Source organism: Drosophila obscura, unplaced genomic scaffold, assembly GCF_018151105.1.
Source record: "Drosophila obscura isolate BZ-5 IFL unplaced genomic scaffold, ASM1815110v1 contig_29, whole genome shotgun sequence".
Classification (NCBI taxonomy): domain Eukaryota; kingdom Metazoa; phylum Arthropoda; class Insecta; order Diptera; family Drosophilidae; genus Drosophila; species Drosophila obscura.
The window spans coordinates 1,530,293-1,599,462 of NW_024542816.1; the positions used below are offsets into that span (position 1 = coordinate 1,530,293).

Genomic DNA, 69,170 nt, shown 5'->3' on the forward strand with positions numbered 1-69,170 from the left:
GCTCGGAGTGCTGCCGTGCTACCCGCCCAGAGGGGTTTGCTGCATATCGAAGTCTGATCCCTGCCTGATAATTGCACAAAACACAATTATAATGGGACAGGACAAGACAGGACAGAACAGCACAGGATAGGAAGAGGCACAGGATAACAGGAGTTGGATAACGAAGGGATGCCCGCCCGCCGCAATACGAGAGCGTCCATCAGGCGGTAGACAAAGGGAATGCGCTGCTGACGCCAGTCGTTCGTAGCTCCCCACTTTCAGTCCCTATCCGTGTATCCCTGTCCCAGTTCCAGTGCCAGTGCCAGTTCTCATTCCGGTCGAGGCCAGCTGCGTCATTCAGTCGTTGACTCCTCGCCGAGCGTTGGCTCAAAGAAGCGACTGCGTCGCCATGCTGATTACCAGGCCAAACCCAGGGCCGCAGCCCATTCTACTGCTCCATCCACCAGTGTTTACCCATCAGCATCAGCAGCAACAGCAACAGCAGCAGCATCAGCATCGCCCCCACGCCTGGGTGCACTCTTCCATCCATCCATCCATTCATCCTTCTAGCCGCCCGCCCATCGTTTGTTGGCGCCACTTTGTCGCGACGCTTTTTATAATTGAAGCAAATTGTTGGTTGAGTTGGCATCCACACAGCTCCTCCTCCTCCTGCTCCTCTTGCTTCCCCTCCTGTTGTGGTGGTGGTGGTGGCGGCACTGCTGCTGTTATTGTCCTGCATTCTGTTGAACGCCTTCTACTCCATCTCCAGCTACAAGCTTCAAGCAGAGAGCAGTCGAGCGCATTCCTTCTGCTGCTTGCCTCCCATTGTCGCATTCCAATAACGAAACAATCATGATGAGCTCTAGATATTTACCACAGCAATAGACAATCCCAGCACTATGGCTAGTTAGCGCGGCACTGACTCAATGGCTGACTGACAGACCGACTGACTGACTGACTATAGATAGATATGAGCAAATAATCAAATGAATGTTTACAAATGTATTCCTGACTGCTCTGAGGAGATTCATGACTGCCTTGATCAAAGTCGTGAAGTAAAATCGATGCACGGATCATTTGTTCTTGCTGCCAACCGATTCAAAGCGAAGTCAAAACTTCAGTAAGCCAATCAATGGCCCGAGGCCAGACATTCAATCAGCTCTGGACAGCACCTCCAGCTGAATCGATGTGCAGATGTCAAATCCAATCCAATCCAATCCCATTTTGAGCGCCTGCAGGACACAATCGCCATCGCCATCGCCATCGCTATTGTTGTTTCACTCCATCTGGAGCTGGTTAAGCGAGCTAATTGAAATGGAACTCGGAGGCTTAGGTGTTGCCACCACCACCACCACCTCCTGCTCCTTGGGGCGTACTGTGTGCTGTGCACTGCACTGTGCAGGTGTGATGGCTGCCAATGAGAGCCTTGAGCTTGCGGTTATATCAACAAGGATACGTCGCCTAAGATGGTGTGCGCACCTCAGTCGCGTCCTGTGTTTGATATGGTGTCACCTTCGGGCTCACCGCCGCCCCCCTACCACCATGGCCCCTATTCAATGATGAACTCAACCCCAAACCCCAAACCCAAAACCCAAACCCAAACCCATTCCCATTCCTTTTCATCATCGTTCATATACATATAGATATGTATGTATGTTTGGTCCATATGGTAAAGTTGGGTTCCCATACGGCAGTGGCAGGGAGTTCCACTACAAACGCCGACTAGTTCAATACCCTCGCCAATGCAGCTGTAAAAGAGTAGAAATAATTTTACAAAATTATAATTAAATAAATATTGAATAATAATAAATTATTTAAAGAAGCTTAATTGAAGACTTAATTTTTATTTTTAATTTTTATTATACGAATTGAATTAAATAAATTTTAAATTTAAAAAATTAATTTTTAATTTTTTATAATGAATTATAATTAAATAAATATTAAATAATAAACCATTTAAAGAAACTTAATTGAAGAAATAATTTTTAGTTTTATTTTTTATTATAAAAAATTATGAATACATAAATATTAAATCATAAATTATTTAAAAAAGCTTAATTGAAGAATTTGTATTTTCAATTTTGGCATACGAATTTTTAAAAACTGTATTATTAGAAATAATAAAAATAAAAATAGTTTTTAGACATCATTTAATGGGAATCCCTAGGAATCCATTGTTCAGCTCAAACCGCCTGTAGAACTTTGTAAGCGACTCGGGCAGTGTATTGTAAGTGTGTTCGACATACTACCTGTTCTCTCTCTCTCTCTCTCTATGTTGGTGTGTGTGTGTGTGTGCATTGGCATTGGTGTAGGTGTAGGTGTGTGTGGTTGGGTGCGGGTCACTGATTGTTCCGACACCAACTGGTATTTAAAGGATCCAAACAGGATACGGCCAGCAGTCCCTCCAGGAGCCACAGCGCCTGCCCATGCTCTGGTGCAACGGAAGTCAGTGCTTTTGAGGTTTAGTCACGCTTATGTCCTTAGCCCATACGTCGCATGTCGCACAACGTGTCCGGGGACCCCCGCCGGGGGACTCCTCCACATGTGTGATAATACCTGTTTGGACTGTTGCCACTCGCCTCGAGCCAGCGAGCCAGCGATCCAGGGAGCCAGAGAGCCAGAGAGCCAGGGACTGTGCGTTGTTTTCACGCCCCTTTGGCCGGGGCAAGCGAGCGTGAGGCAAGCAAATTACAATGATGCTGCTGCTGCAGACAACCCCTACCCCTACACACACACACACGCAGCTCCTCCGACAGAGGGACCTCTGGTGCAACTCATTTAGTAATTTGTGTGTGTATTCGAGTGTGCGTAGGGCAGGGGGATTGGGGGTTGGTGGTTAAGGACTTTGGAGCAGGATTTAGTCCAGTCAACTGACTTTACTCAGCTAAATGAGATTTTGTGGTGTGTAATTTGAAAATTGTGAAATTACCCAACACTGGGCAGCAGTCAGACTAGGTCCTGCGAGTAGCAGAAGCTGTTTAGAGCCCCTTGAGTGACTCGGCATCACTAAAACTGACTGAAAGGTCACCATACCCATCCTTACTCCACATTATCGCTGGATTATAATCCAGGATAATTATCCCTTAAAGCTGCCACAAATTTCGAGGCAATTCAATTGAATGCCAAGCAGAATGCTAATGCCAAATGCCACGGCATTAGGCAACAGAAAGAGCCCCAAAACCAAAACCCAAATGCAAAACCAAAAGCAAACCCCGTGACCCAACAACAAAAGCAACTGAAAAGCAAACCCTTCGGGCGCCCTCGGTCCACTGAAGCGGGTCCGGGCCGGGATCGCCCATAATTCAAAGCATAAAATCCAATTTTTGTGATTTCTCGCACCTCATCACGAAGGGCTAAACAAACTTGGCTCGATGAAAATTTGGGGTCTCGCGCCCCTTCTTATTTATTTAGAGCATAACTTTGCCCCGTGCCACCCACCCACTCTCTGCCACACTGCCCAGCCCACACTCTGCCCCATGGCCATATTGTTTTACATCGTTTTGGGTAAACGTAAACGAATTGGGCGTGTTTCAGGGCCGGCCCCCGCGGCAAATTCATCTTTTGCGGTGCGCTGCCAGTCCTCACTTCACTCTGTTGCTTGTTGTTTTTTACCCTTACAATTATTCAGAAAGGTTTCTACCTTACAAAAGACAGCAGCAGTAGCATTCCAAGGGACATAACATAACAGATGGTATGTTATCTTACAGCTCTCGCTAACAGCCAGTCAGCGCTCGCTAACAGTTATCTGTTATCGCTCTCTGAGAACTGAATCACGCTCGCTCTCACGATCCACGCGGCTTTCGATGATTATTATTACAATTCAACCAATATCACTTCGATTTCGCAAGTATATTTATATACCTTTGTCTATTTTGAACGTAGAAAACTGCAGGAAAGGTAGTGCAAAATATGGGTTTACTCTTTACCTCTGGATGGAAGAGAGGAGCGAATAATATTCCTCTCAAAAAATGTACACTGTACAGAGTCTGTACACTGACAAGGTCGGGTTCGGTATGTTGACACGTTGCAGCATGAAAACATTCTTTGAAAATATGTACATGGGGATAAGTAGGCCTGTGGTTATACTGCCTGGACTATGTCTGGGGTCACATACTTTATTCATTCATACCCACAGTCTCCCCACATCGACATACATCCGTATTAGATCGGCACAAAATTCTTCTTTTTTGGCTACATACAAAACAATTGTTGTTAATGTTGTAAATTAGCGTTTAAACGTTCGTTGGGCTCATCCGTGTCTGCGCGAAACTTAACTCAACATTTACCCAATCTAAAACGAACCAATCTCTCCTCTCTCCCACTCTCCTTGTCCGCTGTGCATCATCCGGCAGCTTCCAGGCCGAAACGCAGACGAGGCAACAGAACAGCGACCATGCAGAATTTGCACATGAATCACCGCTATGCCCTGCCCCAGCGGATGGCACCCTCTGGACGCAAAATATTCTTCAGCCCTGTCCATGCTGGCACGGAGTCGCCCAACCACAATCGCAGCCAGAGTCAGAGCCAGAGCCGAAGTCAAAGCTTCAAGAGTCCGTACCAGTCACAGTCAATTGTATCATCCGTACCCGTACCAGGCGTACTGCAATCGGGCCAATCGCAGCAGCAAGATGGACAACTTTGGGGATCAGCAGTTGCAGTTGCAGATGCAGATGCCACGGAAGGGGGAATACAATTTTGGTCGCGCTGGAGAGCCGTGTTTGTGTCCGCCACTCTACTATACACGTGCCCATGCCAGGGACTGCAGTCTGGGCGGCGGCATTGGCGACTCCAAGCAGTGGCGCTCCAGAGCCCGTACATGCTTGCCCCATCCAACGGATCGCTGGACCAATCTATCAGCAATCCAAATCTAGTCTCCCAGGTCAAGTATCCCATTGTGCCATTGTTCTTCCGTCCCTCGGACAATCTCTGGACGACGACCCGCCCCAAGCTGAATGAAGCCGCTGTTGCCTGCACCATGAAAGGCACCACAGCCACACACTCTGCCCGAGGCATCGCTCGGACATCGAAAGACATGGACTTCACGCTGGGCCGCCTGGTGGCCAAACCCACGTGGCGTGCCACTTCCCTGGCCGTTGGCCAGCATCAGCCAGAGCCGAAGAGCTACCAGCTGAATGCCGCGGCGCCCGTGTTCCAGCCCGGACTTCGGGGATCGCAGGTATCGGCGCAGGCACCAGCACCACCACCACCAGGGAACTGCACTTAAGGGACTCAACCTACCATGAGCATGGGCCTGGACGGATTCACTGGGCCGATGGCGCAGCGCCACTTTGGCACGCGTCAGAGCAAGCGCTACAACAAGCAGCCATTGCCGGACCTATTCGGCTCGGTGATGGCTCTGATGAGGGACAGCAGTCGGTCCGTCAGCTATCCGGAGATCATTAATACGCTTTCGTTGCGCCTCCACCGACCGGAGGTGGAGCTCAAGCGCCATGTGCCACACACTTTGCAATTTGCCGTGCAAAATGGGTACCTGAGCAAGCAGGGCAATCGGTACACGCTGCTCTCGAAGATGGAGCATCTGGAGATAATGCGTCGCAACAAGGAGGCCGCTCTCCGGGCCAAGGAGCTCGAGAAGGAGCCCCTCTCCTGGCGCAAACGTTAGAGGGATGTGCCAGAGGCGAGAAGCGGAGACCGGAGACTGGTGACGGTCCGCTTATGCCGCCATTCCATGCTCGTTGAAGACGCCTGCCAAAAACCACACACAAACACACATACACACAAACACACACATATTCTGGAAGTTCAAATGTTAGCTAGTTTCAATGCCCCGCGGGTGCAAGTCATATAGTGTGGTGTATAGCCGGACGAGCCCCACCCTTTCCCCACCCCAGACCAAATTTGTTACCTCTGTACCACGTCACGTTACGCATGCCGCAGTCTGTGGTCCGCCCATAGTTGAGTAGAGTACCCGGCCCCGGTTGACAAAAAACCATTCGTTACGTTTGTGATATGCAGGAGCTGATTTTTGACCTTTTTGGGCTTACATATTAATTAAATTTTAGTTTATTAAATGAGATTAAGTTGTTAGTGTTTGTAATGGGATGGGAAAAAGCTTGTGCGAGGCTTTCGCAGAAAGTTGAGAGCTAATCAGACTGCTTGATCAACTGCTTGAACGACTGCTTGAATGAATGCGTAACGAAGACAAAAGAATGCGAATTGAAGAACAAGTGCGATCATGTTCGGCGTGTAGAGGAAGCAAAGTAGAAGACGTTTAAATGTGGAATATATACTCGTATGTATGTATACGTAATATGTTGTGCAAGACTAGAACGGGAGTTGGAGCAAAATTAAATCGTCAACTCGGCCACTCGAGAGCTTTCTGGATCGTGAGAGCGAGGCGAGCGTGATTGCGTTCTCAGAGAGCGCTAACAGTGAACTTTAGGGCTGTTAGCGAAGAGCTGTAACCGGGCTGTTATACTCCAGTTGTAACAGCCCTGTTGCCTAGTTAGAGCTGCTGCCCTGTAAACGAATGAATTGGACTCATTTAAGCAAAGTGCCGCGAATGTAATTGAAAGCGAATAAAAATCCCAGTGCCTTGCATTCTAATGTACTGCAATTTTGACTGCAAATTTCTGAGTGCCTCTGGCATACGTATACGTATAGATTTTTGCCTGAATCTGCGCCCAAAATTTCTGCAGCCATGACAAATGTCCAACAATTACGAAATCGCCCACACAGAAAAACACACACAAACACACCCACACACCCACACACAGTTGGCAAACAAAATTTATAAAATTTTGCGTTGACTTGTGGGGGGGGGAGGGGGTTGGGGAGAAAATTGAGTAAATTTGCAGTCGCTTTTTTCTCGCTTCTGCGGCTCGCCGCTGCTGCACAGCTGGGGCCACCGCCCCCTCGGACTTCATTTGCCATACAGTCGAAATTCATGAGCATGCTCAGCGGGTTTCCAGCCCTGACCACCAGGACGATGATGATGATGATGATGTGGATGTGGATTAGGTTGGGAATGGGGCATGGGGCATGGCATGGCCATGATGACAACATGTGTGCCTAAGCGCCGACTATAAACTGCGTGGCGAACGGACCCCATCGGACCTATGACGCGGCGGGTGGCAGAAGGGTTGATTACTCCTCGTGGGGGGCACAGGGGATGCACTCTGTTTGGTCACACGGATGAGTCAGCTGGCATAAGCTTCATTATCAAAAAAAAAAAACATACATACATACATAAACATATAAGGGAATAACTGTAAACCCTTGAGAACAATTGAGATGCCAAAAGAGAGGAATATGCCCCATGCCCAAGGGAGTTTGCTGCGAAAGAGCATCCGTTAGTCGCTTTCGAAGCGTTTGGCCTGGCGACTCTGTTTATTCCTTTTTATAAACATTATGAAATTATTGCTGTCGCAGGCACAACCCAAGCCCCAAGTCCACCCACAGCCACAGGCCATAGATAGCAGCAACAGTGTGCCACCTCTCTGGCACTCGCCCTGGCACTCCCTCTACCGTTCAGGGCCATTTTCATTCTCCACTATCGTCTATGATGCAATCACCCCCACCACCCCCCAAACACATGCAGTGATTGTCCACTTTGGGGGGGTGGGGGGTTGTCCGAAGAGTTACTGTTTTGGGGTGGTAGCCATTGAACCAGAGCCATCGGAACCGCCCAATAAACAGAGCCAGTAATAGCCCGGCGCCACTGGGCCGCATTCGCTGCAAAATGTTCACCTAAGCGAAAGGACACCATTAAACATATACATATATATATACAAATGTATATTTAAAATTGGGAAATGCGATATTTGGAATGGAAAATTGTAGGCACAGGCCTAGGAAACCAGACGCCAGACTGTGTTAAGTCCAAAAGGCAAGTAACAGCCCAGTGGCTGCACTTTCAGGGGCGAGTAGCGAGTAAAGTGGCAGTGGAAACAGGAAAACAGGAATAGGAGTAGCAGTGGGAATAGTGGGAATAGGAGCAGGAATAGGTAGGTGTAGGATCAGCACAGCAGTTGGAGAGTGAGAGTAGGGCAGACGGCGGGCGTTTATCCTTTGGTCGGGCAGGCACAGGCAGGCACAGCCATGCAGCCATGCAGGCATGCAAATCGATTGATGTTGATTAGCATAAATTGTCTGGACCGCACTGTGCAATGAATAATTTCGGTGACGCTGACATGCCACGCCTCCCAGCACACATGCTGCACTCGTATGGGATGGTGCCTGGGGGCAGGCGTGGGGCGTGTGCTTTGTGCTTTGTGCTTTGTGCACTGGTTGCAACTTTCGCCATAATGCAATTTTGTTTTGCTTAATTTGATAGGCGTTGTCAGCTGCCGTATGCCGGCTGCCGTCTGCCGGCTGCTGAGCTGGCAGTCTGTTGATGGTCGCAACGGAACGGAACGGAACGGAAAGTTCGGTATGCTCTGATAGGAGACAGTACGACAATGGTGCGGATCGTTGTGCCATCTGGGCAGCAGGAGAGTGACAGGCCAGGCCCGGCAGGCGGTGCAGTGGTCTGGCTGATTGGACGTGTTTCGAGTGTGTTTGCTGTGGTGCAGAGGCTGGAGAGGCTGGAGAGGCTGTACAGGCTGGAGAAGCTGCACAGGCTGGACAGGCGGATGCGTGGCCATTGTTACTCGCATCCACGGGCTGTTATGCGGTGCGGACAAACCCCCAGCCTGTGATCCCTATTAAAGTGTTAAGCAAACATTGGCAAAATAAAAGTTGCCTCGGCAGATACTGCTACGCCGCACTTCAATTCCTCACTGAATTTAATTCTCTGGTGCAATTCCCTGGTGCAAATAGCTGTAAGTACTACGCAGATGCGGGGCATGCTGTGGGGAGCTGTGTGCCATGAGTCAGCCAATGTGACGGCGAAGCAAGTTCCCCTGGCCATGGGGATACACTGACCAATTGTCATGGCAAACTACTTGCCTGAGATTTGTGCCCCCTAACTAACAAGACACAAACACACAGCCATGTGATTGAATGGGTGTGTGTGCGGGTGTGTGTGCGGGTTTGTGTGTGTGTGGGGTACACTTAGTGCGAATGTAGAACAAGCCCCACTCACGCCTCTCGTTTCAGGAGCATGCGGTGCGATGCAAAGTTTCCCTTTTCCCCCATTGAAACATCTTTTAAGCAGGGAAACTTTTCTCATAACATGCGAGCGAGCACCCACATGCCGTCGCGACGAGGCAGGCGGCAGGCAGGCAAAGACAAGCCGCACAACAATGGAGCAGAGATACAGATATGAAAGGAACAGATGCAGAGAGAGAGAGAGATACAGCAGGAGCACTCGCCCAGCGGCGAAATCTTATCAAACTGACATCATTTTCATTATGTTTTGCACTTGCACACAGCTTCGACTAATGGTGGAGTCAGGCTGTGTGTGTGTGGCTGTGTGGGTGGCTGTGTGCTGGGGCTCCCCCTTCAAGATGGTAATGCGGCATTCGCTTGCACACTGTGTGCCAAATTATAGGCAATCCGCAAGGAGGGAGCACACAGCAAAGCACACACGCGATACGAATTCCGCACACATGTGTGTACAAGTACGAGGGGGGTGAGGGAGAGCGTTATCTGGCTGCCAATAACTGCAAATTAGATTAGTAACGCCCATCGTCGAGTGGTGTTGGGGGCTGTGGGCCATCGACTGCTGACCATCCACACACAGCTCAGCACAGCTTGAGCAGCATACACAGGCCACAGGAGAGGCACGCAACCGTCTGGCAGCATTGCGTGTGGCTGTTGATAAATCTCAGCCACAAATCGTTGGACAATACTCGCCGCCACGCCACTCCGCCACTGGCAATCCCCAGGATGCCAATGCTGGCCATTTGCTCGCGAGACCAAACCAATAAAAAGCATAAAAACTTTTTCGCTTAGCGCTCGCCATTATTATTTATTATTATTATTACGTATTATTTGTGTGCGTCGCCTGAGGATCGATTCAGTCGGCAAACAAACTTCGGGCAACTCGAAAAAGATGTGGCAAATTTTTGGTATGCATTTATGGGCGTATCAATGCAACTATTTGGGGCACAAAATACGCCACAGATTACTGGCATTCGTTCTACTGCGAATCGCGCTTGCTTTCGCTCTCTGATTTTTGTTGCCAACGATCGATAGCGAGCGCCGCTCTTTGTTGCGTTGCAGACATTTGCAGGTTTGAGAGACTTCCGCTGGCGACTTCCGCTCAATGGGAAATCGCTGACGACAGGCGTCGTCGTCGCCATTAATGTCCGCTGCTCGTGTCTCTCTCTCTCTGTGTATATGTATATATTCAGTTTCTTGGCTCGTTTGACCAGCCGGAAACGGCGCCCAGCCACTTACACGCATCGCCGAGGCCGGAGCCGGGGCCGGGCCAGGGTCCGATCTGATGGTCTGATTGCGTTGGTTTGGTTTGGGCGGCATTGGGGATTGGCCATTACATTTCCCGCTAATCGTAAAATAAATTATTTTCCATGTGTGTGGATGCGGACAGGATGCTCTCTCTCTCGCTCTCTCTCTCTCTCTCTGCGTTTGCCTGACTTGGAGTCATAATTCTTGCATCACTCCCCACTGAGTGTATGTGTGTGGATGGGTGGCTGGCCACAAAAGTTTCAGTTAATTGCTGCGGAGAAGGGCGCTCTGTGGACGAACTTTCTCTGGCCACAACTGGCTTTGGCTGGCTTTAATTGTTGCCAGTCGGCCCTCATTTGGAGCCGGGCCTAATCACTGGCGCCGGATTAGCCAAAAGTTAGCTGCCCTCCAAGTGCTGGGAATGTGCGCAGCGCTTGCCAACACTGTCAGTCATAATTAACACTGGCCAGCACAGCCCGGCACAGCCCTGGCCACGCACATTCCGACATTGAGTCAAATAATACGTGAGTATCCAGCGAAATGGAAATGAAACAAAAGTTTTGCCAACCCACCAGGACTGAGACTTTGTCTGGTTGTGCTCCAAGGAGGGGGGGGGGGGAGTACCTGGCAATGACAGTTAAGGATTTTATGGGGCAAAAGTAATTGGGAATGCGCCGCCAAATATGCCAGCTCTGCCAGCTACAGTCGAACCGAGATAATACCCATAAGGGTCAGGCATATACTCCCACTGGTTAATGGAGTCCCAGGCAGCAAGTGTCTGTTCGCTTATGGGAAATTTGTGCAGCGTAGCAAGGGATCTGCATGAACCTCAGTGCAGGCCTTGGGATCAAAAAGAGCTGGCGGCATTGACTTTGCTTCATATATAGGATTGCCCTTCCATATATGTAAATATGGCATGGAGAGCATAAATTGATGAGAGAGAGCTTCACTTCACTTTTGGGGCAACTGTTGAAGCTGCCCTCGCTGTGCGATTAATGCGATTGCACTCGAGAAGATTTCAATCAGGTTGCGGTTACTGTGTTATGCACTGTACAGAGACCTCCTCCCCCAGCCCCCTTGCCACTGCCGCAGTCAATGTGAAACTTCCTGCTATCTAAATTCCTTGCGACACGTGCCAGACACAACAACAACAGCAACAGCAGGAGGAGGAGCAGCAGCAGCAAAGGACAATAGCAATGATGGCCCGTCGTCTTCTTGCTGAGGGCCCTATGCAAATTCTGAAGCGCCTGTCGCAGATCCTTCTTTGTGCCCATGTCGTCATCGGCATGGGCATCGAGGCATCGAGGCATCGTGTCCCCCGCATTTGTACTTGATTACCCATACTTATCCGCTTACCCGCAGCATCCGCAACAGAAGCAGCAGCAGCAGCAGCAGCAGCGAGAGAAGCAGCAACAGCAGCAGCAGCAGAGGAGGCGGATGTAGGATGGCCAACTTTAAATGCAAATCGATACTCGTCTGCCTGTCTGGCTGCCTGCCCCCCTGCCATCGCCCACCAGCTCTAGCCAGCCAGCCGTCTCGACAGGCCCCTGTGACTGACTAACTGACTGTCTGGCGCAGATTCGAAACCTGCTCGTAAAATGAACAGGAAACGACCCAGCGAATGCTACCCAAAATACCAAAATGAAATCTATTTCATGGACAAATGTTTTTCCATTTGCATTGCCTGCAAAAGTCCCCCAGAAAGTTCTGCCTTACAGGGTACACATGGAACGAGGCCATCACCGATGTTGCGATTTAGTTGCGGGCCAAACGAATCGAAATGGAAACCGCCACGAAAGGTGACTGGGAGTGGGCCACAAAGGGCTTAAAGACGGCGACAGACAATCTTAATGGGGGGCTCGACTGTGGACTAACTTTGGCGCACCAAAACACACAGAGAGAGAGAGAGAGAGAGAGAGAGAGACAGAGGGGAGCATCTCCATTTCGTAGCCAGCCAGCTGAGCGGCAAGTGTCACTCATCAATCTAGGCAAAAACTTTCGATTTTCGAATTTGAGGCGATAAAGTTCTCCGGCTCCAGTTCCGTTTCGCTGGGTGTCACCGGGGTGCCACTAGAGGTGCGGCAGAATGCTGCCAAGGGGCTACAATCGACCGACGAAGCGCAAGCTGATCCCCCACCTGTTCAGCAACATCCTGCAGGTGGTGGCCGCAGCCGATCGCCCGCTGACCCAGCCCGAGATCGTTGAGGCCGTGGCCGAGCGCCTGGATCGCTGCGACGAGGAGCTGAAGCGCCAGATCACAGTCGGCCTCAACGATGCCCTTATCTACGGCTATCTGCGGATCAAGAACCACCGCTACTCGGTCGTGCCCGATCGCCTGGACCCCAGCGAGCGTCCTGCCACGACCAGCCCTGTGCCAGCGAAGACATTCGGACCCGGCACCGGCACTCGCGCCCGCAGCGGCTGCAGCGCTCTGTCTCCGATCGCCTGGATACCATCGAGCCTGCTCGTCGTCTGACAGCGCGGAGTGGGACGATCAGAGGGTGCCCGAGCGGCGCTCCAGTGCAGCCATCGTCCCGCAATCGGGCCCAGAGCCGCCATCCGAAGAGAGCTTAGCGTATCCAGGCGGCAGCCGAAGTGCCCGTAGAGACGGCCCCTGAGGCCATTTCCAGGCATAGGTTGCGGTCCAGCCAGAGCAGGAGACCCAGCGAATTAGAGTGAGGCGGCATAGCCTTCCCCCTCCCACCAACCACCCCCCAGTGATTAAAATAAATTAAGTGCAACAAAATTAAACAACAGAGGAACAATAGAAATAGGAGCTGCATACAAAAAGATGTTGCTATTCCCTCTTGCAGAAATAATTTAAATAAAAAAAATATTAATTATAATAATAATAGTGTAAATAATTTAAATACAAAAAAAAAATAATAATAGTGTAAATAATTTAAATAAAAATAATAATAATTAATAATATTATAATTATAATAATTGAAATACAAATTTAAAAAAAATAATAATATTGTAAATAAATTTAAATAAAAATAATAAAAATATTGTAAATAATGTCAATAAAAATAAAAATAATTAATAAAATAAAAATAACATAATAGGATAAATTAAAAAAAAATAATAATAGTGTAAATAATAATAAAATAAAATAATAATAAATGGGTAAATATAATAATTATAGATAAATAATTTACGCTTAAAAATGGAATTTTTGAACATCTTCAGGAGGGTAAACATCAACTTGGGCACATTTTCCCATTTAATATTTAATAATAGTGTAACAAATTTAAATAAAAATAATAATAATTAATACTATTATAATTATAATAATTGAAATAAAAATTTAAAAAATAATAATAATGGTGTAAGTAATTTAAATAAAAATAATAATAATAATAATAGTGTAAATACTTTAAATATTCGCTTATTAATTAAATGGAAAATTGAACAATCTTCAGGCGTGAATTATGTATATTTAAGAGTGCCCTACTCATGCCAAGTCGAATTCCGATTAAACCTAACACAGGGCAAGCGCATAGATTTCATTCCAACACAGACACACGAAACACACGAAACACAAACAAAGACTCGAATCATTACACCTTCAGAGCTCCACAGTTCAACAGTTCAACATTTGGGAGTATATATTTAGTTTGAAAAGTTTCCAAATTTAAACCAAGTACGAAATATTGTGACGCGACGCAACGCAACGCAACGCGACTCGACCCGACCGGCACAATGTCATCGACACGGAAATCTTTGCTCAGTCAAATTACCCAAATTCTTGTGGTTGGTAAGTGCCAGGCAGTTGGTCATGCAAGATCCAGGGATATACATATTACCACTCGCAGGCTATACACTCCGCTCGTATACGGTGTACGAGGGCCAAGGCCCCAACCGATTCACGCGCCACACAAACCTCGGGCACGAGCTGACGCGCTGGATGAACCAGGCGGCCATCAGGCGGGGCGAGCGGATGCTGGCCCGTGATCCGTCGCAGCGTAGCGGCGGCATCTGGCAGAGCGTTATGCCAGAGCGACTGACGAGCCGCGTGAAGCGTGACCCTGCCCCAGAGCGCAAGGTGGAGGTGGAGGCCAGGCCCATGGCGCCAAAATAAAAATGTTGTGAAGAGCGCTCATGTTGATCCTTACTGGGAGGGGGAGGGGCAGGGAGGAATGGGAGGGCTTGGCAATTAGGTAAATCATGGAATGCTTTGTAATTTGCCACATGCCACATGCTGCATGCAGCAGGCAGCTCTTGGGCTCTGGGCCACTGACAGCAATGGCAAATTGCGTTCATGGATATGGCATTATGCTGGCTGGCTACCGGGGCTTCCTGCACCATACAAAACGGATGCTAGGATGGACAGACATTGCAGTTGGACTTGGAGTTGGGGTTGGAGTCGGGGAACAACTTTCGGCAAATGAACTTCAATGGTTCTCTGGCTTAACACATCCTGGAAGAGTATCCTGCAGACAGGCGGCATTCGGCAGGCGGCAGGCGGCAGGGCAGCGTCAGGTGTCTGCTGGCTGAGGTCTCCTAGAGGGGCGGGGTCGAGTCCTTCGGCTTCGGCTGCTGTGTGTGCATGCATGAGCATTTATAAAGCTGCTGCTGCTGCCTGGCATTGTCCTTGCTTAATTGTCTGCAAGGACAGCAGCAGTAGCAGGGAGCAAGGAGCACGGAGCACGGAGCACGGAGCAGGGAGCAGGGAGCACGGAGCAGTAGCTGCAGGGGCTGTAGCTGTAGCTGTAGCTGGAGACTCTCTGGCACACTGGCATACCCAGGTTGACAACAAGAAGTGCTGTCCTGTGGCCTCCAACAGTTGCATAATTTCTGCAATTGTCTCTGCTTCCCCTCTGGCTCCTCCTGCTGCCTGCTGCCGCATGCCATAACTTGGACCCCGCCTCGGATACACATGTTCGCATGTCCTGACAGCATCTCCAGCAGTTCCAGTGGCAACTTGGCAAAACTTTCGACTGTAAATAATTGTCAGCCACTCCACTCCACTCGGTGCTCGGTGCTCGGTGTGGCTCTCATGCCAAAAGAAACTCAACCGCAAAAATGTTCTGCAGGCTTTGGCTCCCTCCTGCTGCTCCTCCTTCTGCTCCTCCTTCTTGTACGGTTCCTCCACATTTATGGTTATTTATATGCTCTGTGTGGATTAGGTTGATCCCTGGCCCCAGTCCCTGCCACAGACCCACCTTCACACTCCCCAGCAGAGACGCCTCCGGCCATTTGCTGCAGCTCCAATTAGTTGTCGTTGAGGATAAGTGTCATGCCCGCTTTTTGGGTTGGGGCCAGCTGCTGCTGCTGCTCCTCCTGCTCCTTCTGCTGCATTTGCATTTCCATTTCCATTCCGTTGCTGATCTGCCGGCACTTTTGGACCCTTTATCAAGACTCTGCCTGGCTGCCTGCCCTTCGTTCTCCCCTTTCTGGCATGTTCTCCATGTTCCCCTTTCCATGGATCAGTCTACTATATTCTACGCCACATTCTACTTGATCGTTTTACAGGGCCTGCAGAGCAGTCGCTCTCAAACTTTCGTGGGGTGGCCTGTGGGGCTGCATTTGTGGCTCTTTTTGATTAGAAATTGTATTAATTTCTTTGGTATTTATTGGACTCATTCACCCAGCCATATTCAGCCCAATTCACCACAAAATCCAGCAGCATAGCCCCCGCCCATTGTGGACTGCCTGTCAGCTAATCGACGAGGAGCATCGGGAAATAGTTTCACCTGAAGTTTGCCGCCCTTCAGGGCTGCCCCATTGAATGCAGCCACCCATCCGGCCAACATCAATCATTGCTGTGGGGAAACCCCACCCCCAGAAAGCCCCTTTGTTTGTCCGCTCAGGAGGCTGCTGGCGGAAGGATGGCAGGCTCTGGATGCTGGCTGCCGGAGGCTCGAGGCTCGAGGCTGGCTGCTGGAGGTGTATTAATTGCAAGTGAAATCACTTTGAACTTCATTAAAAAGCAACTTAATCAAGTCAAGGCGAAGTTTGCTCCGCACCTGAGATGCCAACAGCCTCAGTCGCAGTCGCAGCCCTGCTCCAGCATTTTGCTGAATTGCCTAAAAATTATTAATTAGCTGCAATGCAATCAACCCACTCACCCACCCACCCACACTCAACAGGAAGAGTACCAGCAACAGTGCCCTAGCCCTCCCCTCCGAGTGTTTCTTTGCCTACCCCATTGCTGGTGCTCCCTTGGTCGGCTGGCTCTTAAATATTTCATATTTAATTGCGCGCGTAAGAAGCACATTTATTGCTACAACCAGCAACCCACCCACTCACAGCCATACACCCCCTTGGGGCACTTACCTGGTGATGGCCTTGCACACCCGTTGAAAATTGGCAACATTAATAAAATTAGACGCGTCTGGAGGGTTGGGATGGGGCTTGCTTTGCTATTCCCTCATTTACCATTTTTCCCTTGATTTGTGCCCCATTGCCTTTGTTCCTCCCCACTGCTCCAGGCCCCTGCTCCAGCCTCTTTTGTTTCATAAATGCTCTTTAAAATCTTATTAGTGCCTCGCCGCGCAGATCAAAAGCCTCTGCCTTAAAGCGATGTGCCCTGCCCCGCCCACACCCCTCAAATTGGAAAGAACGAAAACACAAAGAGAGTCTCCCACCCTGTAGGCATTATCCGGCGTAAATCTGGCCAGGTGGCACCGCCATGGTAAACGACACTTTGATTAGGGCTCGCATAGGCAGAGGGCAGGGGACAAGGGGCAGGGAGTCCACTGTAATCGACTCAACGAATCTGCTGCCTAGTCCCAAAAATGCCAATTTCCTGGAGCTCTTTCAAGCGTGGTGTGCAAACAATTAGCCAAAGTCTTCAATGTTGGAAATTATTCGACTTCTTCCCTGGCGATAATTTCATTGTTTAGATGGAAATAGTAAAGGATTACTATTTTGCGGGGGAGTTCTGGAACTTGCAAGTTGGAGGGACAACTTTGTCATTGAATATAAGAAATAAATTCACTCACATTTCACACTCGTAGTTCATGGAAATTGTTTTGTTTTGCATATAAATGTCTCTGCTTGCCGTTGAATTGTTTTTATCCAGTTTAAATAAAAATTACTTCTGTTTCGTGACACTTTTTAGGCCAGCAAAATGCCAAGCTTTGAATTGAAACCAAAAATGTGTGGGCAGAAAGATTTATTTCGGTATTTCTAGTGTTTGCAGCTCTTTTATTGGCTCGCCAGGGGAGTCCAGTTTGAGTCGCTGCGACTCTCACTCTCTCCGCTCACTTAATTAGGCTGTGCTTGTCCAGTTGTTGAGGGCTCTAATCTAATGCCATTTTAATTGGTTACAGTGTTAAAAGCTGGCTGCATCTGCATCTGGATCGGGCTGAGGGTGGAGTTGGACTGGCTCACACCTCTGCTGAGTCCTCCAGTGGTGGACGGACTTCTGCTGCAGACTTTGCAATGCCTGTCACAGCATGTCAATTTCAATTTGACATTTATTTTATTGTGCGTGTGGTTGAATGGGTTCAATGGGCTCAGTGGGCTTGGGTGGGTCCAGTGGGGTTGGGTGTGTTCCAGTGGGTGTTCCAGTGGGTGTTCCAGTGGGTGGCTGTGGGCTGTGGCCTGATTGCTGTTTGTGTCTGTGTGCGTAATAAGCCGCATTCGTTGATTTTAAAACCGCTTCAATTGTTGCACTCGCATTGCGATTGAATATCCATTGAAGTGGACACCCCACAGCCGCCCCCCCACAGCCCACCGTCAGCCATAAACTCATCTGTGTGTGGGTGTGTGCCTGTGCCTGTGTCTCTGTGTGTGGGTGTGTCTCTGTGTCTGTGTGTGTGCGGTCAGCAATTTGATGTTGCGTATGCAACTACCATCTCTGTCTACTGCTACGGGCAACATTTTGTGGCTTTCATTGCTGTTTTCGTTGTGGCAGAAATCCTTTTCCGTCGGATAGCGGTGACTGGGAGCTGCTGTAAGGCTGCATGCTGGCTGTGGGGGTTGGCTGAGGGTGCGGGGCGGAAGGAAAGGCAGCAGCACGCACGACTACATTGTCAAAGTTTTGTGTGTCATTATTGTGGCTGTTGGCGGTTGCCTCTCCGCCATCCGCCATCCGCACTGCTTTGTGTGTCCCATCCCGGGGGGTTGTCCGTTCATCCTGTGTCATTGCCATTGCCGTTGCCGTTGCCATTGCCGTGTTTGTTGCTGCGGGGTTATTAAAAACTTTTACCACCCACACACAAAAAGCGACTGACTCCAAGCGGACCAGACCAAAGCAGACCAGACCAGACCAGACCACACCGAATGGAAAACAGAACCGCTCCGCTCCGCTCCGCTCTGCTCCACAGCCAATGCTCCGCAGTTGACTCGTTTTCATTTTCATTGTGAATGTTAATTACTCCAGCGGTGACAACTGCCAAAGCCAAACGGGATGCGGGGGGGTATAGAGAGTCCTGTTGCTCCAGCTTCAGCCACTGCTGTCCCTTTGGCGGTGTCCTGTTTATACTTTTTCCTTTTTTTTTTTTTTTTTTTTTTTTTTTTTTTTTTTTTTCTTTTTGTTGCTCATAATCAAACTTATTTACTTTATGTGACTTTTATGAGAATTAAGCTGCATGCGGTCGCTGCCTGATGAGGATGGGCTGCTGATGCTGAATTGGCGCCGTGTGGTGGGGTGGAGTGGTGTGGGGTGTGCTGGCAACAGTTCATTAATTAGTTGTCTCCGCATGACTCATCCAGGCAGAGTTCATTGGCATGAGTGCTCATCGGCATACTATTCCCGATTTTGATTTACAAAGTGAGCTGCGTGCAGAATGAACTATCCTCTCCTGCCAACCCCTTCCAGCAATCAAGTTCATTAGTTCGGCTAAGTGCTCCCCAGTGTGTGTTCTTCTCTCTCTCTCTCTCTCTACCTGTCTTTCTGTTACACGCACTCCTGCTACCATTCCTTCTCTGCCTCTGCCTCTCGCTCTGTGTAGTTGCCTTGCCATTGACACTAAAAAAAAAAAGAAAAGGAAAACAAGTGCGAAAAACCACACGTAGGCGACACGACGCGACGCGACGTTTGAATGCAGCTGCGCCTCGGAAAATGCTGTGCCATGTGCCATGGGAGGTTGAAGGAGCCTGAAAATGGAAGGAAATGGAGCAGCAGCAATGCCATAAGCTGCACTGTAAATATTTTGATATGTTTGTATCGCCCTGTCGAGCTGTCGTCCTGTCGTCCTGTCGCCCTGTCGAGCCACGTGTTGCAGCGCTCGTGTGGCAAGCTCCCTATGCGGCCTGGCCACATCTCTCATCTCTCATCTTCATCTCATCTTCATCTCCAGCTGCCAGATGCCCGACTACAAAGTTGACTTAAAGCCAAAGGAGCCGCCTGATGTATGCTAACCTTAAGACTCTGACGTCTTGCAGCCGTAGACGAAACCCCATTGCTCCCCCACCAACGCCCAGACATAGCCGTACGTTTCTCTCTCATTGTCTTTTCGGCGGGCTCACGTGCTCACGTACGAAATAATTATAGCGCAAGTACGTGTCCCGCATTTGCGAGCAACATTGCCCCGTACGCTGACTCTGACTCCCACTCTGACTCCCACTTTGACTCCCTCTCCGACTCCAACTACAAACTGGGCGCTGAGGCCCAGACGAAACCCCCCCACCCAGCAGCCACTACGCCTCCGCATATGGCGGGGCAAACCCATTTCATTGGCATATTTATTCCTCTTTTCCTAGCCTCCTTTTACTCGTTTTTTTTTTTTTTTTTTGCGCTCTTGTGCCAAACCGTTTTTAGGCATTCTTTTTTGGAAGAACAAAGACGACGACAAAGTTGCCAAAAACAAAAAAAGAAAAAAGAGAAGTTTTTCCTTTTTTTCTCCTTTTTTTTTTGGCAGAATTTACCCTATTTTTTGTTTTTGGATTTTTTGTTCTCTGGATTTCGCTTGGGGATCGTGCTGTTGCTGCTTCTGGGCCTTCGTTAACAATTCCCATTGCTCTGCCGCCCCCTCTGCTCGGCTCTGCTCTCCTCTGCCTAAGGTCCCAGGCTCCCCGAAAAGTTTCGGGCCTCATCGCCTGGCATCATATGGCAGGGGCGCTGATTGCTTGGGAAGCCCTTCATTGTCACCAAACCCCTGGGTTGTTGTCATGTATGCGAAGGCAGCTGCGGAGAGTGGTGGGGAGACTGCCGGATCTTTATTTTAGCTGTGCTGTGCAGTGGATTGTGGCTCTGATCTGGCATTAAAAGTGGCCACCCCTGCGTATGCTTATTATTGTTGATCGCTTGTCGAATGCTTCCGGAGTGTGACTGGCAATCGTTTAGTCGTTTGGCTACCGATCTTTAATCGTATTCAATGCAACAAATAATTTAATTAATGCATAATAAATATTCAATATTTAATAGCTCATGCTGCAGGAATTATTCGCCGCTAGTTGAGCCTCTCCAATTATCTCTGCCTTGCTTGAGACGAGGATTTAGAACGGTGCCTGCCCTCCAGCTTGTGCGGGCTTCTTCAAGAGCGGCTTCAAGCGGAGCGGGTGGCTGGGTAGTCACAGCTGTTGCATTCTGAGCCTAAACTGTGCGTTTACTCAACCACAAAACGCACACGTTCCACACACACACTGCCGGCGTTAGGCGGGGGGCGGGGTCAGGCGTAGGTAGTGGCAGGCAGCGGAAGCGGAGCCAAGGCGGTAGGTGGCACGGACCAAGAGGACGCGCCCAAAACAAACTCGCAAAAGTTTGCGCCAAAAGTCCAACATATGTTGCCTGCTCATGCATGCCACGCCACGCCATGCCACGCCATGCCAGGGGAGGCTCCTCCATTAGTTCTTTCACACTCATTCTCATCCTGGTCGTAGTTGCTGCTGCTGCTGCTCCTCACTCAGTCAGTTAGTCAGTCAAGCTGCATGCCCCACACACACACACATGCACACACACAGACAAACACACATGTGTGTGTGTAATTATAACAAGTTTTCTAGGCAATTTTTCTGCTTTCGTTTTAGTTTTTCGCCTCGTTTTTGCCTCACTCCTTGCATACCCTGCCGTAGCGGGGCAATTTCTGTGAATTTCTGTGAATTTCCAACCCAAAAGTTGGTTGGCTTGCTTAAATTGTTTAATGAAATAAATGCTCGAGTATTGCTGCAAATATTCTGAAGTATTCATCGGGCGTGCAGCCCAGCAGCCAGCGGCTATGCTGGCCCCATGCTGGCCAAAGTATTCTCTTTCCTTCAACTGAAATTAAGCGAATTACCTTCAAGCTATATTTAATTAATTCCAACGAAATTTAGTGCCTAAAAATATGAACTAAAATAATAATAACTAATAATGCCGGAGTCTGTCTGGCCAGGGTATTCGAGCCTTCGCTGTGCCACAAGCAACAAAATAAAAACCAACCGACTCGAAGCTGGGCCTTTCGTTCCTTTCTTAACCCCCCCCAGGACGCCCAAGCGCCCCGCGCTGCATATTCTTGGCCAGGGCAGGGCGTTGTTGCTCTTATGGCTGTTATGGGTATCTCGGGGCTTGGAATAAGTTTTTGATAAGAAAGTTATGATGAGTTTTTCCCCTGCACTCGCACAGATGGAGGCCGGCCCGAGCCAAGCTGAGACGAGTGTGGGGTAGTGTGATGTGTAGCGGTGTGGTGTGGAGGGGCACATGTACACACAGCTGTTGATTTTGGCCAAATTAGTGCAAACACGTCTTGTTTTGAGTTGTGGGCCATGCGGCAACATGTGCAACTAATTTGCAGTTATCAAGAGTTGAAGTGCCACATGGGCAGAAGCAGAAGCAGAAAGAGAAGGAGTAGGAGGAGCATCAGCAGCAGAATGAGAATAAGAATGAAGCAGAAGCTTGAAGCGAGTGAGTTGGACATTTCCATTAAAGCCATTGATTGCCCTGCCCCACTCACAATTTCCCACTTTTCCAATGACTGCCCGTTTTACTAATTTACATTTCCGTCGTACACAAAACGGATTGGGTTGGAGCTCTCGGTACCCCGCTGGCCTGTCTGCCGACTGTCAAAAGTTTATTTATTTGACACCGAAAAAGTTGACACAGACACCAGTGACGTCTCCCCCTTGCGCCCACTCCCCCAACTGTTGGCACACGTTGCCACAGTCGTCGCAGCGGAGGCCTGAATCGGATCGGATTTATATGCCTGCCCAAAATTGGATTACAATTGAGTTGTAATGGTAGCCGTAGCAACAAAACGTTGCCCGGAAACCCATGAAGCGCTGCTTTATGCCGGGTCCGGGTACGGATATGGCTCTGTGTACGGCTCTGTGTGCCTGTGGCCTTCGTTTTGTTTTCTGTTTTCCATGTCTGAAAGTCTAGCGACGTCTTTTGAAATTTTCGCTTTTTGCATTAATTAAAACTGATTTAATTATTGCTTGTCGTGTTGCTTTTAAGTATTCCTGAGGACAGGCACAGGCACAGGCACAGGGGACAGGGGACAGGCACAGGGGACAGGTCCCTCAACAACATGATTTGCAGAGCCCAACGTCAGCATCCACAGCATCAGCATCAGCATCAGCATCAACCATCCCATTCAGCGGCTGATTGAAGCGAGAGAGCAAAGTGCTTGGGACGCAGCCCCTTGACAAGGTGAAACTTTAATTAAATATGCATCGAGTGTGCTCAAGGCAGCGGACTCTGGAGCGAGTCTGAGTCTCTGCCATCACAGCAGCATTTTCTTTGCACTCAGCACCCACTCGGCAGTTTCGATTTGTTGTTTGGATTTGTAATATGTAGACCGTAGGCTAGCCGGCCCCCCCGAAATACAGAGTAAATCCATTTGGAAAGTAGCCCAAATTAAGCCATTTGTCAGGCAACTGAATCCCAAATTAAACAGCCCAGAAAACAGAGAAAGAAGCAAAAGATGGACGGGGGGAGGAGCAGGAGCAGCAGCAGGAGGCGCAGCAGGGGGCAGCAGGAGGAGCAGGATATTATGGCCTTTGACTTGGATCGGGTGCACAATGAGTGGGAGCCGCCCTTTGAGCCGCTCATGGATCAGCTGATGATGGGCGCCCGCCTGGAGGAGGCCATCGAGGCAGCCATTTTTGAGGGTGTGCTGCCAGCCGAGGTGCTGGAGGAGATTCTCATGGAGCTGAGCATGCAACATTATCTGGCCGCTCGCAATGTGCCGCTCAATTTCGAGGTGGCCCGCCCCGAGGCGACCGCCTGGGAGGCCCAGCAGATTTATCTGAGCAATGCCCAGCGTTTGGTGCTGAGCCTGCGGCGTATACGGAACCGACACTTTGGCCTCAACTATTACGTGGACGGCGGCGACAGCCTGTTCGTGTGGAACGTGCAGATTTCGCCCGCCTACACCGGCGACTGGGGACAGGGCGATGCCTAATCTGTGCTGCGGGGCCATCCATGGGCTCTTCTATATTTGGATGTGGCGACGATGAGGCAATGTCCGGCACACAACTTTCCAGTCCAATGGGCAATTCGATTACCACCAGCCCATTCCGGCTAGTCTATTAAACATTAGCACTGCTCCATTAATTCGCATATGAAAATTCACTCCCTCAGATTAAGGTGGCGTGGGTGGTCATGGGGGGGGGTTCACACATTCCATTGCTCTCGGGCATCAATCAGGAGGAAGATGCCTCAGAAGTCGCTCCAGTCAGACATCGATGCGAGTGGCTCCTTCTGGCACTGCCATTAGCAGGCAACCGTCAGGCTGTCAGACAGTCGTTGGGGCTCGTAGCTGGCAGTTCCAACGGGTGGGCTGGGGTTGGGTGTGGGTGTGGGGCGGCCAGCTTTTGTTTTGTTCATCGAGAGCACATTTTATTGCTTTATGCGTTTAATGAAGTGTTGCCAGAGAGACAGAGACAGAGAACTGCAATCCCCAGGGGTAATGGCAGCAGCAGCAACCCTTCAGCGAAACGCTTTCACTCGGCAGACATAGACAGGCAACATATCAAACATTTCTGACAGCCTATGACGCTGCCCCTGGAGTAACTGACTCGCCGACTCACTGACTGACTCTCTGACTGACTCTCTGACTGACTGACTGGCAGACTGACGAACTGATTGATTGACTGCCACTGCCACTGGCACTGCCCTTGGCAACCATCCCCCATGCCCACTCTCACTCCCACACGCACTTGCTCTCTCGCTTGTAATGCATAAAGAATGAAGCTTAAATAAAAGTTGGGAGAGTTGGGAGATGAGAAATAGGATTAACTTGTCACACAATTGAATTTAATTTTCCATACACAGACACAGACAGACACACACAAAAGGATAGACATTGCTCCTGCCCTTCTACCGCCCCTCCCGCCTTCCGCCTACCGCCTTCTGCTTTCCTTTCTGCTTCACTTTGGGGACTCTCTCTCGCTCTCTCGCTCTCTCTCTCTGTTCCAGAGTCTGCTGCCTTTTGTGGTAATCTCGTGTCGGGGCCCGATTCGGGCATTGTAATGAAATTACACGTGCCTCAGATTTGTCAAAGCAATCAATACTCGTTGAACATTTTGTGTGCAACCTTCGATTGACTCTGCAGAGCCCCCAAAGGACACATGAACTGCGACGCTCTAGCTTGAAAATGAAACCTGAAATTGAAGCTGAATAGGAATGGGCGTAAAAAGCATTCCAAGCTGGGCTACTTGCAACTGCTGGGGATTTATTTATTCGGGGACTGCTGCTAGCCAGAGACTTTGGCAGATTTGGAAGGAAGAATTGAAGGCATAGGAAATGCTCCACAGATCACAGATTGCACATACTTTTAGCATGGTTTTACAGTTTACAGCCCCCCCAGCAAGAGGAGGCAGCCCGCAATTCGCGTTCGCATTTCATTATGCACATCATCCATCAATTAATTGACTGCATCCACCCCAACCCACCCCAGTCAGCGCATCGTTATGCCGCTCACATACGAGTGGCAGAGTACGGGGATGTACCGCTTGTCCGGGAGTAACTCTGATTAGCGAAGAACAAAGAGGGCGACGCCCCACGACGAGTGACAGAAGTTCATTAACTGTCACACAAGCAACTGGCAGCAAATGGATGTGGAAGTGGAAGTGCAAATGGATGCAGAATGGAGTTCCCATATGCTAGCACTCACCACCCCAGACATCCGCATGGGCGTGGTCCATCCAACTTAATTAAATAGCAACAGATTTGAGGTAACATTGGACGATGCTGTTGCTGTGTGTGTGGCCATGGGGTAAATCCTTTGGCCACACATCCGCCAACCGCCAACCGCCAACCGCCAACCGCCAGCCAAGTCGATGCCCAAGTCGTGGTGCACATAAAAATTTCTAATCCATTTGCCCGATACTTATGCACGCCTGCACTCGGGGGATTAATAAGTGTGGCAGCTCGCAGCTCGCAGCTCGCAGCTCGGTCTCTGCTTTTGGCTTCCACTGATGGCTAGATGGATGGATGGATGGATGGGTGCTGTGCTGTGCTGTGCTGGATATGGATTGTTTCAACCACCGTACAGCATCGTGGAGCGCCGCATGACATCTCCGCAGCCAAATCAATTTCAACTGTCAACTGTCAATCAGGCAGCAATTCAATCACGCAACGCTCTCGCTCTCGCTCTCCCCGTGTCGGCTGCCAAAACTTTAAGAAGCACAAAAAAAAAGAAAGAAAGAAGGAAAGAAAAACAGATTCTCAGCTCTGCCTGAATTATTCAAAGGATATGGAAAAGGCAGCACAGCAGCACGCCGCCATCTCAATCCCCAGACCATTATTAATGTGGTGACTCGCTCTCGCTCTCTTCCTCGCTCTCTCTCCCTCTCTCTTCCTCGTTCTCTCTCTCTCGCTCTCTCTCTCTCTGGCTGGCTTCGAGTCACGGACCAGGAGTCACAAACATTTGTTCAAGAGATTTTTCTGAATTACATCGTTAGATCGCATTGATGTTGAGCTTCAGGGTCGTGGGTTGAGGGTGGTGGTCGAGGGGTTGTTGTACACAGATTTTTATTGGTATTATTACCATTTACAAACTCGGCACTAGCTTCAAGCTCCAAGTCTGCCACACTCTGCCACACACACACTCGCATATATCCGTATATCGCATATCGCATATTGGCGGGATGGGGGGGCGTGGCTGTTAGCTAACCCAAAGTTAAACCCCACCGCAACGCAGCTCTCTTGTTGGTAAATATCACCGTCAACACACATGTCACGTATTTTGCTCGTAATTATGGCAAACGTGAGAAATTTCGTTAAGATTTTGTTGCCCCTGCCCCAGCACACACTTTTCTTCTTTTGTGGCATAATTTTGGGGCTGTCCCAGCTGGCATTTGACCCCCATTCAACGAAAGTACAGTCACCGCAATGGGACACGCATAATGGTGACCCACGACACATTTTGGTGACCCAAAAAGCACCAACGGGATGTTCATTAGCCGCGGACGAGCTGTGCGCTTGATTATCCATCATGGGGGAACACTTCACATCACTGCACATCACATCACATCAACTTTTGCTCAAACTTTATTATGGATTTCCCCGTTCTCTCTCTTTATTCTTATCCTTATCCGTATTTCTCTCTTTATTATTATCCGCATTGTGTCTGCTAGCCAAGGGCATTGAGCGCCTTTAGCTTGTCCATCAATTCGATTATCAGTGCCTGCACTCGGGCCACAAACTGCTTGATGATCTCGCGACGTGTCATCGCTGTCGCCTCCTGCTGCTGCTGCTGCGTTGCCTGGCTGGGCATGCACCAGGACAACGGCAAAAGCACTGCGAAATGGTTGAAGGGTAAAAAATGTGCACTACTTGCCGCTTGCAACACAGAGCACTTACCACAGACCAGAGCAATGAGAGTGGCTACTACTTGGCGGGACATACTGGCAGCAAAAACTGAGCGCTACGCAGCCAGTGCCCTGCCATAAATAGTCGCGAATCCATAGCCCCCATAGAGTCCTACGTGTGGGTCACACACGTAGCAGCGATTAATTTTTTGAGACAAGAATTAATGGGCCTTCAGTTGGAATTTGGCTCGCGGACATACCAGACATATCAGTGTCTAGAATTTGCGTTCTTCAACTTCGACCTAAAGTGAGTAAATAGTTGTAAAATTTCTTTGAATTTGTTGCATAATTAAAGCAAGTTGCTGGCACACTTAAAAATGCAAAAAGTGAGTAATACTATAAATAAATAAACTACTATAAATAAATATATATATAAATATATATAATATAAATATAATATATAAATATAAATAAAGCCCCCAAAGCAATTCCACAATCATATTTGTACGCTGCTCAATATAATTCCATTTAATTTCAATTTTACACAATTAATACAAAAACATTACACAAAAAGGTTGCTCAGAGAAATTTCAAGTTGGCTGCACCGCGTGCTGATTTACAGAAATTATATGCAGACTGCTCTTTCAGATGCTTCAGCCACTGAGATGCGAAATGTCGGGCAGGGGCAGGCCACTGCCGCCACCACCAGTTGCCGTCTTGGTCAGGCTGCCAATCAGCTCGCCAGGCTTGCTGACTAGTCCACCGGTGGCTCCCTGGGCGATTCCTTGGGTGGCTCCGCCGACGGCTGGACCGAGTATGTCCAGTTGGGGACGGGCTTGGCTGGCGCTCAGGTAGCAGGCTGCAAGATTAAACGAAAATTGTAGTCTGGCCTGCGATCCAATATCGGGAATAACCCACCGCACAGGATGAGGGCTACCAAGATCGTTTTGTTGAACATGTTTAGACCGAATGAAGTTATCGAACTGTTTGTCTGCTGCAAGCACCGACAGCGGCTTTTATACCCATTCGCAGTAGAACTCTCAGACCGATTAGATCACGTACGACCCCCGACAAATCTGGAGCGTGCTCTATGGCTTATTGTCTATCCCATGGGCAGGGGGTTCGGTTCGTTCTCCTACGTCAGAGGCCATCTCTGGAATGGACTGTAAAAACTTTTAAGTATTTCGTTATGTCAATTCTATGTTGGGGTTCTCTTCCTTTTTACAGGTGCTGGCTGCAACTATCCATTTTGCTGCTGTAACACCCCCCTCTCTCTCTTTCTCTTTTGGGTGCTTTGCTGTCATTACAATTCTCATTAAGCCCTCGTCACGTTTACGTTCACATTAAATTTAAATTTAATTTATAATTATCCGATTTGAGCGGTGGATCGGTGGAGAGGAGAGTGGAATGCCATGTAAATACTTAATTAAAACTCTCTGTTTTTTAATGCCGTCATTTAAACGATTTTCAGCACATTCGTCGCTAGTTATCCGAGCTAATCAGTTGCCATAATATCTGTCGGCCCTCCCACCTTTTTTGCGATTAATTTCCCTCTTTTTTTTGTATCAATGTTCGCTGCCACAATTAAAGACACTTAATGGGGCGGCTTAATGAGACAAAGTTGCCTTTACCTTTTAATCGCAGGGATGATTTGTATGGGAATTTCCGTTAAAAAAAAGGCCACCATGCCAAAAAACATTTACAGTCAATAAAAACCCATTTCCATGTATTTAATTCCGTCCCCATATTATATTCTAAATTTATTGATTATTAACTTCATTAACTTTAATGCGAAAACCTATTAAAATTTGTTGTCTTTTTTGTGGTTGTATTTTCATTTTTTTTTTACCAGCTCCTATAAGCAAGATGATTCTGGATACAATTTCTGCCACAAAATCTTTCTAACTATCAACAAATAAAATCTACAATATTCCCAGTCTAGGCGAACGGTATATTTTGGTAAACTTTTAAAGCCCTAGAATTTAATGAAATAAACAAGCAGTAGGGGTTTATTTATTAAAAAACTTGCAAATGTACACGCAATATTTTTTATTTATTTAATAGTAAAAAAATTTGTTTATTTTATTATTTTTTTTTTTATTTATTTAATAACGTGCAAAATGAACACTCAATATTTTATTAAATAGAAACAAATAACAAAAAATTGTTAATTTATTATTTATATTTTTATTTATTATATTTATTTATTTATCAAATAATTTGCAAAATGAGCACTAAGTATTTTATTTAATAGTCCAAAAATTTGTCTACAGATGGTCATGCCCCCAGAACCCGAACTTATGTTATGTGGTAGACTAACGTTAAGCCATATTTTAGCTTATATGTACATATGTAAATACAGCCATGTGTTTAATATTAGGAACAGACCTACTAGCAATGCTCCAGCCGTTGTCCCTCTCTACTGGAATGAAACGACTATAAGTGATATAATGGGTGCCCAAAATCAGCTCACGGCGAAGCACTCACCAATGCTCACAAACAAAAACACAAATTCCAATAAGGAAAGAGTGCAAGCTCGAAGAAAAGACAACAACAAAATCATAACAAGAGTCGGGGCTAACAGCAATCAGAGAAGAGACAAAACCGGTTCTTGCTGGACGCATCGCATGCACACAAAGTTGTTTGCATTTGTTGGGCTTTCGGTGTGCTGGCACACAGCACAAAGGGAGAAATTACAAAACAAGAGAGCTCGAGGAGAGGGCCAGGGCAGCCCTGCGTTATCTTATCTTCATGCATGTCTAAACATGTCCAAACGATCGCTTGCAAACCCGTTTTGCTAGTCGTTTTGCAGTGATTGATCATTTTTTGCGTAGAGCTCGTGTTAAGCATGTGCGAAATAAATATAAATATAAGTAATATTGCTCTGAAATATTGCCAGTAAGTAGTTCTAGTTCAAAGCCAAAAACATTACTAAAATAAAATTTAAATATTCAGGTTGGGTAAGGGAGTGCAGTGCAGTGCCTTGCGACGGCAAGAAATACTAAACCTCCACAAAAATGGATTAATATATCGAAAAATAGCAAACAATTTGTTTCAGGGCTGTATCCAATGGGACATATAATAATATAATATAATATAATATAATCATAAATATAATATATATATAATATAATATATAATATTTAGGTACACATCTGTACGTTGTTGCTTATCTTTTCTATTGAAGTTGAAGTCTACATATACAATAAATGGGAATAAAACAGTTTTAAATTATTTATACATTTTTGTAACATTTTGTCGACGAATAACGTAACCGCAGTATGGAATTACCCATAAAAAATATACTGGTTTTATAATCATAAATGAGCAGTCCAAGCGTGGATTTGTTTTTGCAAAAAAAAAATGCTGCAGTGTGGCAGGAAAGTGGGTGAAAGTAGGCGTTGCTCTCCTATGAGTCGTTCTGTTTATAGAACTTAATTATGCGAAACAAAAGAACAAAACATAACAGTAAAATGGCAGCTGTGTTTTATTCTTTTTGCTTATTTGCAGGCACAGGCTTTCTCTTGTACGTGTTACAGCCTCCAAGGACTATATATATGTATTCCCTACATCCAACTGCAGTCAGACTCCCCTGCCTCTGGCACATTAAGCAATCGAAATAGTTTATTTTTGTTTGTATTCTGCTCAAGATGTTGGCCAAGTTTACGTGACTGCTGCATTTGGCGGAGCCGTGCAGCGGTCTAATCGAATGCAGTGCAATGCATCCGGCAGACAGACAGACATATGGGGCAGGGGGCAATCAGCCAGACATATGCAAAACTGATGGCAACAAGTGAGTGCAGCTTCCGGGCATCAGCTGTAGAGCTGGCCAAGACGTCATCAGTGAGAGAGTGAGAGTGAGAGCGAGAGTTTTTGTGGCAGCAGCATCGACAATTGGTAGATTGGCATCTGGTTGGTGGGGGGGCTGGGGGGAGGAAGACATGATAAGTTAATCGGCAATCGCACGTACGGACCACACGTTTCCGGACGTGGCTTGTGTGTTGGCATCAATATAAAAATGAACGAGATGCGGACTCTGAAAATCAGTTCAATTAACCAAATTTATAGAGCACTACACCCCAAGACACACACGAGAGACAGCACAGACAGCAGGCAGCAGCATCAGCAGCCCACGAACCGCAGGCTAATTAAGGAAACGAAACGAATCGAAACGGAAAGCTGTTCGCACGGCGAGAATAGTCTTCAACCCACACGCTGACGATGCCGGCGACACGTAGACATTTAATTGCACTCGTTGTGGTGACAACATTAGGTAATTAGTGGCCGCCGTGCGTGTGCGTGTGCTTCAGCTAATTGATTCCAAATCCGAATCCAAATCTGATGGTGTCTCTTGCCCCCACAGCCTGCCAGCTCTGTGCCGCCCAGAACTCCACGTTTCTGGCCACAATTTTCAGCTCGAACAACACGCTAGAGACGACAAACGGGACGCGCCACAACGAGACGATCACGATCAACATCAGCGAGGTGATTGCCGCCGCTGAGGCGGAGGCAGGCACGGATACCACCACACCAGATCCGGCCACGGCAACCACGGAACCTGATACCAGCACCGAAACATCTAGCACGTCCCCAACAACAACGACAACCACAACAGTCACTTCATCCACATCATCCACATCCAGCACACAAGCAACTACAGCTGCCCCAACCACCGAAGAATCATCCACAGCTGCAGTGCAGACAACAACGACAGACACTGCAAATGTTACTGCCACCACACAGCCAACAGAAGCCACAACAACAACAGCCCCACAAGACACGACAACCATTGCATCAGACCCATCCACAACCACACAAGACACAGCTACAACCACTCTGTCGAGCACAACCGCAGAGCCACTCATAACCACAGAACTAACCACAGCCGCTCAAGAAGCCACAACAACAAGCACACAATCATCGATAACCACAGAAGCCACAAACATTACAGATTCAACGAGTGCAACAGCTGCAACGACTGCAACAGCTGCAACGACTGCAACTACAACTACAACGACTGCAGCAGATACAACAACGAGTAGCAGTGATGCAGCGAGTACCACCGATGCAACCACGCCGCTGGCCTACACCGTGTACACAATGGAACCCTACGCGGCCATCGTCTATGGCACAAAGTCACGTAGGCTGCGCAAGGGTCGCCGCGGTGGCCGCAAGGGAAGGAAGCCGCGTCGCCGCACCACCACAACCGAGGGACCAGGAGGGACCACCACCAGCACCACCACAACGACCACAGCCAGAACCACCACGATCAGCAATGATCTGAGCGAGGACTACGATGATGGTGGTGTGGCCAATAGCGTGCTGGAGCCGCAGCTCGGTCTGCCCCTCGATCTGGGCAACATTCACAATGTGCGCATTTCCCAATAAGGGGGAACGCCCAACGAGACTGAGAAAGCTTTTCTTTTCGCATATATTTTCACAAAAAATACACAAAATATTTTAAAACTATTTAAAAGACTTGGAAACTGCGACTGCAAATGTGACAGTGTCACAGTGTCATAATTGCAGCAGCACTTACTCGTAACTATCAATGAGCGTGACTAAAGCGAGATCACTAATGGTGCGACGAGAATTGAACTCAGTACAGTAAACACCTGTGCCAAGGGGCTATCTTCTAGAAGGGGCTATAGCTCCGGCTAGAAACAGCAAAAAATAAGAAATATAATAAACTAGTGCCAGTAACGAGTAACGAGTAACGAGTACCTGCCCCTCACAAGGAGCAACCGTTGACAGAGTCACGACAGCAACAGTCGACACGGGGTGGGGGGGAGTAGAAAAACTCATAAAACACCAACGGACAAACAGACGACTAAACAGTTGGTGTGCAATTAATTTAGCCAAACTATTTGTTCAACACAAACACCCACCAACACCCACACCCACACACAGGACTCCCAACTGCTGCCACACGAGGCGCACTAAGCAAATACAATTTAACTTCCACTTTCAACACATCAGGGGCACAGCCAGCCCCACAGCCAACCCCATAGACAGCCCCTTTTCGGACAGCCACTCCAGCCATGATAATGACCAATACCAGAGCCAAGTCAATTAGTAGCGCCTGCTCTGGAGTCCAGGGTTACAAATCTTGGCAAATCGTGGCCAAAAGTCTGCCCCTGCTGAACCCACATTAGGAGTAATGCACTGGCTAATCAGAGTGACAGCTGGCCGGGGGGGGGAAGAGCCAAAGAAAAAGAGAAGACAGGGTAAATCCGTAGAGAATGCAGGGAGACTGCAGAGAAATGCCACGGGGCAGCAAGAGAGAAGCAGTCTGCTAGGGAAGCCAAAGAGAATGTCACAAAATACCCATAGGGAAGAGAATCCAGATGAACCCAAAGAGAACTGAGGGGGAAACCCCAAAGAGGAGTCTGAGGACACCCAGAAAGAACGCCAAGGAAACCCAGAGAGTTGTCAGAGGAACCCAAAGAAATGTCAGGGCAGCAGGACACAAACAGAGACTACAGCATCCGCAGATAATCCAGAGGCCAGGGTATAAGCATGGGCTGGGCTGGGCTGAGGTCAGTGCATTGAACCGAGCCCTGCATGGGAACGGCTGTGGCACGGAGCGGTACGGGTATCATGGCAGTCCCCAAATATGCCGCGAGCTTGACAGATTGCCGAATGAATGCACGTGCTTATCATCTGTTGGGCACGTGCTCGGAGCTGCACAGCTCTGGTCTGCTCTGCTCTGCTGTGCAGGTTCGTTCTTTCGGGTTATAAGTAGCCAAGAAATTGGCTTGGACCAGACAGAAGTCGAAACGGAGCGAGTGAGATCCAAGGGAACATGCTAAGATTTGGCCAAAAACTGATGCTGCTGCTGGTGGCCTTCGTGGGTAAGTGGCACGGGGAGACGCGACAATATCCCATTCTCATTACTGGATGGGCCTTCTTGCAGCGCTGCAGACCGTCCATGGGTGGCTGGTGAAGCTGCCGAAGCTGGAGAGTCTCGTGGAGAAGCTGGAGGAGAAGAAGGAGAAGGACCTGCGCTGGCTGGAGGAAAAGAAGCTTGATTTCCTCAATTTCTTCAGCGCCAAGGAGGAGGCCAAGAAGGAGAAGAAGGAGGACGAGTGGGACAAGTTCAAGCAGTGGTGGGAGGAGAAGAAGGAGAAGGAGCTCAGCTTCTTCGAGACCAAGAAAGAGAACAAGCTGGACAAGCTGGCCAAGAAGGCCAGCAAAAAGGGAAAGCCAACGCCGAGACCCTGTTGCTATGGCTATGCTCCCGAAGAGCAGGAGCAGACCACTTTAGGCTATCCCGCAGAGGAGGAGGAGGAGGAGCCATACCCAGAGTCCGAGGAGGCGACTGAAAGGCCCTGCAAGCAGAGCTATGGCAACAGTAAGGGCCCCAAGGAGTACCGTCCAAGCAGCTACGATGTGAGGGATGACTCCGCCGAGGGCATACGATACTTCACCTGAGCGACGACGAGTCTCGAGTCTTGCTAATTGGCTTGGATATTTATTATTTTATTATTTATTGTGTGTTTGTGTTTGTTTCCTTCCTTTTTACATAATTACATTTTTAATAAATATAATTAAAATTCCCATAGTCGAACGCCCTTCAGTTACACTTTCAATTGGTTTTTTTTTATGTCTTTTCAGTTTCCCCTCTGCCATGGGCTTCGGTTTTGGAGTGTGGGGTGTGGGGTGCGGGGCTTGAGGTTTTTCTTGCGACGCCTTGCATATCATTTGCATATAAATTGAATTCCCCGGCTCTGTTCGGTTTGGTGTCTTGCCCTCTTGCCTAGGATTCGTGTAGACAGCCAATATTTTATACATTTTATGTACACACACATCCATGTGGGCATACGTATGTTTATCTGTGGGTATCTGCCTGTTTGATCCATCATACCACATACCGATGCGCTTGGCATCCGTATCCGCCGTCGCAGTCGCTGCTACTGCCGCTGCCGCAGCCACATTCGCGTCCTGTCAGCGACACTTCATCTGAGCTGTCAGTCGGTGGCTCGGCAGGTGGCAACCCAATGACACATTGCGCCCATTATTTGCATAAAGCGTTGGGGCATGGCGCGAAATCGGTCTCCGGCCCCGGTCCGATTCGGCCCAAAGTGGTTTATCCTGTCATGCCGCCCACTCGTTCGGTGAGTGGAGTGCGTCCCCTGGCCAGGGGTGAGTGTGTGGTGTGTGGTGTGGTGTGGCGTGGCGTGGCATGCGCTAAGAATCGGATTCTGCTCTAGAGATCTACAGTTTCGCTTTTGAAATGAATCGGGAGAAGCAAGAAAATATTTTCCCATGTTCCATGTTCCATTTCAGACCTTGGATTCCAAATTACACAATTCCATTCCCAGCGAAGCACAGCATTTGCAATGATTCCATTCCATTCCATTCCTTGCCGAACAGTTTTCCATTTCATTTCTAAATATTTCAATTCTTGCCCTTAAATTCCTTGACTTGTTGACTAACTTTTTGGGATATTGGAACGCATGGAATTGAACCATCAACTGAATCTGCTTCTGCCTCGCATAGATTATGCATGCCCCATGGGTGAGTTTTGCGTAGCGCAGCTGCTTGTTCGGGTTGCATTTATGTTTGCAGCTCATTCGCTGCTCTCTGTCGATGCCATGACATGAAAAAGCTTTCCCAATACCAACCAGAAACCCCCACCCCCCCCAGCTTTGGGCGAAGCTAGTGCAAAATTTGAACACACATAAAAAAAAAAATCTGCGTGAAAGAAAAGCCAGCCTCGAGGCTTTGCATACCCCTGCAAATGGTTCAATTCACAACTAGAAACTAGAGAACACATCTGGAATTATGTACACACTGGGCAGTATTTACTGGCAAACCACTGACTGGTCAAGGCCGTAATACTCTCTGGTTGATTACCCGAAAAGGGTACCAAATCCAGCAGAGTGCACACAAAAAGCACTGCCAGACACATCTGGCCCAATATGCACTCCCATATACATATATACCTATCCATATATGGATATATACATATATATACTTATGGAAGTATGTATGTGTTTACATATTTGTGTGGCCCATTGCTAATACTCGTAGTAATCATAATAATAATTCGAGTTTTGGTTTATATTCGTTTGTTGATTTGATGCTGAGCAAGCACAAAATTTTGTGGCCCGAAAGCATTTCATGGTTTTGTGAGCACTCTCACCTCTCCACTGCTCTCTCTTTCTCTCTCTCCTCTCAGTCTCTATTGCTCTCTTCCTCTCTGTGTTTCTGCATAGGTATCTGTAGCTGTATCTTTGTTTGTGTGTTTGTGTGCGTGCAAATATTTCCGCTGGTTGATTCAATTGAGGCACTTTATGAGCAGCAGCAGCAGCAGCATGGGGCATGGAGCATGGTGCATGGTGCGTGGGGGGGGCATGGAGGGGCATGGGGCACCTATGCCATGAAATGTTGATTTGGCCATTGAGTCGAGTGCCGGCTGAGAGCAATTAAAATCCAGTGCAAGCTTTGCGGCGCCACTCGCTTTCCCTTCTATGGCAGCATTTTGCTTTCTGCTTGTGTATATTGATCTGCCGATTGGCTTGTGGAATACTTTTGGGGATGGCATCCCCCCGTTCGCCATTCAAAGTGTGTACCCCGGCCCCACACAGCTAATCAAAAGAAAAACTACAAAGAAAAACTATTATTATTATTATTTTCGAATTGTGATTATCGGTGGTGGTGGTGGCCTGTCCTTTGGGGGACTTGGGGGAATCGAGTGTAATTGCAGTGGACAAAAACCCGGATCAGAGCAGTGGGGAAACGTACCGTACCCAAAAAAAAACTTTGCCATCCTTGAGCCAAGCGGTTGTCTGTTTCTTGCCTGTTTTTCCTCCATTTGATAGCCCAATTTTCTTTCATTGCCTGCCACAGTTACATTTACAGATACAACAAAGATACACAGCTCCAGGAGCTCCAGAGCTCCAGAGCTACATGGCAGGGGGGGCTCAATCTTGTTAATTTCACCCCACTTTCTATCTGTCTGTCTGTCTCTCTGCCTGACCGTCTGCTTTCTTTCCAGACACTTACCCCAGCCCTCGGTGTACTCCCTTCCCGATTGTATATCGCAGTCTCCCGACTATTTGTCTCTCTGTCTGTCTGTCTGTCGCTCTGTTTGGGGTTATGCACGCATATTGGGTGGGTTTTTCCTGCTACTTTTTTTTTGCTCGCTTTTCTTGGGGGTTTTCTTTTTTTTTTTGGGGGTTTTCTGGCGGTCCCGTAATCGCAATTAAGATAATCAAAAAAGTTTTGACAGTGGACTGTCAGAGCGAGTGCGAGTGGAGGCTTCGTTTTTACTTTCTTCCGCAAAAGTCGGCAAAGTTTTTTTGTTCTCCCCCTCCACCCTTTGGTTTTGGCCTGTTGTTGGTTCTCTTATATTTTTTTTTCTTGGGCGGGGGGTGTGTGGGCATGCCGCAGTGTATGCTGCAAGTTTTTGCGGGAATCTTCGACAAGTCCAAGACCAGGTCCAAGACCAGGACGTCGTTGGGCTAGTTGGAAATCAACTTTTTGCTCGGGTCAAAAGTTTTTCAGGGTTGCTGCTGCTGCTGCTGCTGCTGCTGCTCCACTGTTGCATGCTTTTTCTTGTTGCATGCCCCTGTGGCCATTATCTGAGGCCTTTTTTGCAGCAACAACAGCAGCAGCCTGCATCCTGCAGCCTGCAGTTGAAGTCCAGCCGCTCAAGTTTTTTTGGCCTGAACTTCGGGGAGGGTTGCAGAGCGGAGGCTGTGCTGCTGAGGCTAAAGTTTTATTGCTTTGGATGAGCGGAAATTGGTTTCCAGCTTTACTTATGATGATTATAATGATGATAACTATCACGATAATACGCGCGATGATGATGATGATGACCGACCCCCGACCGACAATTAGCAGAGTGCGCCGCGGAATCAAATCCAATCCAATCCAATCACAACGAGACGCGTCCAGGCTGCCAGGTGAATGGCATGCCAGGCCCCCGATACGGAAACGCCATTTAGTTCGACAAACAAAGCAACATCCGGCATGCGGATGTGTGCGGATGTATGCGGATGCGCGCGAATGTGCAGAGCAAACCAATCGAAACGAAAGGCACTCGACAAAACGGCGAAAAGGGAAAAGGGAAAGTCGAATGCGACCCAACTCAAGAGGCAATGGGCACGGACGGGCGTCGAGACAGGCCCCACGGACAGACAAGTGTGTCAGTGACAGAGAGAGAGGAGAACAAGAAAAAGAGAGAGAGGGACAGAGAGGGAGAGAAGAGAGACGCAGCAAGAGAGTTAGATGGATAATATGATACAAGTGGTCTGTGAACAGAGGGCAGACACCCGAATTACAACCAAAATGAAAGGAACTGCAACAAACCGATGCCTGGAATACCCTCAACGAGCTACTCGGAACTGTCCCTGGAGCCAATTCTACACCTGGCACCGTGGCAACGTGGCTGTCGTGGCACACATGATTTTACATATGTATATTAACAAGAGGGATTCCAGGCATATAACATTTTAATTACAAAAAAATGGCGACTGGTAATTGTTCGACTTTGGATGCGACAAAACAAAGCAAAGATTGATATGCAATACGTCTGTAAATGCAAAGCAGTTCCATGGACTAGATGCTAGCGGGTATATCTTCAGTTGGGGTCAGTCTGCACGTTTGCCGCATAATTTATGCAAACTAAAATTTCCACTTGAACATTTCATTCGCAATCTTATCGGGCAAGGCAGATCCAACAGCACAGCTCAGCCCTTGCCGGTCTTATGGTTCGTCCCCCAGTCCCCAGAAATTAAGTGGAACACAAATTTCTTGTCCACTCCGTTTGGACGGACCGGACGGACAGTCGTGCAGTTGGAGCGAGGGACAGCAGACAGTACTTGGCATTATTTATGGCTTCCTCTTGGTCTCGGGCGCTTTGTTGCTCTCGCTTGTTTCTCAAGGAGTTTTCTGGCATGATGATGGGATTGAGCTTTGGGGTTGCGGTTTGGGCGGTTGGGCGGTTGGGGTTGCGCAATCCAAATTGCAATTAATAAGAGCCCTTAACCCAAAGGGATGAGAGCACAAACAAATCCAAAAACCATTGAGGCGATGAAACAGCTTCGGTCAACAGAATATTTTTTTTTTTCGGCTTCTTCGATGGCTCAATTCGCTTTCGTTTACCGCAGCTCTCTCTCTCTCTCTCTTTCTGACTCTCTTTGTCTCTCTGTCTCGCGCTTACTGTCTAGCACACGCTAGCGCTCTCGTTTTCATTTCCATTTTCATCGGCAAACAAATTAAGCAAAGTTAATAACGAAATCTTGTTTTCAACATAAACAACAAATATGCAAATGACTTGCCATAGCATTCAATGAGTGCACGGCCGAGAGAGAGAGAGGGCCTTGAAACATGCTGATGAAGCAGACAGACAGACAACTTTGAAAACTTCCAAAGGGAAAGGCAAAGGGGGGAAATGGCAATGGGGTTGGCCCTTATGTAAATGTGTACCGTGCACAAACAGCAACAGGAGCAGGCAACGGGAGTCAGCCGATTCGGATCACAGCATAATTATCGGAATGAGAGCGAAAGGAAACTCAATTTGCATGGATTTCAGGAATGTTGTTAATCAAAAGAGTCAATGGCAAAGTCGACTGCCATAATCGATAAGAGACGATGCAAAAGCACTGAAGTTTATCCATTTATTACAGGGGGACAAGCAATTAAACGACGTCAGAGAAATCAAGAGCTAATTCGTATTTTCATTCACTTAATAAGTTGCTTTTATATGTAAAAATTCACCAAAGCAACGCCACTGCTACACGATGAACTGCTTTATCAGTTTTTGTAAAGTGGAAAGAGAACGGAGGGCACTGCTCGATCGCTTGCTCTTCTCTTCTCTTAACGAACTGCTTGATGCAATTCTTGTAAAACGGCGCACTGCTTCCAGGAGTATTCAATGAGAAAACGAACTGCACTGCTTGATCACTTTGTTTGCAATGAAAAAAACGGACCAAAGCTTTCGTAGTTGTCGTTGAACTGCTTGGCAAAGGGTAGCAGCTATAAATCACAATAAATGAAGTTTGTCAGCCTTAAACAAGTAGTTATCGTGGATTAAAATCGATATCTTTGATGGTGGCAGCAGGGACCGACCTGCGTCTGCTGCCGGCTGATTGATCAGCGAACTCGTTAGGAGCGCTGTCGTGGTGAGCTGGGTGAGCGCTCTCCGAAATGCAATTGCAATGACGGCACATGGAAATGTACCTTTTGCCAGTCCGCCCGCCAGTCTTCCACCTCGACTCATCCGCATTATCCGGCATATATGTGTGTGTGTATGCCGTACGTATACGGCAACGGTGGGAGAAATATTTATATTCCTGCTCATATCCCTCTTCGCCATAATCCGATGTAATCCAGGGGGAATCCACGGTGGGGAATCCAGGGGGGAACGGAATCCAGTACGAGCACGAGACCATCCCCGGCCATCCATCCAGTCAGTCGAGTGTAAAATTAAAAAATGTCAGCAGCAAATTCCTTTGGCGGATGCTTCAATGTTGCGCATTTTCAGTGACACACAATTCCCCGATACTTTTACCATTCTCTAGCTACCCCAGACCGTCCCTGCCTGCCCTTCTTCGCTGGGTGGCCCTTTTTTTCCGCTCCACGCTGGACACAGGGCACAGGGACACAAAAGTTTTGTGGCAATTAGCAGGCGGCTCTGCTCTGGCAGGTCGCCAGCCAACAAAAGAAAAACTCTTCAAATGTCCACTCCAATTTACGCATGAAGTGAGTCATTCTTCCCGCCATGCCACGCCACCCCTCTGCCCGGATATGGCTCGCTGCTCAGGTAAATCGTAAAAACCGTACACGACCCGTAAAACCTCCGACCGTAAGCCGACGGAAATCTCAGCTATTTGTCAGATTTTGTTATGCATAGATATAGATACAGGTATATTCTGCTCAGTTATTTCTCTCTCTCTCTCTCTCTCTCTCCTGCTATTCTGCTCTGCTTCTGGGGAGCGTGACAAATTCGAGTACAGGGAGCACTCACTAATGTCAAAATTCAATTCGAATTGCTGGACTTTTGTTTTCGCAAATTATGCAAATCGAGTCCAGGCCACAGGATCTCCACAGCGACATCCCAGCCCCGCAGCCACAGCCACAGCCAGAACCTGACCCCAAAAGGGACACCAGCGGCGGGGTGGGTCGCATTCTTATCACATTACGTAACTGGCCGCAGACTTGGGTTCAAATAACACACACACAAAGACACACTGCCCCTGCACATGGGGGTGGGTGGTGCACAATGGGGGATTGGGTGGTTGGGTGGTTGGGAGATACATGTACATATCCATAGTTTATTTGTCTACACAAAAGATGCGTTCGGCAGATAGCTGGGAGGGTGCCCATGCCCATGCCCATGCCCAGAGCCGCCCTTTGTTTTCCTTTTAATTTTCACAAGATTTTCAAATGCAAATCAAGTCAATCGAGGGGGAAGACTGCGTGTCTCCCAGTCGCTTCTTATCCGATAAAAACAGAGCGCTTTAAAGGGCAACTTTAACTGGCTCAAAATGTGTAAAATGGAACCACAAAAAAATGCTTTATACTCGGCAAGAAAATGAAACGAAATTAGCGGAGAGCCTGCACTAAAATCTGTCTTTGTGTATATAGTGTATATATATATTAATAGCTGGTATTGTGTTATACAGCTGCACTTTCCGCTAGATCCAAACCCCTTTAGCGGCCAAAGCCATGGGCCAGTCAATCTGTTGTGGCCACTATAAATCATCGGATTAAAATGAAACTCAATCCATTATGCAGAATGGTTGAGCAGAGTTATGCCAGTGCACGAGAACCATTCACAACACACAACCCACAACAAATCCACTTACACTCACACTCAGTCGCCTCTCTACGCCTTTCTGCGCCTCACCATCATAATTTTCAATTTCATTGCGAGCCCAGCCCCCCAGAAACAACAAAATATTAACATCGATTGAACGTGCACCCCGAACCCCACCCCCACATGAACATAACGCTTAAAATGTTACATCCAAAGAAGCAAAAGACATAACAATAAAAAAATTGTACGCCCAGCCGGGGCTACACGGCTACCCCTTTTTTGTTTCCTCTTCTCTTGCCTTTTTTTTTGTTGTTGTTTTTTTGTTTGTGTGTGGTTTTGCAACCCCATTCGAGCCGCTCTTCCGGGTGGGTGGCTCTGCAGGCTCTTGTCATTTTAGACACAATTTAAGTAAGCGTAAAACTGCAAATTGCTCTCGGACAGAATCCAGTCGAGTGGGAGCTATAGAGCTCTATAGCTGGAGCACAATAAATTCAACTAGCACGCGCTGCCTCGTCGAGTCCTCCGGTTAATGCACTCCACGGCTGTGGATGTGGCTGTGGCTGTGGATGCGGATGCGAACAGGGAGGCGGACGACATTGTCTCATTGTCACGCTTTGCCAGACTCTGCATAATAAGATGACAATAAGGCCGCTGTGACCCATCTCCAACTCCACTCGAGCAGGACTCGAGCGAAACCCACCGAAGAACACCCCCAGCCCCCAGAACCCTCGAGTTGAACTTTGAGCTTGAAAGTTGGCTGGCAGAGTGGCAGTGGCAGTGGCAGCATTGATGCTGCTGCTTGCTGGCAAGTCAACTTCCTTAGCCGAAAGTCAATTTATCATAATTTAAAATATATTTGACTAAGCTTCTGCCCCCAACCCAATCCCAACCCCAAACCCTCTCGCTCGCTCGCAGACTGCCACATTAAAGCTGCAGCTCACGGACTCCACTCCAGGCTCCCCTTCAGACCACTCGTCTCGCTTCGTCTGGTGTCGACTCTTCTCGTCTCGCCTGGTAATCGTATTAGTTGCACATTTTATAGCCCTGATAGGGCTGCCCCCCTGCTCCCTTTGCTCCCTTTGCTCCCTTTGCTGCCTTGAATTTTGTAGCCGAACCAATTGAAATTCGTGCTGAACATGCTGTAATTGCAGCCGTCTGTCCGGCCTGCCTGGCTCTCCTCCACAATGCATTCGCATGCAAACGACAGCCAGAATGTTTCCAAAGTGAAAATTAGGCTAATGGAATCGAAGCCGAACGGAAAGTGCAAGTTAAAGAGGAAGAGGAAATGACACACCACAAGGACCGATCGCTAAGCAGTCCAAACAGTCGGATGATGGCCATTTCTGTGGCTCTCAGAGCATCCCTCGCTCGCCCAGCTCTTCCCTGTGCTGAAGCGGAAGGAAGCTGCTGTGCCATCTTCTCTTCTGGCGGCGCTTCCGGCTTTCTTTGACATGGCAAAATGGCAAACATGGACGGGGGGGGTGGGCTTGCGTTTAGTTTGTTGCATGTTTGGACATGTTGCGTCGCCCGCTGGCTATGGCTGTACGTGACATTTGGCGGAAATGGAAGAGCAGCAGCAGCATCAGCAGCAGCAGTGGCAGTGGCAGTGGGGTGTGGCGGGGCCAAGGATAAGCCAAAGATGAAGACTCTCCTTTGACATGTTTGCTATTAAAAGTGCTTTGTGTTTGCGATTTCTTATGATTTTTTTTAAAGCTTATATCGAATTTTGAATCGATGCAAACAGCAGCCAGCAGCAAAGTGACACGGAAATTCTCTGCGCTGCTTCGTTCCACGATCGAAATGTTTCCTTGGGATCCATCGCTTTTGGGGCAGTTGCCGGAGCAGTTTTCGGGTGGAGGAGGTAAAGCGCGAAGGCTCTTGGGATGAATGCGATAAGAAGGAGCACGGCGATGAAAGGGATAAGTTGACAAAGAAAATGAATGAAAGGCAGTGGGGACAGCAAGGGGAGCATAACCAACGCTGCTAGTCGGTGGGGTGGGCTGGGGTGGGGTGGCCGACTCGACGACAATTCCTACACTGCTGCAGCCCTCCCCTTTGCCCCGCCCCAGAGGGAACTGTCATTAATCTTCCACAGAGAGAGAGAGAGAGCTGCAGAAAGCGGCGAAAGCGACGAACGGAGTGAGAGCCAACAGAGCGAAAGATACCGAAAGGAAAACAAAACCGGAAGCGGAACAACAACCGGTTGCCCAGGGGGTGTGCGGGCGGGGGGAGGGGGCAGCAGCAGCAAGTGCAGCTACAGAAAAGAACGAAATAAATTTAAATCTTCTTTACAAGCAAAATCTAATAAAAATCCATTTCATTTGATGGCAGAGCCAGCAGCAGCAGCAGAGCCAGCAGCAGCAGCAGCTGATGCGCCCGGAAAATGGATTACAGCAATTTGCTTTGTTGCACAAACAGACGCTGTGCCCCCGCACAGCGCCGCTATGCCATGGCCATGGCCACCCTTTTCTTTTTTCTTTTTTTTTTTTTTTTTTTTTTTTTTTGGTTTTTTGGTGCTTTTGCTTTTACTTTTTTGCCCCGACGGATAAATATAAATGCTGACACCAAAAGTCTGCACTTAGCTGCGATTCTTCTTGTCCATCCACCACGAACAAAAAAAAAATAGGAGTACTCGCCAGCCACATTTCGAGGACCAGCGCAGAGCTAACGGCAGCAAAGTTTGCATAGAGATTTCCCTGACTGGCAGATCTGGTAACCATCTAATTTGTTGTGGCACACAAAAAGCTGCAAAAAAAAAAAAAAATGGAGCTCCAAACGGGTAACTCAAAGTCGCATTATGCGCCGATAATGTCCTGCCTGCTGGGAGTGAGCCAAAGGCTGCGTGTTAACCCGAGGATGAGCAACTATCGATGGAGGGATGGATAGATGGATGGATGGATGGCAAGGGGAGTCGCTGGATTTACATAATAAACAAATAATTATGCCACAGATGCAGCAACAGCAGCAGCAGCAGCAGCCACCAAGCAGCCACCACCAAGCAGCCTCTCCTGCTCCTCGATGGGGTGGCATGTCAAAAGTTGCTTGCCACACTCAGACACATGTGTGTGTGTGTGTGTGTGTGTGCTACCCCCAAAGATGGTACCCCTTAATGGACAATTGACCCTCATCAGGAGCGGCAGCATGCGGTTACATCCTCAGCTGTGGATGTGTGCTGCTCGAACCCAGCCCCCAGTGCCAGCTCCCAGCTCCCAGCTCCAGCCCCCAGTCCCAGCCCACAAATGATGCCATTGTACATGACAATATGTGGCTGACCTCGTCGTCAGGCGAAGCCCCCAAAAACCAACCCCCTCCTCACCCAGCCTTGCATCCCAGTCCCAAACAGACCCCCGCAGACCCAAGCAGCCCGCACCCAAGCGCTCAAAGGTTTGGCTTTTAAAGTGATTGCCGGTTGCCACAGGGGTAGGAGTGGGGGTTGGGGTGATGTTGTGACGCACTGGACAAAAAGTGCAGGCGATGCTCGAGTGAAAAGGCAGCCATAAACATGCAAACTCAATTAAAACGATTTCTCATTAAGAGCATTGAACGTCGCCGCCGTCTCACTCATCGATACACTCGACCAGAGACCATCAAGTCCCAGCACCCAGCCGCCAGTCCCAGCCCCAGTCCCAGCCGCCAGCACCAGCCCCTTCCCAGCTCACCCTTGTCCATGGCTATGCCGTCATCTCTGCCTGCCTCTCTCTCTCCCTCTCCAGCCCCAACTGATGTCAGATTTCATTAATTATCGTTTGTAGTAGTCCACACCATGCCAGAGCCACTGTCTACCACTGCCACTGTCCCCTTTCCCTTGTCCATTTCCCTGGCCACACAGAGGTGAGAACTGGCACTGGAACGTAAACCCACAAATGGGGGGGCTTTCGCCCCCCATTCCTACATTGAATGCAAATCAAACGGATAATTGACTTGACAGATCGGTTGAGGTCTGTGCACAACTATTATAGGTAACGCTCGGACGGAACGCAGCCAGCATCTGGGCTGTCAAGTGGTAAGCCACCAACGGACAACCCAGGGACGGATTCCCAGCCATTCATCCGAGCAGCTGGACAGCTGGCAGCTGGACTTTCCGTGTGCACTAATCTGTGGGAATGATGAGTGAGGTTAGTAGCTACTGCCATACCATATATAGATGCCAGCAAAGACAATGGCAATACCAGAAGTAAACCATCCAGCACTGGGAAATTTGAAGGTTTTTTTGTTAGTGCTGTGTGGGTGGTACAGTGAAGCCGGCAATTTGGCCGGGGCCACTTAGCCGTACGTGACTGTGGATCGTGCAGAGGGCAGAGGGCAGAGGCAGGCACCTGAATGGCTGAGACGAAGGCGGAGTTGACTTGTGTGCTGTGTTCGGGGGCGTTGCTTTTATGGCCACATGTTGCTGCATGTTGCATCAGTTTTATGCGCCATCCGAGCTTTTATAGTTGATTAAGGCATATCAAATGTCAAATGTCACTAAAGCTCCCGGCAATGTCTGTTGTAAAAACTAAGCAAAATTCGTTTTTGCTAGACTGGGGGGGGGGTGGTGGGTTGGTTTATGGTGCGGTTGAGTGCTGATGTGGTGGTGTGGTGCCGGGTGGTGGTGGTGGCAGGCACTCTCCAGGTATCGCTTTTCCTGCCATCCCACTACAGCCCGCTGTTTCGGCAATAAAAGAACAAAACACATGGAAAGAATGAGAGAACAAAAATAGAAGGAATACATGCAGGATATATCGCTTTGTTAGAAAAATACACTCACTCCCTCCAGCCCCAGGGGGTGGGACCCATCGACCCGTCTATCGTTCTGTCTGTCTGTCTGTCTGTCTCTCCCAATTGCCAATGACGCCGCTCTGATGGCAGCTAAGCGAGAAGCGAACAACTCTGCTGCTGCCCTACTCCCCCTTAAAACAGGAAACGGAAATTGAAGCATAAAATTGTTCTGCTGCAGTCCCTACGCCACCCCACCCCCCACCGCTTTGGCATGCCAGCGGAAAACGCGAAAATGTTGTCGATTATTTATGGAGATCTCAGTCGAGCCGTTGAATGGAGCACAAAATAAATGATGAGAACGAAAGTGAACCGATAAATGTTCAGTCAGAGGCAGGGAATCCCTCTACAGAATATATTCTGTTCCGCTTTATTCCCATTTATTCTTCCATCCCTTCCTAATCAGCAATTAATTTTACCTTTACCTTTTTTGGTCCCACTATTTAAAATCCAGTTCCATATATGTCGCTGCTATCCGCTAGCAGTTTTCATTCATTGCAATTCCAATCAGCATTCCATTTCGATGGCACTTCATGCCTCTGCCTCTGCCTCTGTCAGTTGAGGCTCCAATTAAATTGTTGAGTCGCCGCTAAGCTTCAATTAGCCCGAGCCAAAGATGACAGGCGCTGAAAATAATTTCCCAAAATATCCAAGTAAGGGCCAGAGCCAGCGAGCAGCAGAGGGAAGAACGAGCGAAGTCAGAAATAGCGAGAGAGAGTTGGAAATTTTAATTATATTTGCAATTGCAATGCCATAAATTCGGCAACCAACATGCCCGCCCACCGCAGTGAGCGTGGCGACACCGAAATATGTGGCAAGTTATTTTAATATGCCACGAAAAAGTGTCGCAACTTGCTTCCCTTCCTCGCTGGCTTGCTGGCTGGCTGTCTTTGGGCTGTGTGCTGTGGCTGTGTGGAAAGCTGGCATGGGATTGAGGCTAAAGAAAACCTTAAATTAAATTGCAATTTGTGGCTTAATTTATTTTTATCGCACAGACACCGGCACAGGCACAGGAACAGGAAGACTTAGAGGCTCAGCTCAGCCCACAAAGGGGGGAGGGAGAGTTATCTACTCTATATATAGCCAGCAGGAGATACAGTACACCCTCGATGGGTTAGAAATCACTGGGGGGCTACTCTGCATACGCACAGACAATGCTGTCACGTTGCCAATCCAACGAGTTGACTGCACTCGTCCAAGATACTCGCTCGAGCTTACATTTAGTTACACACAACTGAGAGAAAAAAATAAATTAATAAATAAAATAAATAAATATAAATAAAATAAATAGATATAAATATAGCTCCAGCTCAGATTAAGCCTTTCCTCTTGCTATGCAACGAGTTTAATGTAATCACTGCTGGCACTCGCTCTCGCGATCTTCACTCGTTCATGTGTTCGAGCCTGCACTGTAGATAGATAGACACTGAGCCGAGCACCTGCTATTATTGGAATTTTAATTTCCCCATTTTAAAGCGCGTCAGGACTGGGGAGACCAAGGACCAAGGACCCCACACACACACACACGACAGCTGAGGTGTGTGCGCCCAACCGAGCCGCCCCACACAAATAAAGTGCCTAACACACACGCAGGGTGAGCGACAGAGAGAGAGAGAGAGGGAAAGATGGAGCATAGGGAAAGAGAAAGAGATGAATGCATGCCATGTGTGTGTGTGTGTGTGTGTGTGCACTGAGTGCTTCCTTCCTTCCTTCCTTCCGTGCCGTACTGTACCGTAACTGTACCGTACCTTACCGTACCGTACTCGCTCTGGCTTCTGGCTTCTCTCGTTTTTGTTGTCTATGCCGTTTCTGGTTTTTTGGTGTTTTCGGTGTGCAATTTCACGCGAAGTTTCCAGCGCATCAATCAAAGCTGACAGCGGCTTCTCTTTCACACACACACACACATGTACGTATCTCTCTCTGTCTGGCACAAACCCAGAAGCCCGAAGCCCGAACCCCGAACCACGAACCACGACATGGAGCTTAGGTAAGCGCCGTGAAAGGCCTTGACTTTGATATCGGATGTATCCCATTTCCCTCCGCTGACGCTGGCGGATGATGAAAAATCGCATCGATACGGGCGCTCGATTAACTGTTAAAACGGCTGCGAAACGGTAATGAATCGGTTATGAGTCCGAGGGTGTGGAAAGGTGTGCAAGTCAGGGGATCAGGGATTAGCCCACTGGAAACCTCCATCATTATCATTTTCAAATTATTAAATGGCTAAGGGATATATCAAATAAGGGTATTACTTTATTTTGCACACATTTTATCGATGCTCCGATCTTGAGCCCGCGGAATGAGAGCCATACCCACTTGGCATCCCATCGGAGCGTCTGCCCCAAGGGGAGTTTAAGCTGCCACAGGATGGAGCAAGCAGACGCTATGTGGGGTAGGGGGGGCAGGCCGCAATCTGTAATCGGTGGCTTCCGCTTACATTGTGGCACCAAAGCAGATCCTCCCAAGTCCCCACTGTGGGCGGTGGGTAGGAAGTGCACACGTTCGCGGCGACACCTTTGTGGCATATCAAACGGAACTATGCGGAACGAACACGTGAAAATGCGTGGCACAAACGACAAACGAAGAGAAATGGGAGTGGGAGTGTGTAGAGGCAGAAGCAGATACAGTGCCAGTGGCAAAGAAAAAAGAAGTAACAACAGAATGTCAGAGACAATAACTTCATCCAGGATGAGAAAGGTGCAAAAGCAAGGAGCAGCCAGTAACTGTGGGGGGCTAACGAAGGGGGGGTTGTACGAGTATTTTGTAATTTGATGCCGGGGCACAAGATTGCCAAAGGGGGAGCGAGGCCGTGCCAGCAGGCAGGCAGGCAGGTAGCCAACCAACCAAGCAAGCAACCCACCCGGTGGGCATAATAGGCGTAAACCGGAAGTTAAGTGTAAAAATAATAATAAAGGTAGGTGTTTGTGTGTGTGTGTGTGAGTGTCGCTCTTGTTCCTTTGAGCCGCATGTTCGAGCCTGAACAGCCGCCCCCCAATATAGGTCCTGGTTCTGCTGCTGGTTCTGGTACTGATTCTGGTCCTTTCTTTTTTCCCCACTCACTTTTGACTTTTCCTTTTCGACGCTTCCTATTGAAATTTATGTGCATGTCCGTGCCGCTCTCTCCCCCACCCTCTCCACCTCCCTCTCTCTCTCTGTCTCTGTGAGTTTGTGTGTGCTTGGTGTTCGGGTGCGCTCCTTCGTTTAGGGTAAATGTCTCCCCAAGGATAATTCGGGCATGAAATTACAATCGAAGTGATGCAAAAGTGTTGGCGCCTTTTGTCTACTACAGCCAGGGCCCAGGGCCAGGGCCGGGGCTCTCCCTTCACTCCAACAGGAACTGGAGCCAGCCAAAGCCAGCAGCCAAGAGCCAGCAGCCATTAAACTGAGCAACAAAATCGCAGGCAGAGCACAGAAAAAAAGAATGCCGAACAATGGAAGGACTAACACAAAATAGCAAGGTCCTGTACCTTTTTTTCACAGCCCCCCTCCCCCACCCTGTTTTTTATTTTATACAATATACGTACGAAAAATATTCTATACCCTTTGAGCAGTTTCTTTCAATTAAAGGAGCTGCGAGGTTTCAGCTTAGATTTTGCTAAGAATTAGCCCCAAAAGAATGACAGAGCTGCAAGAACTTAGATTTTAATAAGAATTAGCCCCAAAAGAATTACAGATTCAGCAGACAATGCCCAAAAGAAATTCTAGCCACTTTTTATGCGCCAATTTTGATCGTTTATTTAATGGCAATTAATGGTCCGCCCGCCTGTGGATGAGTTATCCATAAATATGTGTGCCTGCTAGCTGGTTAGCTGGAAAGGCTTTCAACTGCTGGCCTGGACATCGGCCTTAATTAGTGTTCACCTGTGGCCGGGCTCTTTGCCAAAGTGAATGCATCGCCTCCGCACCCGGGGCACAGTGCCACATGCCACATGCCATTTGCCATTTGCCAGGATGCGAGTAGTATTACGTAGTAGCTACCACTAGTGTCTGCTCCATGGAATGATCCAATCAAGGAACAAAGACGAAATCTTTGCCAAGCAAAAGTGCTCCAGCAAGAGAGAGAGAGAGCAGCAAGAAGGGCGAAAGAGGTGGGCGAAGGAATGGGAATGGCAATGCGAATGCGAGTGAAGGGTATGGAGGAGCACAAGTGCAATTTTTGTTTACGCTTTTTAATTTTTGCTTTATTGTGCGCAATTTATGTTCTATTTTCGTACCCACCCATACCCACACTGTATGTGTGCGTGTGTGTGTGTGTGTGTGGAAGTTTGTGTAACACACGTCAGCTCTCACCTTCAATTCGGTTCAACTCCCCCCTCCCCCAAACCTGCCCTAGCCAGCCCACAAAAGCGGAACGAAAAGCAGCTCCCGCGGCAAAGTGTTTTTCCAATGTTTTCCCTTTTATTGCAGTTATTTCTGCTGCTGTTGTTGCTGGTTTTTCATTACGGTTCTACGAGCGCATAGCCCCCATGCCATTCCCCCAAGGGTAGAAAACTTAGGAAGTGGGGTTGTGGCTGGGGTGGTGTGGGGGGGGGTGGAGTACGGTACGTAATCTGACCAACAAAAGGATATTCCCACAAGAACTGTCATAGTGGAGCGCAAAGTTGCACGGCTGGCACATATCCATCTCCTTCGAACGGACATCAGCTCCATGCGAGGCTGTGTATTTACTTAGCTCCGTAGCTCCGTAGAGCATATCCTTGCTTGGCCTTAACCGATTAAAATCTTTCGGGGATCCATGGATAAATCCTGCACCAAATTCCCTTCCTTTTGGGACCATCAATATATTTCTAAATTATGTTCAAATTGTTGTAAGTGGAGCATGGGTTTTTATCTTTATAGAAAATGCATTTAAAATTGAATTACTTGCATGCCATTATCCAAGGAAGTAGCACTCCCTAGCCAGCTCCTGAGAGGAAAATAAAATGTTTAATTATTATTTATATTTATATTGATTATTTTCAGAGTGTCACCACAAAGTGTGGGTGTCATATAAATAGTTTCCACCTGTTCTCCATCCTTGAAGTTCCATTTAAGAGATCTTTTGTGCTGCTTTCTGAAACAAATAAATAAATAAGTTATCAATTAATTGGAAATACTTGGGCTTGGGCTTAAGTTCATATTTTTATCTCCTAGGAAGATTCCTAACTGAACTGGGAAATGCTGGCCCTGATATGAAACGATATGATGTGATATCTATGTCGGAGTCCACAATGAGCGCTCATCACCCTGGGGATGATATAAATGGGGCCCCCCCCCCATTTTCATCCATATCCTGGATGACTCATCAAAGACACATGTGGTCCAGAAAGGAATAAAGAATAAAAAAGGGAAAAAGGGAAAAGAAGAAAAAATGAAAACTCACAACAACAACACACAAATTACGACCTATTTTTCGAAACCCCCCTACCCCCCTGCACGCACATGCCCAGAGAGAGAGTGTGAGAGGGGTGGAACAGGGGGAAAGCGGAGGGAACGAGTGCGCGTTCGCATAAGGAAAGTCTATAAAAATCCACAAATAAAATGTCATTTGCCTGGAACGTGCCTGGCATCTACTTATAAACTAAATTAAGGATAACATTTGAAAAATTTGCACAAAATAAAATCCAGCCGAGGTCCGGGGCAGCACAGAACATGGATGGTACACGAGTCGCGGACACGATGTCCTGAATGCTTAAGTTGAAAATGTTTTCTTACCCCAAAAAAAAAAAACACACTGTACATACCACACCCAATCCCCCCCCACCCAAAGAACACATAGAAAGGAGCATGGGAAATAAAAAAAATAAGTGGATGGAGAAGCGGCAAGTAAATGAGGATGAGGATGTGGAAGCTGAATGAAATAGAAATAGAAATATACACAATAATTTAAATTGCTTTACAATGAAACCCTAAAATGTCAATAGAGAGGCGGCGTCAGCGGCGGCGCTATTTACTTTTCCTATTCATTCCGTCTCGGTCTCGTTTCGTTTCGTTCCGTTCCGTTTCCGTCTGTCCTTCCCCTTGCTGTGTCGTACGGTACTTTTTAGTATGCAAAGTGCCAGCTTGACATCTCCTCTCACTGCTCTCTTTCCCTTGCCCTTTCCCCTTCCCACTTTTTCATTTCATTCCATTGTCAACAAAGTGAATTATAATATTCGTTAAGCGTGGAGGGGGGTAATGTAGCTGCGATCCACACACACTTGCATACAGATATTCGGTGTGGATCAGAAGTCGAAAATACTTTCTTAGCCGCTTGGCTTAAATAAATAAGGAAAAATATCCTGCATATCCACACTAGGTGACAAAGCTTCCATTCTGCTGCTTGTTTGCTGCTGTCTCGTGCTCTCTCTTGCGCTTTCGTGCTCTCTCCTGCTCTTTCCTGCTGTCTCGTGCTCTCTCTTGCGCTCTCGTGTTCGTTCGTGCTCACTGTTGCTCTTCCGTGCTCTCTGCTGCTCTTTCGTGCACTCTCCTGCTGTCCTGTACAGTAAATCCAATCGGACAATGGCAGCAACAGTGTGTTAACACACGTACACTGGCCCCCTGTGCTAAATATTTCAACACGATTCTGACTCGACAGCAGCAAACTACTCACTTAGCCAGAACCAGAAGAGCCAAGCAGCAGCAGCCAGAGCCAAAGTCAGAACCAGAACCAGAGTCAGAGCCAGAACTGAAAGCAGCTCAAAGGCATGACCCGAAAGCATTTGCACTGCATTTAAAAAACATTTGCGGTTTTTGCGCTTAATCATCATCAGTGGCTAGGGGGGTAAGTAGGGCAGGAGATTGTTTGGGAGCTTGAAATTCCCAGCACGCTTGTATATATTAATAAAAATGCATTAGTTCACATTTATTTTGCACATAAAACGTGTAAAAGTAAGCAAGCCAGTCGAGTCAGTCAGTCAGTCGGGGGGTGGCCCCGGGGGGCAGCTTGTACTTGCCCACGGGACAGGGAACAGGGACAGGGCAGACAACACAGACATAGAGATGGGTCGACCCACTGGACTGTGTGTGGCTTTCACTCAACTCATTTAAAGCTTAGCGACTTTTACTTTTATTTCAACGCCTGAAAGCAAAATAATGTACACGACATTGCCTGCCACCCACTCGCTCGACCAACCCCCCCCTATACCTATACCTATACCATTCCCATCCCCATTTTCCATTTCCCTTTTCCCATCCCGTAGACAGACAACCTGTGCACTTTCGCTCTCCTACGATGGTCGTAAATTTTAGATATTCGTAGCACGTGCAAATTATGTACAATAATAAAAGACAGCAGCGGGCAGCGGTAGCGAGGGGAGCAAACACAGAGAAAGAATGAAAGAAATCAGCCGCGGTGCCACGGCGAAAGTAAGATGGAAACACGATGCTGCTGCTGCTGCTGTCTATAAACTTCTCTCACCCACTGTCTAGCTGTCTCTCCCACTCTCTCTCTTTTTCTCTGCCTTTGCCGCCTGTCGCTTTCGGTGACTGACAAGAACATAAAACATGTCTGCGCCTAAAGTCTGTTGCATTTTCAATGCCCAATGCCTCGTAGCAGAATATCGATTGTCTCTCCCCCCCCACAGACAGACAGTGGCTAGGCGCAGAAGGAATATTGCAACAAGTGAGTGGAAACAGTTGCCACGAACTATGGGTTGTCACAGTGTTGGACAGTGTCATGGTAATACGAATAGTAGTGTTGGTGAAGCTGAGTGTTGGCTAGCTTACAGCCAAGCCATAGATTGAATCCAGTTTAATCTTTGCTTCAAAGTCTAATTTTATACGGTACACAGTTTTAGTTAACTCGCAGGAGCTTTAGCTTTTGTCTTTCATGCCTCAGGAGAGGATTATCCAACATAAAAATAAGCATCTATCCTTGGGGACAATAATTAATACATTATGTGATGGAGACCTGCTGCCTCCCAAAGGTGTTGCATAATATTTAACACCAACTCGCACCCGATGCTTATCATTAGCCGTAACCCCCCACCGCAAATCCCAAAACACCCAAAAGCAACCCTCTAGCCGGGGGGACCTGGGGACCACCTCTCCTGTTTGTCATCCCCGTAGGCGGTTTTTGAAAATGTTTATAATTGCTTCAATATTTTGCTGTGCCGCAACGCTCTGCGTTTGTTTCACGTTTCATAGCCATAACAAATTACTTAGGTCATCAATTATGAGGTGAGACACTCGCACCTCAAGCGCCGGCAATGTTGTCGCTCTGCTGTTGCTTCAGTTTCTGCTTCTGGTTCTACTTCTACTTCTGCTTCTGTGTTTCTGTTTCTGGTCTTTTGTTGGGAGATACTTTTATTGCTTTCATTATGATTTCATGCGGCGTGAGGCACGTTCTTCAGCGTCACTCCAGCTAGCTACCCACCCACCCCCAACTCTCCACAGCAGATCCGGAACATTCACCGATTTCCGCAGACGACGACGACGACCATTTGTCTGACTTGGGCTAGAGGTGCTCTTCTCAGTGGAGTTCGGGCGGGCGACTGGGGGCTGGGGGTTTGTTAATAATGTTATCTTTTATTTATACACAGTAACTTTTTTCTTTTCGTTTAAACTTTTTTCGGGCGTTTTTGTGTGGAAATGTAATTGCATTTGGCCGCTCACCTTGATGGGTGGGTCTCAGACAGCCTGAACTTTTAATGCTTTTGGGGTATGGGCACATGGAGAGGCTCTGCTTGGAGATGCCTGGCATAGTATTAACTGTTCCCGGAGATACGCGCGGAAGTGGAACAAATAAATATGCTAGAGCTCTGTATGAATGTTCACCCACTCAAAAGGAATGAATTAAATTATGGTGAGAACTCAATGGAATTCGACTAAATTTCTGTTCTCGTGCGAGGCTCGCTTGCACAACATTTAAACGAAGAGAAATCATTGCCGCACTCGTTGCATACTCTTCGCTGAAGCACCTTCTAATGATTCTTCTCCGATCTCTTTGACATTCCTCAATATATTCTTCGATTTGTGATTCAACTTTTGCATGTATGTATATTTGAAATAAATTAAACAACGTTTTGCTTAGAGAGTAGACAAATCAAGTAGATGCCCAGCGGCACGGTGGCTGGCAGTGCCACGAATAACAAGTGCAACTCGTGCTGTTGCGACCTAGGGCTTGTAGGTGAACGGTCCGCCGCAGTTCTTGTAGCAAAGGTAGCTGGGGCGGGTGCGCCACTTGCGGCAGTAGCGCCGATAGCAGTTGTTGGGATTGGGCGGGGTCGGGCGGACGGTGGGTGGCTCATTGGTGGGCGGTTCATTGGTGGGTGGCTCATTCGTGGGTGGCTCATTGGTGGGTGGTCCGTATGTGGGTGGTTCTGTTGGCGGCTGAGTTGGCGGTCCAGTCGGTGGCTGTGTTGGGGGCTCCGTGGGGGGCTGCGTCGGTGGCTGCGTTGGCGGCTCCGTTGGGGGCTGCGTTGTGGGTGTATCGTCGCTGCAGTCGTTGGCCACGTTCCCAATGAGCTGGTTCAGCACTCCCACATCCGCCAGCACATTGGCATCCAAATTTACCAGCTTAAAAATTCGATTATTATCGCCCACAATTTCCGTATTGGGTCCACCTGCAGGAGAAAGAAAGAGCGAGAGTGGGGTGTGAGGATGGGCTCCTTTAAGGATGGGGATCTCCCCAAGATTCACTTACTGCTGACTCTGTTCCCCACGCAGGCGGCGCCGCTGCCCTTGATGATATTCAAGGCGGCCACATTGGCCAGGACATTGGGTTCCACGTCGATGACCTTGAGGATCTCATTGTTGTTGCCCATAATGATCTGGCCGGGTCCACCTGCAAGAGTTTGGAACCTCAGAACACGGTCTTTGAGGACTGATTAAAGCTGTACCACTCACTCTTGACTGAATTGCCAACGCCGGAACCGGAACCGGAGCCCGAACTGGAGCCATCAATGCTGTTCAGGGCCAATATGCTGGCAAGTATATTGCCACTGACATCCACCACATTTATGAGCTTGTTGTTGTCGCCGCTGACAATATCCCCTTTTTGTGTCAGAAAGTTGCCCGCAAGAAGTCCACCAGCACCCCCACCAGAGGAAGAAGAGCCGCTGCCGCTGCCTCCGCCCGTGATGCTGTTCAAGGCCAAGACATTGAGGCCAATCGGCACAGCGGCATTGACCAACTTGGAGACGACATTGCCGCTCCCACTGAGCTTGTCGCCACTCGCTGGAAGGGCACAACAACAACAACAACAGACAGATCATTCAGCAATCGGAAAATCCTCCGCGCCGTGAGCTACTTACTTTCAATTTGGTTGCCAATGAGGCCCGAGCCGGAGGAAGAGCCGGAGGAAGAGCCGCCAGCGCCCGTTATCTTGTTGAGGGCGAGCACATTGGCGCCGATCGGAGCTACCACATTCAGCAGACCACCGAGCACATTGTTTGTGCCAGTCAGCGAACTTCCCGACGCTGCGAGCGAAAAGGAAATTATAATATCAGAATAATGTAAGCGACAGAGAAGACAGAGCAGACAGACAGACTTGGGGGCAAACTTACTTTTAATATCGTTGCCTATTAATCCGCTGTTGGCAGAAGTGCCAGAAGAACTTCCACTCGTTGAGCTTCCAGAAGAAGGGGAGCCTGTTGAGCCAGTGGTTCCCGTTGAGCCAGTGGCTGTGAACCAGCTTCGAGCCAGTGCCAGTGGAACCAGTCGAAGAACTACTTCCGGTTGAGTTACTTGCGCCCTGACCGGTAATGGAGTTCAACAGAGAAACGGCCAAGCCGAGCACAACATTGGCATCAACCGCGGTAAACTCCGTATTGTTGTTTCCCTTAATAACTGTGCGTGGGCCCTCTGGAAATATCAAAATAAAGGCAACCAAATGAAATCATTAGAAAGTGATGATTACATTGGGGAGGAACAGTCGAAGCTTGGTGGAAATGAAAACACTTACGTTGATTTGTATTGGTAATGGCGCCGCCAGATACTTGGGTGAGAACTGGAGCCACTGCCCCAACGACAGCATTGGCACCGACGAGACTCGTCTTGCTGTTGCCATCGCCCTCAATGACCGTGTCCGCTGCCTCTGCATTGACAGAAAATAGAGAAAAGTTTTAATCATGGAACTGCCGTGGCGGTTTTGCAAGCCAACTCACGTTCATTGGTGTTGCCAACGATTTGTCCCGTGGAGCTGCCAGATGTACTGGAGCCTGTGGTAGTCGACCCCGTGCCAGTGGTGGTGCCCGATGAGGGGCTACTACTGCCGGCTGTAGCACCAGCAGCCTGTCCGGTAAGGGAGCTGAGCACAGAAAGTGCCGCCTGGACAACAGCATTGACCTCCACAGCATTGGCCACTGTATTGTCGGAGCCCTTAATGGATGCTGTTGGACCCTCTATAAAGATTAAAAAAGGAGAGAAACAAATGTAAAGCAACAGAGTGTGGAGAGAACACATTGAGGATCATGTCACTTACGTTGATTGACGTTGCCCAAACTGCCACCGGATACATCGCTTAGCAGCGGAACAGCTGCACCAACGGGCGCGTTGGCGTTAACCAGACTTCCCACAAAGTTTCTATCGCCATCAATGACAGGGCCCGACTCTGCACAAGAAAGTGAAGTATATTTAAATGAGGAATTCCCGGGGCTTGATGTGTTGATCTTTCACTCACGCTGATTAATGCTGCCAACGGCTGGTAGAGTCGAACGCTTTGCGGTAACCACCGACTTTGTGCTCGTCAAACTTTTCACGTCCTGCAGCGAGCCACCGCCATTGAGGCTGTTGAGGGCCTCCATATTGCTGTTGGTCGGGGGACTCACAATGGAACGATCGAGAGCCGTCATCAGGCCGAGCAGCACCACCTTGGCCACACCCATCTCGAGGAGGCGCACCGCCCAGCTGTCGGCAGTGGCTGCACAGAAGACACTCTTGTGGCCCTGCGAAATGTTGGTGAGGCTGTCCAGCAGGGAGACGATCAGCATGCTGAAGGCGTTCACCTGCAGCAGGCTAATGGCATCGGGACCCACTGAAAGAGAGCGAGAGAACACTGGGGTTAGTTCTGTTCATCGCTGAGCTACTCGTTATAGCTACTCGTTACTCGCTGCACTTACTTTCTCGCAGGTTATGGATGATGTTGTGGGCCTCGCTGCCCGAGGCACCGCACACTTGCAGCAGCGTATTGAGGATCGTGGTCAGCTGGGTTCCATTCCTCGCCTGTAGGAAGGTCAAGACCGTTTCGCGCTCTCCCTTAATCGTGGCCAGTGGATGGCCGACACGGCGAGTGAGTCGAGCACCTGTGCCCTCCGCCATCTCGAAATCGTCCTGCGCCAGGGCCTTCTCCTGCCGCTTCTGTTGGGCGGTGCTGCTTTTGATTATCTGCACCACCTCGTTTTCAGTGCACTCGATGCCATTGAAGGAGCAGAGGGCCAGGAAGGACTTCAGTGTCAGGGTCAGACTATTCTTGTCCTGCGACTTCTCAATGTCGCGGATGATGTGGCCACAGCTGGCCTCCGATTGGGCACCAATCAGAATGTCGATGATCACATCCATGCCCACATGCAGCTGGGCGGCTGCGCTCTGGGCCTCCTTGGACTCGTCGCTGCGCAGGGACTTCATCGTCGTCTCCTGGAAGGGTGTCAGCTTGATGCCTCGCGCCTGCATGCTGGCCAGCAGTAGATCGGCCAGATCCTTGGCGGCCAGACGTCCAATGTTCGTCACTCGTCGCACCACTTGGGCCACTGTGTCTGGGTCTGTGTCTGTGGCTGCTGTGCTGCTGACTACCATGTCATCTGTGGAGGTCGACGTTTCCATTGAGGTGGAGCTGGAGCTGGAGGTGGATGTGGAGGTTGCAGCTTCAGCTGAGGCTGAAGCGATTGTGCTGATGAAGGATGGAGTGGAGGAGCCGATGGGCGAACGCTTCGTTGGCTTCGCCTCGTAGGGTATGAGGAAGCAGGTGGACAACAAAAGGAACAGCTGAAGGCGCCACATCTTGAACGATTGGATTCTGAACTCTCGAACGCTTGATCTGAACGCTGATGGAACTAGTCGGTGATTGATAGATCTCGCCACGATCCGAACGCTTTTATGGTCGCTGCTTATCGCCACCCGCAAGTTCCATCTCCCTCGGCGGCACAGCGATAGCCACATGCCACCGCATTGGCATTGGCATGCTGTAAACGTGCCCCCGCGATCGACATCATATCATTGCTTGAGAGCATTCTTTCTGCATGTTCTGACTCTGGTTCTGGTTCAGGTGGCTCTTATCGCCAGCTCGAAGCTAAAGACTAAGCAATTAGTGGCTGGCCAGCAATGTGTGTGAGCAACACCAGAAAAAAAGCATCTGATTGGGAATCTGATTTGCTGCCATTGCAGCATAAACATAGTTCAAGTTTTCCTCAAACAGACTTCGGATTTCGATTCAATCCATCATGTAAAGATTCAAGTTGAGTTATTTTATTATGGCGACCCTTTCATTATTCCATGATTCAACAGAAGCATCTCCCAGCTGACCCAGATAGCCCCAGTTTACGGCCAAATCCAGACTTGTGGCTATCTTTTTTTTGGCTGCAGCACGTGACGCCCGCTGTTGGGTGCACTTTTGGCTCTTCGATTTCCGTATAGAGATACGAAACACTTGGCCCGAATCGGCATTGTGCTTGTATAAATGCACAAAGCTCGCCTCAATGTGTCCAGTTAGAAGTTAGATCAAAGCGCCAAGACCTAACCCAATCCAATCCAGTCCGATGGCAGCCTTCACACAGAACCAGCACTTTGCTATGCTGCTCTTGATCGCCCTGGCAGGCAGCTCTGCGGCTCAGATATTCACCCAAAATGATCGCAGCTCCATACTGAAGTTCATGGATGTGCTGATGAATGTGCTGGACTTGGAGGCGGACAATGCCACCAGCACAGTGGCGCCCGGCACGCCTCCTGGCACCAGCGTGGAGACCACTACCACATTTCCCAGTGAACCCGCAGGTGAAACGACAGCGAGCAGTGACACAACGAGTAACTCGACGGTGGGGGACTCAACGAGTGGGACCACAACTACACTGGGATCGGACACAACCACTGAGGTCACATCCACCACAGTGAGACCTCGCATTTGCTTCAAACGCATCTGCTACAAATTTAGCACCGACAAGGGCTACATCTACTAGTCGCTACTGTCACTCGTTGGAAGGATGACAGCTGCTCAACACAGCTGCACCCCATTATTCAATCAATATTATTCAATAAGTCTAAAGCATCCAATCAGCAATCCAATTATATGCTCGTCGCATTTACTCGCAGGCACTCGCTGCTTGTGTGGACTCGTTGAATCGTAAATGCCATTTGCAGTGTCCTTCCCTTGGGGCTACTCGACCGTGCAACCTTAGATTATGCAATTGAAATCGTTTGTTGTGCCACAAAAGCCAATATTGTGTAAGTCAAAATGTATTCGGCAATCATTAAAAAATATATATATGTACATATGTATGTAGAATAATGAAACATTTTGTGTGCTGCACATGAAGCCTCTGCCTGCTGTCGCTCCACTCTACTCCGTCTTTCTGTCTCTCTGTCTTTCTGTCTCTCTGTCTTTCTGTCTTTTTGTCTTTCCCCAGAGGCCTGAACAAATTATTTCAATTAAAAGTTTTCGAGCAAAGCACTTAATGCCAGCACAAGTTGGGCGTTTATGTGCGCAAATCTTAATTGTGCCAAAAATACAAGCTATAAATTTGTATTTCAACGAGAGACACCACAGACACAGATACAGATACGTACCACGAATGCACACAGCGGGTGAGGGGTGGTACGAGTACGAGTACGTGTGTGTGTGTGTGTGTGTGTGTGTGTGGAAAAGGCCAACTCAAACTGACAGACAAAGCCCATTGGCAAAAGCTTTGTGGCTTTTCATTGAGTCGTAAACAAATGAAATTTAATTCGTGAAAAGATTTACTTGAATTTATTGTGCAAATAGTTGAATGTCAACGATGCCGCAGCAGCAGCAGCAACAGCAGCAGCCATCAAATGGAATTACCTCCACTCCGCTCTCCTCCACTCGGCTGCATACCCAGATTCATTCATTTATTCACTTATTCATTCATTCATGTATTCATCCAACATTCACTTCTGTATGCCTGCAGTGTGTGTTTTGTTTGTGTTGCCCAAATAATTGCCAAATGAAATGAAGCCACAAATATGCATGGACTGACTGGCAGCTCTCAACTTTCTAATCGAATTCCTTAAATAAACCCAAATCCCAAGCAATACCCAGGGTATGGGCATTAAATTCCATGCAAGTTGGAAGTGCAAGTGCAATTCAATGCGGTTCAGGCAGCAGCCCGAACAGGGCAGCAGCGCTGTTAACATGCCAGCGTAACAGTCGCTTTTCGCTCTCTGCTACTTTTACAGCTCTGTTAGCGCTCTCCCACAGAGCTCTCACGATCCACACGGCTGGCGAGCGGGACTTAACAGTATAAGCTAGCATAAGTGACGCCTTGGACCACTCGGGGCAAATTAGTCTCCTTCTACCCACTGTACGGTGCGACTGCGACTATTGCAGTCTTTTTCCACCCCCGACAAGAATACAAGCGGCGTTCCGAGTGCCAAACTCCGCATATGTATATATAGATATCCACAAATATAACAACGATACACATTGAAGCACCATCCGACTACTTTATTGGGAACGACTGTCTTTGGGAACCGAAGCCGACACGATCATCCATCCACCCTCCTACCAACACAATGCATTAACAATGCAGCAATACATATGTAACGAGTAGCGCAGCTACAATCTCCACTCTCCTGCAATTCTCTTGAGTGGTATGAAAATGTTCCCTTTTGACGGTTTTGTGGGCTCCTCAAAACTTATACAAGTTATATTTTTCCCACTTCCTTGTGATCTATCATTTTGCTATCCCTCAAAATAAGTGGCAACAAATTAATTGATTTGTCCTCCGTTTCCGTCTTGTGAACTTGTTGGGCTTCGAGTTTGGGTTTGGGTTTGGGTTTCGCGCCACGTGCCGCAGTCATTTAATTACTGACTATATTGTTATTATTATTTAGCCCACACCACGCCAATCCCTCCTCCATATGCGTGTCAACAACTTAACGAAGTTATCACACACACACACACACACACACACACACAGACACACGTACAGGGATGAGGGTGGCAGGGGGGATTAAGCGACCGCCGCGTGAAGCACTTTAAATTAGTTTCGTTGCATAAACAAGACCAGCGTAGGGCTGGGCAGGGGTTGGATTGAGACGCGTGTCCACAAACTTTAAAGACAATCCGGTCCATGAGCTTATCAGACAACACAATTCAACCACCAACCAACCCACCCACTGCCACGCCCACACTCACGCTCTCTTGACACAAAAGATGGAGAGCGCGATAGTGATTACACACACAGAGAGAGAGAGAGAGTAGAGTTGGAGTAGGGGTGAGAGTGAGAGTGAAAGAGATCTTTGAGACAACAAAAATGAAATGAATTTTAATACTCCTGTGCATACACATGTAGATGTATGTGACATGTCACTAAAACACAATTCTACATACATATTACACGCAGTATACACGAGCACAATTTCTGAGAGCCCCCAAAAGTGTGTTATCATTTTTTTCCCCCCCTTTTTTTTTTTTTTTGGTATTTTTTTTGTCCGGTTTCAGAGGCGCCATGCTCCCACAGCCCGGTGAAAAAAAACAAAGCACAAATTACACTACTCGAATTAAAATCGAAATGCCATAGAAAAAAAACCATAATTCTTTAAAAAATTTTAAGGATCTCCATATCTATCAGAAAAAGTCGGTTTAGATCCTTAAGGAAAAAAAAAAAGTTCGATTTTGTCGAGTAGTGTTATGGATCACTAGGAAGGATTGGTACCGATGCGACTTTATTATATGACATTGGTCTCATCTGCGGAAGAGTAATCGTTCTCCGGGTCATGGTCCAGGTCCTGCTGCTTATCTTGGTCCTCCAGGGAATCCTGGTCCTCACTATTGAGCTCATCACGCAGGCCGGTGAAGAAGATGTCACTGTTCTCAAAGTCGTCCAATGTATCGAAATCTGAATCGGTGTCCGAGATATCAACGTCGTCCTCGTCGTCCATGTTAATAGGGGCTATCTCGAACTCCAGCCTGGCCACCGCCTCCGACAAGTCGAACGCATCCGGCTTAAAGTCAGTCCTCATATTGATCGCGTATATCAACCAAAAGAAATATTAGTGCAAAGATTTAATATTGAAATTTAATATTGTTGGCCGGTTGTGTGACGATGTTCTCAGATTTGTTATGTAGAAGGGGAAACAGAATGATTGTTAGTTTTTTTAAGGGACTACCTTGATGTCAGGTATCCATATTTTCCGAAATTTTCAGATTGAAGCAACGGATTTTTAGATTTCCGGACTGCCAGTGAACTCAGTGCCTCCAGTGGCGAAGAGTTTATGAGTTCAAATAAATATGAAACGTCACACATCTCAGGCTGCAGATGCCGAGTTAAAATTCTGAGGGTGCATTAAGTCGCTAAATTGCGGTTTTAATTTTCTAGTTTTGTACATACGATTTTTGGGGTTATATTGCAAGTTTTAGGTGTGAGAAAGTGATTAGTACTTATCAAGGATGGCAACCTTATTTTTGGCTTGTGCAAAGAACATTCAAAAGTTTTTGTATTCTTAAAACAGAAGCTTTAGTATCCACAATGAAGTGAATGGAAGTGTTGCAAAGCCGCTTGACACTGACAGCCGCAAGCAGTATGATCAGCCAACTGGCGGCATTGTTTTGCTTGTTTGTACATTCACGTATAAGCCAAATAGCGAGTACGTTAGGCGATCCGCATGCGAGTCTGCCTTTGGGCGTTGAGTTTGATAGGCTGCAAAGCTCCGCATGGCCCCGCAGCGTCTCATGGGCCCACATTCACATTTTGCACGGAACGATGGAAAGGCAGGCAGTGTGACCACACAACAGACAGCTGCTCAACCTAACCTTATTGTACAAGCTTTAGTTTGTTTTTTAATTATGTAGATTTAATGAGAAAGTGAGCCGAACTATGTGTACGCTAGGCGATCCGAAGTCGAGGCTGCGTATGGGGTTTGATTTTGGATAGGCGGCCAATGGGCCACTGGCGACTGTACCTTTTTTTTCGCATTTTGCACGGAACGATGGAAAGGGCCGCCCGCTCGCGCGACAGACAACAGACAAGGGCGGCGCATGTAGCGTTCTAGTTGCAGGGTCCCCCCCAAAAAGTGCGTAATGAGCGGTGGAAGGAGGGCGAACCAGTCAGTCCTTAAACGTAATCGCCAGAGTGGCTCGATTAAAAATGAATGTAAATCGCATTAGAGCAATAAAGCGATGATGCAATAACCATGTACTCGTCTCTACAGCCAGTGCATAGGGGTGGAGTGGCGGCAGGCAGCAGGCAGCAGGGGCCTGGGGGCTGGGGCAAAGGATTACAAGCTGGCAGTTCACTTGCCACATGACGCACACCGATGGCACACCATTGTTTAGTGGTTGAAACGTCGGTACTTCTCTACCCTTGCGTTGCATTGTGCTCGCCACGTCTGCTGTAACCTAATCCGCTTTGCCCCACAGCCCAACAGGAGGTGCACAAGAAAACACGATCAAAAACGATTCAGGGTGGTGGTGGTGGTGGTGGTGCTGGCACCAAGAGATTTAATGAAGTTTATTGAACGGATTCGTTCTCAGTATCTTCATCCTCCGTCTCGTCCAGGGTGTCTTCGGCAACTTCCTCCGGGTCCTCGTCATAGTCGCTCTCCTTGAGCTCAGCCCCGTCATTCTCCTCGGCTTGCCGTTCAGCAATGGACTCAATAATGGCATCAACCACGCCAGAAAATGGCTGAACCAAACGCAAATTAACTGGCGGTGCCATGTTGGCGAATTCGTCCTCGGTGTCCGAGCCGCTGTCGGACAGCTCAATTAGGGCCAATTCCTGGCGCACCTTCATGGCCTCCTTGTAGATATTGAATTGATCGGGCACGATATCAGTCTTCATTTTATCTCAGTGAGCAGAAATCAAAGGAACACAAAAAAGAAAATCCAATTACAATTTTTTTTTTTTTTTTTTTGCAATGCTCTTTTCTGCTTCGGCGTTTGATATAGAATGCCAAATCACGTCGGACGCTCGATTGGCATAGCAATCTATCGATTGAAACAAAAAGCAACTCGACCAATAGTTATGCAGTGCGGGGGGGGGAGGGGGTCAAGTGGCAGCCTCGCATGGCGTCACGCCACGCGTCCCGCCATGGCAACCCCAAATGACGTCATTTGAATAATGAAAAACAAGACGAGGAAATTTAAATGATATTTGCATGGCAAACTAATGCAAAAAGGATTCCAAATAGATCTTTTGCAGGCATTTTCCCCTGAGGCTGGGCTCTACTTTTGCAGACGCAAACGCAAGACATTGGCACAAATTCGGATTTATTTTAATTTGGAAATTATTGTGTAAAATTGTATACAATTGTTCAGGGGTGTGTGTGCGTGCATGAAAAAATTGCAGCACCTAACAAATATTTGTTTTTGTTGTCTTGCGTGTGTGGCAGTGGGGGGGGGGGGCTGCTTGTGGATGTGTATCAATCACAGTTTGAATATGCCAAATTTTTATATTAAAAAGAAGGTGCCCAGCATGTCATCATCGTCATCACCGAGGAGATGAAAGTTGAGGTCGCTTAAGTTGATGAGGTCGTTTATGTCGATGGCTTCCGGATTCAATATAATTATCTCCTCAGCACCGTCATCCACATAAAAGTACAAGCATTCATGGTAGGTGTTGTCGTCCGGGCTAGTCACGGGAATCACCACAATCATTCTGCCAAATATAAACACAATATGTTTTGGGGCCATTTCACACTCTTGGCTAGAATTGAGTACTTACTTTTATGGATTTTGGATTCGCGCAACAAAATAAAGTAAATGAATTAATCCCTATTCCTTTTTGAGACAAGTTACTCGGCTAACAAACACACTGCAAATGATTTTAGACTACAATATGGAGGCGAATGAAGTCAGGGCAGGTCACAGCACGCCTACTCTACGCCTACTCGGAATAGTTATAATTTTTAAAACGATTCCATTTGTTATGTGTCAAGTTCCAGGGTCTAATTTGAGTCAAGCTACCAGACTCTGGTGGTGCAGCGCCTACCTCAAACGAGGGAGAAAGTATGCCAAAAGTATGGTCCATTATTTATCCTACATATCCCCTAACCCTTATGAATGGAATCATCTGGAGTCATCTGCACATCATCGTAGCCCATCAGGTGTCAAAGTGTACCAAAGGAATGGATCATCATCTTGCAACAGTCGGGCAAGCTGCCTCCGTATTCCAACTAAAGGGAATGCTAAATGTTTTGAGAATTACATTTAAATAATATATGTTAATATGTTTAAATATGTTTTAAAGAATATGTTCACATATCATTTGTTTATTTTAATTGGTAATATTTTTAGGTACCAATTTTCCAATTAAATTTGTTATTTTTTAATATTATTTATTTGTTTTTATTAATTTTATTTGTAATTTTATTAATACTCAACGGTGCCCAGCAAACTGCACAACAAACTGGAAAATGTTTTCCAACAAGCGATCTGCACCTCATTGCAGTGTGTTTGAACCCTGCCCAAGTGAGTGTTAATGATAGCTGGATGTTCCCTTGATTTGCATACCCTGCCCTCTTCCACTGTTTGCCCGTCTGCCTATATCCGATTATCGGAAACGGAAGAAACACAAGTCGGCTGGGCACACAGCAAACACAGTCAAGCAGTGGGAAAACCAAGCCCAGTTCTGGTCGGGCCTGGTCTGGCCTGGTCTGCATTTCCGCTGGCAGTGTGGCGATGGCAAATAGAGGGCCCAACCAGACTGCGTCTTCATTTCGGGCGCTTCGTTCTTACATAATCAACAAAGGTACGGGAATGGGAATGGCAACGGCAACGGCAACGGCGGCCTTTGTGCAATGACAAAGGGAAAGCCGACCAAGAACCAAACCGAACTGCGAACGGAACAAAAGCCATGCCGCTGCCGCTGCCGCTGCCGATGCCGCTGCAATGTCGAAACCCAAAACTAAAGAAATTCGCTAGAAAATGCCACGCGGTAATGACAAATATTGACATTTCCTGGGGGTAACCTTAAACCATCCATCCATCCATCCAGCTATCCATCCATCCATCCACACACACACACACACACACAATAGACACGCTTTCATCGATAAATAGCAGAACGAACCCGCCAATCCCCCCGAACTTTTTTTGGGTCTCGCTCTATAGGGTACTATTTTTGGTATACTATTTGGGGAGGCACAGCAGGTTCTTGCGGTTAGGAAACCGATCGGATTACATTCACACGGTTCGCGTTCGCGCTCGCCTGTCCCTCAGGGGTTTTTGGGCTTCGCTCAATTGGTTGGCTCTCTTCTCTGGCCAGCTCCGTTGGTCAAATATCTAATCTAAATTAGATGACATTTATGCTGGTAGCACTGTTTAGATCACCAATTAGCGACTGTCTAATCGAAATACTATAAAATAAATTTAATTCCCAGGCTGTGTGATCCACTTTCGGGGGCAGATCTCGGCCGCATCTCTGGAGAGGCCTCTGAATGAAACTGGAAACTCTTGGGATACTTTTTGTAGTGCGTTGCAGCAACTGTTAAGGGAACAAGAATGTCTCGGAATTAGTTTTGAGAGCGATCAAAGCAAAGAAAGTAATACCCACATGAGCTCTGTGAAGTGCTTCCAGTTTCTGGGCATCCTTATGTATCCTGTAGTATTCCGTAGCAAATATGATCTCAGAGCGCATAAAGTACAACCCATTTAGCCATCAACATTGAACGTTGAATGGCCTCGGTCCATGGCATTGTCCTGGCAGCCCCGTCCGTCCGAGGGCTGGGCTCGGCTGGAAATGCCATCCTGTTGACCACAACAAAGCGTCCTTCACGTCGCCTTATCTGGGCTGTAAGCTAATAATTATGGCACACAAAAAAAAAAAAAAATACCATACTCTTGGCCCTGCCTTGCCTTTCACACTTGCCCCGCACCTGGCGCCGCCCGTCCGCTGGGGCTGTGGCCAGGCGGCAGCCAGTAATGCGTTTAATAGCAACGCATTACATTCCACGGTTGAAGCCCTAAATTTGCACAACTCCCCCGGAAATGTTCAACGCCGCCAACGCCAACCCCACCCCCGCCCCCATGGCATGAAAATTATTTTGTTACATTTTTGTATACCCCTCAGGGAATGGCGACTAAAGGCAGGTATATAGGTATATCCGATGCGTGAAGCGATTTTATTCGCCAAGGAAATTATGGAAAATAAATGGCGCTGAATGGGAGTTTTCTATAGACTTTTCTTTAGGTATTTCCAGCTATTGTTTGCAGTTCAATAATATCTGGCAGCATTCCTCCTTAAAGGGTAACCTCAAGGTCTTTAGTGTTCACACCATTAACACGCTTGAGTATCAGGCTGCACACACACACGTATATATATTGAGTATATATATGGCAGCTATAGACTGTAGACTGTAGCATCAAAGCAACATTGTTAAACCGCACCACATGCAGACATTTTGTGTGTGACCACATGGCATAATGAGCGAATGGCAAAGGACAAAGGCAAAGGCAAAAGCACGAGGACGAGGACTACTGGCCACTCGGACGACTTGCTCTCAGGTGTGTGGCTCTTTTGTGTGTGTGTGTGTGGGTGCAGGTGTGGGTGCAGTTGTGGGTGCTGGTGAACAGCCGGCAGGATGTCTGTGGTTAGGTGGCCACCAGCGATTGCCTTCCCCCCATTACGCTTGAGTAGGTGTAAAATTGGAATGTTAT

At 48.0% G+C, this 69,170-nt stretch overlaps 9 protein-coding genes across 9 annotated transcripts; 6 read left to right on the plus strand and 3 right to left on the minus strand.

Moving 5' to 3' along the window:
• The first annotated feature begins 5,218 nt into the window (after window positions 1–5,218).
• Window positions 5,219–5,665, plus strand: LOC111075946. Its single transcript, XM_041594536.1, has one exon. The coding sequence runs from the start codon at window positions 5,219–5,221 to the stop codon at window positions 5,600–5,602; it is 384 nt and encodes a 127-aa protein (XP_041450470.1). The 3' UTR covers window positions 5,603–5,665.
• A 6,590-nt stretch (window positions 5,666–12,255) lies between these two features.
• Window positions 12,256–12,769, plus strand: LOC111075950. Its single transcript, XM_022369487.2, has one exon. It carries the CDS (start codon window positions 12,380–12,382, stop codon window positions 12,767–12,769), a length of 390 nt encoding a protein of 129 aa, XP_022225179.2. The 5' UTR covers window positions 12,256–12,379.
• A 1,202-nt stretch (window positions 12,770–13,971) lies between these two features.
• LOC111076069 lies at window positions 13,972–14,389 on the plus strand. The gene is made up of 2 exons (XM_022369671.2): window positions 13,972–14,053; window positions 14,112–14,389. The coding sequence occupies exons 1-2, from the start codon at window positions 13,999–14,001 to the stop codon at window positions 14,375–14,377; spliced, it is 321 nt and encodes a 106-aa protein (XP_022225363.2). The 5' UTR covers window positions 13,972–13,998; the 3' UTR covers window positions 14,378–14,389.
• A 12,334-nt stretch (window positions 14,390–26,723) lies between these two features.
• On the minus strand, window positions 26,724–27,074 carry LOC111076074. Its single transcript, XM_022369676.2, has 2 exons — window positions 26,972–27,074; window positions 26,724–26,908 (listed from the first exon to the last, which is right to left on the minus strand). The coding sequence occupies exons 1-2, from the start codon at window positions 27,012–27,014 to the stop codon at window positions 26,742–26,744; spliced, it is 210 nt and encodes a 69-aa protein (XP_022225368.2). The 5' UTR covers window positions 27,015–27,074; the 3' UTR covers window positions 26,724–26,741.
• Window positions 27,075–27,424: 350 nt separating this feature from the next.
• Window positions 27,425–27,913, minus strand: LOC111076065. The gene is made up of 2 exons (XM_022369662.2): window positions 27,838–27,913; window positions 27,425–27,778 (listed from the first exon to the last, which is right to left on the minus strand). The coding sequence occupies exons 1-2, from the start codon at window positions 27,875–27,877 to the stop codon at window positions 27,573–27,575; spliced, it is 246 nt and encodes an 81-aa protein (XP_022225354.2). The 5' UTR covers window positions 27,878–27,913; the 3' UTR covers window positions 27,425–27,572.
• Window positions 27,914–31,051: 3,138 nt separating this feature from the next.
• On the plus strand, window positions 31,052–32,616 carry LOC111076064 (cell wall protein DAN4). Its single transcript, XM_022369661.2, has 2 exons — window positions 31,052–31,192; window positions 31,283–32,616. Exons 1-2 carry the CDS (start codon window positions 31,141–31,143, stop codon window positions 32,305–32,307), a joined length of 1,077 nt encoding a protein of 358 aa, XP_022225353.2. The 5' UTR covers window positions 31,052–31,140; the 3' UTR covers window positions 32,308–32,616.
• Window positions 32,617–33,677: 1,061 nt separating this feature from the next.
• LOC111076072 (protein PXR1) lies at window positions 33,678–34,417 on the plus strand. Its single transcript, XM_022369674.2, has 2 exons — window positions 33,678–33,773; window positions 33,836–34,417. The coding sequence occupies exons 1-2, from the start codon at window positions 33,725–33,727 to the stop codon at window positions 34,351–34,353; spliced, it is 567 nt and encodes a 188-aa protein (XP_022225366.2). The 5' UTR covers window positions 33,678–33,724; the 3' UTR covers window positions 34,354–34,417.
• A 20,971-nt stretch (window positions 34,418–55,388) lies between these two features.
• Window positions 55,389–59,393, minus strand: LOC111076056 (uncharacterized transmembrane protein DDB_G0289901). The gene is made up of 11 exons (XM_041594483.1): window positions 58,465–59,393; window positions 58,026–58,379; window positions 57,828–57,956; window positions 57,511–57,747; window positions 57,309–57,440; window positions 57,062–57,208; window positions 56,911–57,027; window positions 56,659–56,823; window positions 56,252–56,593; window positions 56,049–56,189; window positions 55,389–55,968 (listed from the first exon to the last, which is right to left on the minus strand). Exons 1-11 carry the CDS (start codon window positions 59,339–59,341, stop codon window positions 55,520–55,522), a joined length of 3,090 nt encoding a protein of 1,029 aa, XP_041450417.1. The 5' UTR covers window positions 59,342–59,393; the 3' UTR covers window positions 55,389–55,519.
• A 665-nt stretch (window positions 59,394–60,058) lies between these two features.
• Window positions 60,059–60,795, plus strand: LOC111076073 (endochitinase 2). Its single transcript, XM_022369675.2, has one exon. The coding sequence runs from the start codon at window positions 60,097–60,099 to the stop codon at window positions 60,511–60,513; it is 417 nt and encodes a 138-aa protein (XP_022225367.2). The 5' UTR covers window positions 60,059–60,096; the 3' UTR covers window positions 60,514–60,795.
• The last annotated feature ends 8,375 nt before the right edge of the window (window positions 60,796–69,170 follow it).

Excerpts from the sequence above, each read along its gene's own strand:
- LOC111076056 (XM_041594483.1), bottom strand. The coding sequence starts at position 59,341 with ATGTGGCGCCTTCAGCTGTTCCTTTTGTTGTCCACCTGCTTCCTCATA. Across the intron at positions 58,380-58,464 it reads CATCCATAACCTGCGAGAAA|TGGGTCCCGATGCCATTAGC; the intron begins GTAAGTGCAGCG and ends GCTCTCTTTCAG. Across the intron at positions 56,190-56,251 it reads CGTTGGCAATTCAGTCAAGA|GTGGACCCGGCCAGATCATT; the intron begins GTGAGTGGTACA and ends AAACTCTTGCAG.
- LOC111076065 (XM_022369662.2), bottom strand. The coding sequence starts at position 27,877 with ATGTTCAACAAAACGATCTTGGTAGCCCTCATCCTGTGCG. Across the intron at positions 27,779-27,837 it reads GGTAGCCCTCATCCTGTGCG|CCTGCTACCTGAGCGCCAGC; the intron begins GTGGGTTATTCC and ends TTAATCTTGCAG.
- LOC111076074 (XM_022369676.2), bottom strand. The coding sequence starts at position 27,014 with ATGTCCCGCCAAGTAGTAGCCACTCTCATTGCTCTGGTCTGTG. Across the intron at positions 26,909-26,971 it reads TCTCATTGCTCTGGTCTGTG|TGCTTTTGCCGTTGTCCTGG; the intron begins GTAAGTGCTCTG and ends ACCATTTCGCAG.
- LOC111076064 (XM_022369661.2), top strand. The coding sequence starts at position 31,141 with ATGCCGGCGACACGTAGACATTTAATTGCACTCGTTGTGGTGACAACA. Across the intron at positions 31,193-31,282 it reads CGTTGTGGTGACAACATTAG|CCTGCCAGCTCTGTGCCGCC; the intron begins GTAATTAGTGGC and ends TTGCCCCCACAG.
- LOC111076073 (XM_022369675.2), top strand. The coding sequence starts at position 60,097 with ATGGCAGCCTTCACACAGAACCAGCACTTTGCTATGCTGCTCTTGATC.
- LOC111076072 (XM_022369674.2), top strand. The coding sequence starts at position 33,725 with ATGCTAAGATTTGGCCAAAAACTGATGCTGCTGCTGGTGGCCTTCGTG. Across the intron at positions 33,774-33,835 it reads GCTGCTGGTGGCCTTCGTGG|CGCTGCAGACCGTCCATGGG; the intron begins GTAAGTGGCACG and ends GCCTTCTTGCAG.
- LOC111075950 (XM_022369487.2), top strand. The coding sequence starts at position 12,380 with ATGCTGCCAAGGGGCTACAATCGACCGACGAAGCGCAAGCTGATCCCC.
- LOC111075946 (XM_041594536.1), top strand. The coding sequence starts at position 5,219 with ATGAGCATGGGCCTGGACGGATTCACTGGGCCGATGGCGCAGCGCCAC.
- LOC111076069 (XM_022369671.2), top strand. The coding sequence starts at position 13,999 with ATGTCATCGACACGGAAATCTTTGCTCAGTCAAATTACCCAAATTCTT. Across the intron at positions 14,054-14,111 it reads TACCCAAATTCTTGTGGTTG|GCTATACACTCCGCTCGTAT; the intron begins GTAAGTGCCAGG and ends TACCACTCGCAG.